This window comes from Magnolia sinica, chromosome 3 (genome assembly GCF_029962835.1).
Source record: "Magnolia sinica isolate HGM2019 chromosome 3, MsV1, whole genome shotgun sequence".
Classification (NCBI taxonomy): domain Eukaryota; kingdom Viridiplantae; phylum Streptophyta; class Magnoliopsida; order Magnoliales; family Magnoliaceae; genus Magnolia; species Magnolia sinica.
The window spans coordinates 87212158-87284246 of NC_080575.1; the positions used below are offsets into that span (position 1 = coordinate 87212158).

At 39.2% G+C, this 72089-nt stretch overlaps 3 protein-coding genes across 3 annotated transcripts; all 3 read left to right on the forward strand.

The window, feature by feature from the left end:
- The first annotated feature begins 22376 nt into the window (after positions 1 to 22376).
- LOC131240143 (endochitinase EP3-like) lies at positions 22377 to 23955 on the forward strand. The gene is made up of 2 exons (XM_058238215.1): positions 22377 to 22722; positions 23450 to 23955. The coding sequence occupies exons 1-2, from the start codon at positions 22404 to 22406 to the stop codon at positions 23854 to 23856; spliced, it is 726 nt and encodes a 241-aa protein (XP_058094198.1). The 5' UTR covers positions 22377 to 22403; the 3' UTR covers positions 23857 to 23955.
- A 2554-nt stretch (positions 23956 to 26509) lies between these two features.
- LOC131238963 (chitinase 6-like) lies at positions 26510 to 47524 on the forward strand. Its single transcript, XM_058236538.1, has 5 exons — positions 26510 to 26628; positions 31382 to 31510; positions 31652 to 31871; positions 45482 to 45611; positions 47133 to 47524. Exons 1-5 carry the CDS (start codon positions 26510 to 26512, stop codon positions 47522 to 47524), a joined length of 990 nt encoding a protein of 329 aa, XP_058092521.1.
- A 10807-nt stretch (positions 47525 to 58331) lies between these two features.
- Positions 58332 to 66939, forward strand: LOC131240147 (uncharacterized). Its single transcript, XM_058238216.1, has 7 exons — positions 58332 to 58714; positions 58955 to 59049; positions 60290 to 60407; positions 60527 to 60645; positions 61761 to 61947; positions 62192 to 62335; positions 66539 to 66939. Exons 1-7 carry the CDS (start codon positions 58352 to 58354, stop codon positions 66824 to 66826), a joined length of 1314 nt encoding a protein of 437 aa, XP_058094199.1. The 5' UTR covers positions 58332 to 58351; the 3' UTR covers positions 66827 to 66939.
- The last annotated feature ends 5150 nt before the right edge of the window (positions 66940 to 72089 follow it).

Consider the following 72089-nt stretch of genomic DNA (forward strand, 5'->3'; position numbering starts at 1 on the left):
CCAACCACTAATCAAGATCATCCATCATGTGCCTTATTCACTGACACAGGGAAGAGCATGTAATGAAGACGAAGAAGATCTCTGCCTTCCAAGTTATTAAAACCTTGAATCCACAAGAAGAATTCTTGATTTCACAAAAAAATAAGAGTGAAAATTTGAATATTTTATTGAATAATTAATCTGAAATGCTCAATTACATCACTTATATGAAAGACCCAAAATGTTATTAGAAATCATAATTTAAATAAAATATAAATTATTCGAGATAACAAAATCCCTCTAAAATAGAAATCCTAATTTGAATGGAATAGAAAATACTGAAATATTCTAGGCCTAATTACAAACAACTTCTAAAATAGGCATAAATTCTAAAATTGCAAGAATAAATGAAAATTTCTAACTTTTTTTCCCCTAAAATCACAATGTTGAATTAGAGTGTGTTTTCTAGTGAAGCGAATGAATTTGGCCTACATAACTGGCTAGTTAACCTGAGAAGCATCTTTACATAAAGATTGATATGCCATGCATTTCATGATCATGTTTGGATAAAAAGTTGCAGCTGATTTATAATCAATACTTTGAACGGCAATTTCTCTTATCCAAACGCGCGTCCAATTACATTATACTCTATATTAGACTGGGCTTGAATCTGACAGGCTACTTTCACTTCTGGATAAGTTTCTTTTGGTCCAATTGTGCCAAGACAGCAACTACCCCCACTCTACATCATTCGCTTAATTACTCTAAGAGTCTGGGTTCTGTACTCATCCAAACAAAGTTGATTGAACCACAGGTGATATCCCACGTTGCAATTCAGATGCTTCCAAATGTGGCCTAACATCTCATTTCTCCACCCATTGTGGCCAAACATTTAATTTCTCCGGAAATTGTGTCCGTTTGCATGCTTGTCATTGCGGTGTTAACTATCAGTTGGGTGGATTTCATTTTCCTTCACTTTGTATCTATTTGATGAAATAGACTAAAATAACCCTTGATTGGATTATATGTCATATGCTGCGTATCTACTGAGAAAGGAATGTGAATGAATGACTTGAGGGATCCAAACACTTGGAGAAATCAAAGTCATGGAAGCAAAAGACTTGGGATTCTTCTTCCTTCTATCACACTTTTCTCAATTTGAATGCTGCAGAGAACGGGTGTGTTTTTTTCTCAAACGGTTCGGTTTTCGTTGCCACATTTCTCATGGCATAGGAAGCGGATTGCCTCTGATGCTGAGCACAGTAATATCTTTGCCCGGGGTCAGAAGCAAGGACGCGGATTGCATCCTACCCTGCCCTTCTCTAGCCACAAACGTGCAGATCTATGTGGGGCCCACCACGATGTACCTGTTTATTGATGCCAGTTCATACCTTTTCTTACGTCATTTAAGGTATGAACCCAAAAAGTGATGAAGCGGGTTCACTGGTGTACCACACACCACCTGGTGTGTGGGTACGTGTCACGGGAAGATGAGTGCTGCCGCTTCTTGAGCTCCGTGTTGCATGAACGGTTCAAAGGTGATCAAAGTTATATCCACACCCTTCATCCATTTTACAAGATAATTTTAGACGACGAACCCAAAAATTATTCATATCCAAAGCTTAAGTGGACCACACCACAAATAGCAATAGGACAATGATTCTCACCGTTAAAATATTTGTAGGCCTCACCGTAATGTATATTTCCCACCTAATTTATTCATAATGTCACTTAGACCTAGATGAAGAGTTAAAACAAATATCATTTTGATACAAAACTTTTGTGATCCCAAAAGGGTTTCAATGGTATATCTTCCCCCACTGCCTTTTACAATGCGGTACATCGAAGACTCGTAAAAACTCAGCCTGAGTCCATTAGTGCAAAAAATTGTTAAATCAAAGTTACTGATTTTTGCACGTTTTAACGAAACAAGACACATATAAAAAGCAGTATGGTGATCTACGGTTCCGAAAACCTTCCCATGCACCGAGTTGCATGAGCAAAGCCATTCGCAGGAAGTTCCTGGCAAGGATGCTGGGTGGGGCCCACTGCCATGCTTGTGTGAAATCTACCCTGGTCATCCGTTTGGCGAACTTATTTTAGTCCATGCAAGTAAAAATGAGGTGGATCCAAAATTCAAGTGGGCCACACAAGAGGAGGGAAAATTGGGGAAAGAAATACCTGCTGTTGAAACCTTCCTGGGATCCACTTTATGTTTATATGCCATCTAAACCGTTTATAAGGTCAGGTCATTAACACTGGGATGAAGTGAATATACAAAAAATTTAGCGTGACACAACTTTTATGGCTACAAGAATGTTTCAACGGTTCTCACTCAATCTCCATTGTTTGGTCTCGTGTGGCCCACTTGATCCTTGGATCCACCTCATTTTTGGTATAATATCCTAAAATGAGCTCGCCAAACGGATGAACGGTTAGATTTCTCACAAACATGGTGGTGGCCCCACCCAGCATCCTTGCGCAGGAACTTTCTGCGCATCGATCAGGTATGGTAATGCTTCCTCTCCCACCACGTGAAATTACAGCAAGGTGATGGACGCGGATTTCCTGCGAAAGCCTTTCGCAGGAAGTTCCTGCGCAAGGATTTTGGGTGGGGCCCACTACGTTGTTTGTGAGAAATCCAACCCGTCCATCCGTTTTTCAGTCACATTTTAGGACATGCAACAAAAAATTAGGAAGATCCAAAACTCAACTGAGCCATACAAGATGAAACAGTGGGAAAAGGAATTCCTACCGTTGAAACCTTCTTAGGCTCCACCTTAATGTTTATATGCCATACAAACCGTTTATTAGGTCATTTTTAGTGGGATGAATTGAAAAAACCAAAAACTTATACCGATACAAACCTTTCGTGGCCATATAAATATTTCAACGGTGGTCACAAAATCCCTAATGTTTCCCCTTGTGTGGACCATTTTAGTTTTGGATCCACTTTATTTTCGGTAAAATATCCTAAAATGTGACTGAAAAATGGATGGACGGGTTGGATTTCTTACAAACAGCGTAGTGGGTCCCACATGGAATCCTTGCGCAGGAACTTCCTGCGAAAGGCTTTCGCAGGAAATCCGCGTCCCTAGGTGATGGTCCTCAACAGGAATCGGATTGGCTACTCCCCCTCCCACCGGCCCGGTAGCTGATGGTCGGTACTCTGTAGGCCTCTCCATGATGTATGTGCTTCATCCATTCTGTTCATCCATCTTTACAGATCATGTTAGGGCATGATACCAAAAATAAGGGGGATATAAATCTCAGGTGGACCACACCACAGGAAAACAATAGTGATTGGATATCCACCATTAAAATACTCCTAAGGCCCACTGTACTGTTCATTTGACATCCAATCTGTTGATTAGATCATATAGGCCCAGATGAAGGGAAAAAACAAAGATCAGCTTGATCAAAAACTTTTATAGCCCCAAAAGGTTTTTAATGGTCGACTCACATTCAACACTGTTTCCTATAATGTGGTCTACTTGAGATTGGAATATACCTAATTTTTTTTTCTCATTCCATAAAATGTTCTTGAAAAATAAATGGACAGCACGATGAAATACATACATCATGTTGGGTCCCACAGAGCACCGACCACCAGCCATTGGCCGGTGGCAGGGGGAGTAGCCAATCCGTAACCGTCCTCAACATGTGAGTGGATTAAGTGCGGCCTTGGGAGAGGTGCCGTCTGGCGTCACCCAAGATGGTTCAACCCTTACCATGGGCCACCTTGATGTATGTATTTTATATCCACAATGTACATCCATTTTGCCAAGATTATTTTATGGCATGAGCCAAAAAATTAAGCAGATCTAAATCTCAGGTGGACCATACTATAAGAAACAGTGGTATTGATTGCCTCATTATTAAATCATTTTAGGGCAAGATCCAAAAAGTGAAGCAATTAAAAGTGAAGCAATACAAATTTCAAGTGGACCATACTGCAGGAAACAGTCACGATTGAACGCACCCTCAAAACTTCCTAAGACCCACCATAATGTTTATTTACCATCTAACCTATTGATAAGGTCACACAGACTTAGATGAAGAGAAAAAACAAATATCAGCTTGATCTAAAACTTTGTGGCCCAAGAAAAGTTTTAATGGTCATTCATCACTGATTCATGTAGCGTGGTCCACCTGAGATTTGGATCCATTTCATTTTTTGGGCTCATGCCCTAAAATGAGCTGACAAACTGGATGGACAGCGTGGATGTACTACACATCATCAAAGTGGGCACTACGGTCAGGTCTGCACCTCATCCGCTCCCCCTAAACATCTGTTGCTGGACCTACCATTTATGATCGATTTTGCCCATGCCAATGGATGGATGATTGTGCTCATCCGATCAATGCAATCTTTCAATGAAGAGTGGTTCAGGCCAAATGAATGCTCTAGATTGATGATATGGATAGCCAGATGTCTGATGCAACTAGCTGCATGGAAGGTTCCCATACATAAGGCCACTACATTCCTAAAAAATAAGTGACTGGTCTCAGTAATTTCGTTTCCTTTTTCCAAAATCAGAATATCTACGGGATTGAACAAATTAGATTTGAGGATTCTGATTGCATAGTGTAGAACACACGAAGGTCACAATTGTATGATGTATTATGTTGTATCAGTCCATCCATTTTTCACATCATTTTAATGTATGAGCCCAAAATGGAGGCGGATCCAAATCCCAAGTATACGCCCACATTTGAAACCTTTGTAATGCCCACAAGTGATGTTTATTTGTCATCCAACATGTTGGAATATTTGGTTGAATTAAATAGACTATTAAAATCGAGAACCAAAAAAAAAAAAAAAAATTTTGAGAAAAAGAATTTATTGAATTGAGTCGAGGCGTGACTGAGTCACTCGGCTTGAAATCGAATTTGCTCCCCTTAGACAGTGTCCCAAATGCAAGAGGTTTCCCAAGCAATCGACCTCCAGGATACAATGACTATGACCTGGTCTTAGCGGTGCACTCACTGTACACGGGCTCAAACCACTTATAGTTTAACCCGAAAGTGCTGAATTGACTTAGCGATGAACTCAGTAAAATTCTTAAAACCGTATCAGAGAGAGTTTTATAAGTGAGATAATATTTTTGTATATTTGAAACTGGAGTCGGTAGTCTTTATATAGACTCCGAAGTGGTGCATAAACACCCTTTATAAAAGGTTAGGTCTGTTGGGTTTAAACCCATCAGGTGTGACCAACCAGAACGGATGCATCTCTCTGATTTAAAACGAAAAGGCGCAAGTGCGAGTACACTCTTGCAAATAAAGTCCTGCGAGTACTCATACACACACACCCACGTGAGTACACTCACACCGCACCCGCACCTGCACCCACGCCTAGCCCAACCCGTCCCATCACGTCACGCACGCACACGCGGACACGAACTCGGACTTGGCTTGGCTCGGCTTAGCACGACACGGCACGACTTGGCTTGGCGCGCGGCGCGTGTGTGGTCAATGGCATAAATTAGAGCTATTGGCATAGCCCCTCACAGGACCAAATTCACATGCCCCCTGAAAGAGGTTCAAGCTTAAGGCAAAAAGCCTATCTTATATACAAAAGGATTTCTTTGTCAAATCCAATGTGGGACAAAAACTCACAACTCAAAAATACTAACAATTCCAAAAGTAGAGGGAAACCAAAAATTTGAAAATTAAATTTTAGTATTATTTTAAAACAAAATACAATAATCTCTCACATGTTTTAAAATAAAACTCTTTTGGATTAAAGCGTAATAGTTGTGCAATGGTGCCGGTGTCACCATAAACTTGAACCGACATTAGAGTAAGAAAGATAGGTTTATACGAATTAGGTGACACCATAGTCTTGAACCTGAATCCTTTTAATGTAGATCGCAAGTATATACCACTCACACAACTCTTCCTCTGCAAGTGATTTTGCGGTTCGGTGCGTTTCGGCCATACATCATTACCTTGATTTCATGAGTGCTCTAGAAAATTCGCCTAGATTCCCATATGAAGCGGCCTCCACCTCCACACCCATATGGGTGAATTCCATCAAGTGTATGTAGCAACTGTAAACACGACCAAATTATGGCTATGGATCCATTAAGAGTTCTAAAAACGCATCCACCCATTGAACTTATCTCATGGGATCTCCACTTGTATAGGTTGGGTTGCCAATACTGGCAGCTCATATATTAAGCTCAACCTCATTCCCTTCGATGTATCATTGACTAACCTTTTAGATAATCATTTGGTCAAAGGACTGTCAGATTCTTTTCTGACCTCACAAAGTCAATAGATATGACTCCATCACACAACATGTGTTTCACTATGTTGTGTCTGAGTCTAATATGCTTGTTCTTTCCATTATATATTTTACTCTTTGCTTTTGTTATAATTGCTTGACAGTTACAATGAATAAGCACGACCGATACAGGCTTTGGCCACAATAGTATATTAGCTAAGAGATTTTTAAGCTACTCGGCTTCTGATCCAGCCTTTTCTAAGGCAATAAACTCGGATTCCATAGTCAATCAAGCGATACATGTCTGCTTGGTAGACTTCCAAGAGACTTTTCCTCCACCCAAAGTGAAGACATATCCATTAGTAGATTTTGTCTCATCTGAATTACTAATCCAGTTAGCATCACTGTATCCTTCCAATACAACAGGAAAACCATTATAATGTAAACCATAAACTATACTATCTTTTAGGTATCTCAAAATCCTAGACAAAACATTCCAATGCTCTTTTCCAGGGTTATGTGTATATCTACTTAGCCTTCCTATTGCAAAAATTATGTCTGGTTTAGTGCAGTTTGTTAGATACATGAGGCTACCAATTATTTTGGAATACTCCAATTGAGACACTATTTTCTGTATTCTTCATGAAAGTCACACTATAATCATAAGGAGTACTAACAGGTAAACAGTCAAAATGGTTAAACTTTCACAATATCTTTTCAATATAATGAGATTGTGATAATATAATAACACCATCTTTCCTAGCTACTTCAATACCCAAGATTACACTAGCCTCTTCTAAGTCTTTCATGTTAAACTTAGATGACAATAATTTCTTAGTTGCATTAACTAATTTAATATTAGTTCCAAAAATAAGCATGTTATCAACATAAAGGCATATAATAACATAATCATTTCCAGAAATTTTACTATATACACATCTATCTACATCATTTAATGATAACCATTTGATTTTAAAATACCATCAAATTTTTCATGCTATTGTTTAGGAGCCTATTTTAAACCAAATAATGATTTAATTAGTCTACAACTTTATTTTCTTTGTCTGATATCTTATAACCCTCAGGTTGCTCTATATATATTTCTTCTTCTAAGTCTCCATTTAGGAAAGCTGTCTTAATGTCCATCTGGTGTACCACCAGTTTATATATGGAAACTATCGCTATTAACACCCTGATTGTTGTAATTCTAGTTACAAGAGAATATATATCAAAATAATCTATTCCTTTCTTTTATTTAAAGCCTTTAGTTTCATTACCAACCTAGCTTTAAACTTATCAATAGTTCCATCTGGTTTTAGTTTCTTTCTAAACACTCATTTACAGCCTATTGGTTTGTTTACAGGTGGTAAATCTACAAGTTCTCAAATGTTATTAGATATTATAGATTTCAACTCATCATTTATTGCTTCCTTCCAAAAGGTTGCATCTGAAGAGTTAATACCTTCTATATAGGTTGTAGGATTATCTTCTACTAAGAATGTGAAAAAATCATCTCCTAAGTTAGTTTCTCTTCTAACCCTAGTACTTTTTCTTGGTTGTATTTCTTCTACTTCTTTCTCGTAAGTATTTTTATTAGTAGACGCGATATCTGATTCATTGACTTCCTCTCTTCCTATAGATTTAAATTTCATAGGGAATAATACACTCTCAAAGAATTTTGTTCCCTAGCTTCTATAATTGTATTAGGATCTAGAATATTATCCTTAGTTTTTAAAACTAGAAACCTGTATGCTGCACTATTTTATGCATAACCTATAAATACACAGTCGGTCGTTTTAGGGCCTAACTTTCTTTTTTTAGTTTCAAGCAATCCTACTTTAGCAAGACACCCACACACTTTAATATATTTATAACTAGAAACATGATTCTTTCAAAGTTCATAAGGTATTAGTTCAGAAGATTTAGAAGGAATTTTATTTAAGATATAACAAGTAGACAGAATTGCTTCTTCCCACATATTTGAGGGTAAGCCTGAACTATTTAACATAACATTCATTTTCTCCTTTAGAGTTCTATTCTTACGTTCTGCTATTCCGTTTTGTTCCGGTGTATAAGGAGATGTAGTTTCGTGAACTATTTTACTCTTTTCACATAATTCTCTAAATTAAGAAGATTCATATTCACCTCCTCTATCTGTTCTAAGTTTTTTAATTTTTATATTTAACTGATTTTCAACTTCAATTTTGTATTTAGAAAAAGGATCTAAAGCTTCATCTTTGTTCCTTAACAGATAGACTTTAGTGAACTTAGAGTAGTCATCTACAAAAGTTATGTAATATCTTTTTCCACCTCTAGACATGTAATTTTTAAAATCACCTAAGTCATTGTGTATTAACTATAATATAACAGATGATCTTTCTATTCGTTTAAAGAGTTTTCTAATGAATTTTGATTCTACACATATTTCACATTTTTCGAATTCTTCATTAGAAATATTAGGTAATAAACCTAATCTTTTCATTTTCTTCAAAGATACTATATTCACATGACCCAATCTACTCTGCTATAAATAAAAAGGTTCAACGATATAAACAGAACCAGTTGTCTTCTTATTATTATCATTGGGTATATTTACAATGAATAAACCATCGCTACAGTACCCCTTACCAACAAAAGTTTCATTCTTAGTCATTACAAGCTTATCTGAATCAAATACTAACTTGACACCAGCCTTATTGAAGAGCGAACCAAAGACCAAGTTTCTTCTAATGTCGAGCACATGTAGGACATCATTCGACATCAGAGTCTTTCCAGAAGTGAGTTTCAGAAGTACTTTCCCTTTCCCTATAACCGGAGATATTCTAGCATTACTCATTAACACCTATTCATCATCTCCTGATACTTGGTATGAGGTAAACATGCTACGATCCTTGCACACGTGCCTAGTTGCACCAGTGTCTAGTATCCACTCCAAGTTGTTTACAAGAAAGACTTCTGACACCACAGCTACTATCATGTCAGACTCATTGCTTGTTTCTATAAGATTAGTTTGTGGCTTATCTCTGTTTTTCTTAAGCCGACAGGTTTTAATATGATGCCCTGACTTTCCACAGTTGTAGCAATTTTTCTTTTTCTTGAATTGATTATTTACATTCTTCTTTTTAAGCCTACATTCATTTGCATAATGTCCAGGTTTGCCACAGTTATGATAGTTACCATTTTTCTTATTATTTGCCCGACTTGATTCCATAAGATTCGCCTTTGAATATATCTCATTTTCATTTTCTTTTTGGTCCTTGATTCTATTGGCCTTCTCTATTCGTATATGTATGACAGTGGTTTCCAAAGAAACACCATTCTTTTTATGTTTCATTCTATTCTTACATTCTTTCCAGAAGGGCGGTAGTTTTTCTATTAGCGCTTCTGACAGAAACACTTCATCCAACTTAATTCCTTCTGTCGATAGTTCGTGAGCTAGACTTTGAAAATCGTGAATCTGATTTGTGACAGGTTTATCATCTGTCATTTCCTAACAAATGAAATTAGCAATTGCATATTTCTTAGCACCTGCATCTTCCAATATGTACTTCTTTTTTAAAGCAGTCCATATGTCTTTAGCAGATTTATAAGAAGTATACACGTCATATATTTTGCTAGACAAAGAGTTTAAAATGTAGTTTTTACAATTATTTACATCTGCTACTTTAGTTTGATTTACTGGATGTATAGTAAATGATTCAGATAGTATGTATGAAACTTTAAGGATGGTCAATGCGAATATCAGTTTCTGTTTCCACCGTTTAAAGCATTGTCTAGCAAACGGTTAGATTTTGGCTAACTCAGCAGAAACATTTACTGTTACTGTAGCCATAGTTTATGTAATTCAAAAATTCGATTTCAAGATTGTTGGAATATTTGGTTGAATTAAATAGATTATTAAAATCGAGAACTAAAAAAGAAAATAAAATTTTTGAAAAAGAGAACTTATTGAATTGAGTCGAGGCGTGACTGAGTCACGCGACTTGAAATCGAATTTGCTCCCCTTGGACAGTATCCTAAGTGCAATAGGTTTCCAGAGCAATCGACCTTCAGAATACAATGACTATGACCCGGTCCCAGCGGTGCACTCACTGTACACGAGCTCGAACCACTTATAGTTTAACCCGAAAGTGCTGAGTTGACTCATCGATGAACTCAGTAAAATTCTTAAAACCGTATCAGAGAGAGTTTTATAAGTGAGATAATATTTTCATATATTTGAAATTGGAATCGGTAGTCTTTATATAGATTCCGAAGTTGTGAATAAACACCCTTTACAAAAGGTTACGTCCATTGGGTTTAAACCCAACAGGTGCAACCAATCGGAATGGATGTATCTCTCTAGTTTAAAACAAAAAGGTACAAGTGCGAGTACACTTTCACAAATAAAGTCTCGCGAGTACCCATACACACACACCCACGCGAGTACACTTACACCGCACCTGCGCTCGCACCCACGCCCAGCCCAGCCCGTCCCATCGTGTAGTGCACGCGCATGCGCACACGGACACAGACTTGGACTTGGCTCGGCACGGCACGGCACGACTCGGCTCGGTGCGCGTGCACGTGTGTGGTCAATGACATAGATTAGAGCTATTGACATAGCCCCCTACATGACCAAATTCACATGCCCCCTAAAAGGGGCTCAAGCCCAAGGCAAAAAGCCTATCTTATATACAAAAGGATTTCTTTGTCAAATCCGATGTGGGACAACAACCCACAACTCAAAAATACCAACAATTTTAAAAGTGGAGGGAAACCAAAAATTTGAAAATCAAATTTTAGTATTATTTTAAAACAAAATACAACAACCTATTGATAAGGTCATACAGACCAAATGAAAGGAGAACACAAATATCAATATCAGCTTGATCCAAAACTTCCATGGTCTCTAATAAGTTTTCAATGGTAGGCGTTGGATCCTCACTGCTTTCTATGGTGTGGTCCCACTCATCAAATCTTATGTTGAGCTGGATGGATTGGATGCTGTGCATACATCACAATCAGGTAACACTAATAGAATCCATTGTTGATCTTAAGTTATAAAGATTTGTAGTGGACTATATTTATACATAGTTTTTTATGCTTTAATATAAATTAATGGGAAGACGCCATGTGGAGTCACTACATGTTTAGCACCGTTAGAATCGTACTTGTACTTGGAGAAGATTTGTGTATAATCTTTCCTCGATGTCATGCATTTTGTCATTGTTGTGATTGTACAAACTTTTATCAAGCTCTTAAAGACATGAACCATTGCATGCCCCATGGCCATGATTAATGTACCGAGTAAATGAGGGACATGTGTCACGCCCCGAAAATCAACACCTAAGTACATAGACCCCAATCCCGAGTTCCCGGGTGTGAACCAAATGAAATGCACGTGTGACTTCGTTCAGATTCACATTCTTTCCACACACAAATAATCAGAGTAACGTAATTCACTTAGTGGATCCAAAATGAGGTAAAGATAGTAAAAAAAAAATCAGAAATATACAGCCAACAGTCAAAAATAAAATTCTATTAGTGATGATTATCCAAAATGGGAATTATACAAGCCACAATGAACATACAATAAAATCAGCATACAGAGCATACCCTATTGGGGACTCCAACATATACAAGCACAAAATTAAATACAGGCGAAATCTTCTAATTTCGCCCGATGCTCCCAAGGCATCACGATAAAAGTGTAAGCCAACCTAAGCCTACCTACCAGAAGCCTCGATACCATCTACATTAATAACAATGTGTGGTTAGTGTTTTAAAACACTATCCCGGGTGGGAGTAGCTAACTCAGTAGTTCCATTAGTTCTAAGTTACACGTGTTATCAACCTAATAAGCGCAGGTAATGATAAAATAAGAAATCAAACAATTTCTAAATACTCTTGTTAAATACACATATGAAGATATGACATGATGCGTGCTCTTTCCAAATAGCACTCCCTCCCAAGTGACTTCAGCACCCATTTCGCATATGCCAATACTTCCTCAAAAATGGCCCAACGCTAAATTGCATGTCTTATCTAATGCAATGCGATAAATGCACATATTAGTTGAGTAGCTATTAGATTTCATTCATCCAACATATTGGGGAAGATAGGGTACCCTCATTTTATCACGGTCTTAACTAAATCACTAGGTTCAGGACAGTCGAAGCGGCTCTTTTCTTGTGTCCCTTGATCCATATTTGGGTTTATCATCCATACGACAACTCCCCAATCAATGTGAGTCTAACACTGGGTTGACTAACTAGCCCAACTGATCACTAAGGACTCGGATAACACAACTTAGACCCACAGGGTTAAGAGGCCCATCGATAGGTGGAGGACGCCCACAAATGATATAAGAGTCGTCACCTAAACAAAAATGTGGAGCGGTCATGGGATTATTACAGTTTGATGTACTAGGCTCATAAACTTCTTGATTGTTCATTGGTTACTACGGGGAGGCTCGTAACCCCAGCATAGGCTATTCGTGTCTGCACACGGTATCTTATACCACCATGCCCAGCCCATGAGTTTTGTGAATCGTAATATTAATGGTTATAAGTAGAATCATTCAATTGGAATGTGGGTATCATAGATTTTATTTATCGTTGTCATACATTATGAACACACATGGTCAATTGACTATTGGGCTAATTCGGTTGACTTTGAGAATTTCAGTGCAACTGGCATTGGGTGCGAGTATCTCATATAGTTTAGCTACTGTCGGCTGTCCGTGTTCGACCCAAGGTCAATTAAACAAGCGTAGGGTGGCCAACCCAACTCGAGCCACCCCTTTAGTTCAGTCGTTTAGCCAACTAACCCAATATTGTAGCAATCGTATCGCTATGGACTAAGCATTACATCATATAATTATAGCATAAGTTCTACTGCACAACCACTTAGGTATTTCAACGAACATGTGAGCATTAATAGAAGCAATACACCTACTTAGACATTTTATCAAACATATAAGCATCAATGAAATAACACATCCACTTAAGCATTTTATCAAGCATGTAAGCATGCCTAAATAAGTAATGACACATATTACAATCAAACACAAAATATAAACATGCTATCTATTTACAAATCATTCACCATAAGAAATCATTGACCAAGACCCTTAAGGGTCGATAAATGAAAACCTGGGCATAATGGTCCGCACCTTAAGAGAGGATTTTCAATCTTTGAGTTCCTGGGGTTGAGATTTTGGAAAAAATCACCAATTCCTAATATAAAGGAAGGAAGTATTGTTAATCGCACGTAAAGTAGGTATAAGTTACAAAATTAAAGGGTCGAATGCAAGTCTTACCTCTGGTTGTAAGTGGCGGTGGATTCCTAGTGGAGGTGGCTAACAGTGAAGTGTGAACTGATGGTGGGGTATACTAACAAGCTAACAAAAAAAAAGTGACAGTGAATTTGGTGAAAGATTCGATAAGTTCTGGAGTTTGATTAATGAGATACTAACCCTCAAGCACCAAGATCTTTCCCTCCCTCTCACACTCAATCTCTTCCTCTTTCTCTCTTCTTCTCTTTCTCTCTTAAGGCTTGCAAATTCGTAAGGGACTAAAGGAGGCCCCCTAATGATCAATTTATAGCACTAGATTTGATGCAAATGGCCATAAGGGTTGGATTTTTACTATACTAGCCCTATGGGAGTGTGTTTCTACCCTTAGGGGGCTATTACGGGGCATAGTGGTCGACACCCACCATAGGATGATTGACCCTAGTAATGATTTATGCATAGACACAATCAGCTTGTTATTTGGATGTATTGATTGATGGATCAGAAGTCAGTTCAATAGTCACCAACCATTGATCGGGCCTGCGACTATACGGATCTATGTAGGACATTACTCTAGGTTGTCACCTCAAATTTAGTCACAATCTAACAACCCAAAAGCCACAACTTCGGCAAAGACTGGACAAAGGCAACTAACTTAAGTTTTGGATTCATTTCAGGAATATTCACACACCCCATACACTTACCTTGCGAGTTCAAGTTGAGAGATTTGAGACACTATCCTCGCTCAACCTCCGCGATGGACATCAAGCCTAGTAAGACGGTAATTATTTTATAGTTTCGACTTTAGCGGACTCCTAACATGCGATCTAGATCTAATCCGGTGAATCTGGGCATTTTCATGATGAATCTGGGCATTGTATTTCTAGACTGGGTTGAGGTTGAGGTAACTTAGCCTCTTCCACCTTATCGAGGTGCGATTCAATTGTTTCAAATGATTTCATCATGCCCGCAACAAGTTGGTTGAGTTGTTCTCGATAGTCCGTGAAATTCAAATGTGAATACTTTTGGATAATTTCTGGTTGGATCTCAAAGGTAGGGGATCCAAGAGAATAATCACTATAACATGTTATTGGTTCGTCTTTCCAATTTTAATGTTTCCACTGATTATAATCATACGGGTCATAGGTAAGAGAATTTGATGGTTGTTGGTACATATTATCACCCATAATATAATCTCTCATTGTTTTCTTCTTATCTGATGAGTGATAATAATTCTCACTCCCAAGTTATGATAACCCCAACACTCACATACTATTTTCTTAATCCGTTGGGAATAATTATTCTCCCACATATGATCATGTAAGGACTTCTTAACAGGTGGAGCATTGTATTCTGTTTGGTTCTCGATGATATTTTCAGAAAAATTTTGAGACATAGGTTGCTTCCTATCATGATCATCATACATCCCTTTCTAATGTCTCTTAGCTATCTCAGCATACTGACATTCCCACTCTTGCATGATGAAACCCTAACTCTGAATATAATCCTACAAAAGAATAAAAGAAAAATCCTATGGCAATATAGAAAGTAAGTAGAGGAGAAGTTAGAAGGAAGTTACCAGATTGGAGGAAATCTATATTAGGATCCTGTAAAAGAAAAGAGAAAGTGAATTAGTTTCTAAAATAAAAATAAAAATAAGACAGTAACCAAGTTTCTAAAAAAACGAAAGTTCCTAAAAACAGAAAATAGAAAGTTTCTAAAAAAAAAAGTTAGTTTCTAAAATAATTCAGAAAAACCTAATCCTAAAAATATAAAATAGAAAAACCCTAATCTTAAACTAATTCCAAAACTAGCTAATGTCAGAAAAACGCAACCGTTAGTCCCCAGCAACGGCGCCAATAACTTGTTCACAATCCCAAGTGTAGGGTCGCGATGTAGTAATAATCTCAGTAAGATCGAGGTCAAATCCACAGGGACCGAACTTGTGTGTCTTCTAAAAGTAACTAGAACTAGAACTAGAACTAGAAGTAGAAGAAGATGTAAACCTAAATCTAAAATATTTGAAGAGTAATTGTGATTAAAGTGATTAAATCTAACAAATTTAAAGGTGGTAACTAGGGTGCCAAGCATCCACTTGTAGAAATTGGGACACTACCTTGCATGATTCAATAGATCCAACTGGAATCAGAGTCCTATCATATCCAATTGGTAAGAAGAGATTTGTCAGATATCTGAACTTTTCATGGATCTAATCATCAATGGATGAGATTTGTGTGGATTAGGAAGTGATTCCATCACCTAACCATACCCAGGAGACAAGGCAAACAACAAGATGTACCAATCCCACAACCAATCATAAGAGAATTGTGAAGGTTAGAAAGGATTCTATCATCCTACCATGCCCAAGGGACAATGGTGAATAACAGGATTTTCTAATTTCACAATCTCAATTCAGAAAAAGAAGATATTTCAAGCTATCGCAAATCTATTGTAATTTGTCACAACAAATCATTAAAAACTAAAAATATTCCTTCATAATCAAACTAGAATCGAAGAGAGTTCAATAAAACATGAATCAAAACAAAGAAAACATCTCAATCACGCTATAAGCTTTACCTCTTAGTCCTAGGTAAGTGGTTTAGCCAACCATAGACATGATTGAACTAAAGACTCTTAAACAAAACATCAACTAAGGAAGAAGAAGAAAAACTCCTGGACGGCGGCTCTACCCTTTTGCTCCACTCCTTAAACCCTAGAAGATTCCTAGGAACGTCCTTGGGACTCCTATTTATAGTTGTGCATCACCTCCTTTCGCACCGACTTAGAAAAATCCGGAAACTACCTTAAATTTACGCAATCCGTGCAACATCTGCGTAACCCTCGACTAGTCGAAGGTCTACTTCGATTGGTTGAGGATGACAGGAATTTAGAGGATTTGGTCGCTAGAGTTCGAGTCAAAGAATCTTCGACTAGTCGAGGGACGAGTCAAATGAGACAGATTTTTAGGGTTCCTTTTCTTCACTTCAAGTCTTCAATGCTCTTCATTCCTCACTTGGTTTTCTTGGATCTTTGGCATGTGAATTCTTCATTGTTGGTCTTAAAGATCCATCCTTGGCTTTGGTGATTTTTGAGCATTAAATCAATGCTTTTAGCATCCTTTTCAATCCAAGTTCTTAAATTCACCTTGCAACACAAACATGATTAAAATAGAACATTAAGCATTATCATGTTCATAAAACTAAGTAATAAATGGGGTCCAATATGCAATATTTGACCCTCAATAGCCTTTGATATAGGTTGGTGATTAATATTTTAATTTTATTTTTTTATAATTTAGATTTATTTTTTAAGATCTATGCAATGAACAAGTTGGATTGACCACACATTTATCGCATCTACCTATTGATGTATATGATGAAAATAGTAAATCTTAGGCGAAATCTCTTACTATAAAGATTGGTGTGGGATTGTCTAGTTGAATTAGATTAGATCCATGATGACCATATGATTCTTAAGGCTAAGATATATCAAGGCCTTAAAATTTGGAGTGATTTGACCACTAGGTGGACCACACTGATCAAATTAAATCGCAATCATTGCCTTGTATATTTGCTAATTCAATGGATTTTTAGATGCATCAAATCCGATATATACCATATAAATAGAATTTGTGTTAGATTGTATATTCAAAATTTTAGATGGATCTGATCATTGAACGGTCCACAACAATTGAAAAGTATTAATGATGCCATATGATTACTTTGGATCTTGAATGGTCCAGATCTGAACAATCATTTGGCCGTTCCCTAATTTGATTTCGTGGGAATTGATAGATAGTTCAAATCAACCTTTTATAAATGATAAAATCTTTAAAAGTCAAAAATAAGAAAAATTCTAAAATGTGCAAATCGAGCATCTAAAACAAGTAGAATCAGGGTGTTGTCGATCGATCGAAGTTGGGTTTTCAACTGATCAAACATTTCAATTTTCTAGAGATTTTAGTTGTGAAAATCCAAATTTCTCAATCGATCAATGTTCAGATCAATTGAGGAATCTTCAATTGGTCTCGATTGATCAAAAGGATTTATCGATTGAATCCTGGACCGATCTATCATTTGCTGAAATTCAAAAATGGATTAATTTTTATAATATAGATAATTCACCTTAAATTAAATTACAAATTTACTAATAAAGGTGGGTTACTTTGATTCAGTCAAAAGTGGGCTCCATTGAATGGAATGATTGGACCAATTCATGATTTTTTTTACATTATTCATTAGGGATCCTAGATTCAGACCTATATGATTTTTAATGGATTTACCTCTACCAACTACAGGTGAGTGACACCAACCTGTTTCCTCTCCATTATACTTAAAGTAGGTGCTTGATTGATATGTTGAGTGTAATTCTTTGTATTGGTTATTTTATTGTGTTTGTTTAAGCTTGAAATTCTATCGATATGAAATTATGATATATGTGACAACATGCTAATAGGATACATCGATCATTCTCATTCATTCACGTCATGCATAACACACCTGTGTTGACTCCTGGGGGCACGCCCTGGAAAACTTGTAGGTACTTATAGTACTGGGTGACCTAGGGGACCATCCCTGGATGCCCACAATATGTGAAAGCCTACCCAAAAAGGGGAGATGCGAGTTGATTGAATCCAACTCAAGCAAGTGGACAGATCTACCCACTTGGTGCATTCACGCATCTATGTATCTCATAATATCCATGCATTTCTATTTTAATTATGACGTGTATAAACCATGATGGATTCACTCACTAGCCTGGCCAGCTAGCGTTGTGAATTGACAACCGTATATAAACGAATAAAACAAGAAATCTAAAGCAAGTACCAAAAAAAGATGATCGATTACTAGATGAATCGCGGGACCAGTTGTCGTATTTGGCGAAAGATGAACTTGTTATGCTGCATAATCGAATTATTTATGCGTTTATTATTTAGGAGTTTGATTTCTTTATTGCATCTATTTGTACATAAATATAATTCATCATTAGTTATAAATCTGATTATGGTGGACGATGTTTATTTATTTTTTTGTTGAATGAAGTTTCAAATTAGTAGACTCAGATGATTCAGATGATGTGGTTTTGAATATATGATGATGGGAATTATAAGAATGTACTACAAACATGGATGAATGGATGTTAAATTTAGATGTGAACTTAGAATTCGTTAAATTGTGCCTCTAGACAACTATATGAAAAAGGAATTAAGTATACTTAGTGTACGAGTCATGAGTCAAAACTCGAGTCTAAGGGTGCATACTCTATATTCAAATTTTGGGACGTGACATTAAAGGCCACCAAGTCTAAGAGATTTCATGCAAGAAATTTGCCTAGAAGCGTTCGGACTTGAGCAAGGGGAAGTTCCCACAACAAAGATCACATTCGAGACTCTTCCCCTCCATTACATTCAACTAAGCCAACCCAACAACGTTGGGAGACGTTATCAATGAAAGTAAACCTTTGACAATGTTCGACGTAGAAGCCTATGCACTAGCCAAAGACCAAGAATGGACCAAGAATGAAGAAAGAAGCGGACAGAGTGAAACTGGTTCTTTAACAGTTAGAGATGAAGACTCGGCCACTGTACAGGAGCACATGGCCAAAGAACTAGTCTACAATGACAATTCTAGAAGTATTGAGAGGTAATATTTATAAGACCCCTAAATGCACTCACCAAGCACCTTAAACCTCTCTATGTGACTACACACATGGATGAATATCCCATGTCTCGTGTCATGGTCGACAATGGAGTTGCAGTCAACATCATGTCAATGACGACGGTCAGGAAGATCCATAAGACAGAAGAGGATTTGTTACCCACTGAAATCACAATTTCAAGGTTCACAAGAGTGGTTTCCAATACAAAAGAGATACTCATTGTTTGGCTGCAGGTTGGGACCTATAAAGTCATAACAACATTTTTCGTTATTGAGTCAAATACCAACTACACCACACTCTTGGGGAAAGACTGGATCTACTTCAATAGATGCGTCCCTTCGTCAATGTACCGGTTGGTAATATTGTAGGGTGGACCTTGACCAAAAATTGTTTGGGCTGAAAAACAGTCATTTACCATGGTCTTAAATATGTCTAAAGCCAAGTTCTACAATAGGCGGTTTAGTCTATTACGCCTAATATGCTGACACAAGAATGGTTGTCCGTCCAGAGTCACTATAGCAGTCGAACCTTCACAAGATCTCGACGTACTCGTCTTAATTAGCCCAACCAAACAATGGGATTCTTTTGCTACTGGAAAAAAAAAAAAATCATCAAAACGAAAACTAGATTGAATGTCTAGATTGGCAACGTGATTGCTATATTGTAGAACTTCCCATTATGGTCGATTCCTGCACCTCTGCGGAGTTGGACCCACTGACTAGTTATCACCATGTTAGAGGGTTGGTTTACAAAGCTGACTATTATGACTGCTGAAGAAGCTTCAGACACAACAAAATAGTCGAGAGCTGTTATTTCACATCGACAATAGTATTTCATTAAAGAGATCCTTTGAAGGACTTCAAAGACAAAAGTAGTGAGGCTAAAATTATGACCATAATTAGCAGGCTTGAGGAATGTCTCTGCACCTTCGAAGACCAAGGAGACTCTTACATCCACATTATTGAATGCCTTATAGAGGAAGACACTGTAACGGTTGATGGAATAACCTTCTATAAACTCGAGCTAGCACCCCCCAAGATGGATGACGCCAAAGTCGACATTTAAGATACCTTGATTTAGGTAAATCTTAGGACAAAGGACAACCCACACCCTACGTTTATTAGCGTAAGGTTGAGTTCACAAGCGTAGATGGAGATGATCTATCTTCTCCAAAGTTATACAAACTGTTTTGCCTGGGACTATCATGAGATGCTAGGGTTAGATCGAGCCTTGGTTGAACACCGCCTCCTAATCAAAGATGACTTTGAGCCATTCAAACAACCACCAAGGAGAATGACCCCTGTGGTTACCCTAAAAATTAAAGAAAAAATAGAGAGGCTATTGAAGGTTCATTAAATCAATTCAGTATGCGAATTGGATAACTAACATAGTCCCCATCATTAAGAAAAATGAGAAGCTAAGGGTTTTGCATCGACTTTAGGAACTAAATCTTGCAACCCCAAAAGATGAATACCCTATGCCTATGGAGTTTTTACTAATCGATAGAGCCTCAGGACACAAGATTATGTTCTTTATGGATGGCCACTCTAGTTATAATCAGATTTTTATCGCAGAAGAGGATGTTGCCAAAACAGCTTTTTAATGCCCAGGTGCAACTTGAATCTATTGTTGGGTTGTAATGCCTTTCAAGCTCAAGAATGCAAGGGCAACTTACCAAATAGAGATGGATGCTATCTTACATGACATGATCAAAAGGTTTATAGAGGTATATATTGACGACATCGTGGTAAACTTGATCTGAGTGAACACTTCTCCGATCTAAGAAGATCTTTTGAATGCATGATGAGGCATAAATTAAAGATGAATCCATTAAAATGCACATTTGAAGTATTAACTGAGAAATTTTTAAGATTTTTCATTCATCAACATCAAAGTTTATCAAAATAAAGTTTGAGCGTTCCTAGAAGCGAGTCCACCAAAGAATAAGAAAGAACTACAAAAATTCATTGGCCAAGTAAACTTCCTATGTCGATTCATTTCAAACTTTACCTAGAAGATTGGCCTTTCCTCACGGCTTATCAAATTAAAAGCTGGCCAAGACTTTACATAAGGAGGCCAGTTGACTAATTAAAAGAATATTTTATGTAACCTCTATCACTGATTTCTCCAAGGACATCCACCGCGGACAAATATATCGGAGTGTTATAAGAAAATGATGATGAAAAGGAGATTGCTACTTATTATTTATTTTTTTTTCGTAGAACTTTGCATGATGCTGAATGAAGGTATCTAGCTATTGAGAAGTTCTGCTTGGCATTATATTTTGCCACAAGTAAACTTCGTCATTATTTAATGACCAAAATGATTCACATCATCATATCAAATGACTTAATCAAATATATGCGGGGAGTAAAAAAAAAAAAATGCTTTTTGACATCATCCAGATGTGAAGGTGCGTAAGTTTTGAACTGCAGTACGCTTATGTATGTGGCCCATCGAAATAATAACAGGGTCGGTCATTGACCGTTCATTATCAAGGCCGTGACTTGCCTGGGTCATCATTCAATCACCCAAAGACATGATCGTGCAATTTAACGAGTTTGCAATTGGGCGTGACAGATGCACATGAATTTGGAAACGGATACCCGTGGCTGGTGGTCGGTGCTCTGTGGGTCCACCATGATGAATGTGTTTCATCCATTACGTTCATTCATTTTTACAGATAATTTTATGGCTTGATCCCAAAAATGAGAGGAATCTAAATCTCAACTGGACCACACCACAGGAAAAAATTGGATATCTACCATTAAAATCCTCCTAAGACTCACTCTACTGTTTATTTGACATCCAATCTGCTGATTAGGTCATACAGACACAGATGAAGGAAAAAAAAAAAAAAAAAAAGAAAGAAAGATGATCCAAAACTTTTATGATCCCAAAGAGTTCTTAATGGTCGACATTCATTCAACACTATTTCATCTAATGTGGTCCTCTTGAGATTTTCATATAACTCATTTTTGGTCTAATACGATAAAATGATCTAGAAAAATAGATGGACGGCATGGATGAAACACTTACATCATGGTGGGCCCACAGAGCACCGATCATCAGCCATTGGCTGGTGGCAGGAGTAGCCAATCCGTTTCCAATTTATACACGTCAAATAAAAGTCCTGCAAGCGTATCGTGCACGACTAATGTCTTGACTATTCAAACAACAAACGACTGTTGCATTTATAAATAGGGCACACTTGCACAAGGCCCACAGCACATAACCTTCTTTTATTTTCATTTACATATGATATCTGTGGGCCCACTTAAAAAAATGGCACCCTTCGGTAGGAAGAACTTACTGGGTATCATCTTGGCCGGAATTCTCGCCGGCTTTCTGCCGGAATTAATCTCCGCTCAGAATTCCGTCGCTGACACCGTGACGCAGGCGTTCTTCGACGGGATCATCAATCAGGGCACCGGCAACTGCCCTGGCAAGAGCTTCTACACTCGTGCAGCGTTCATCGACGCCGTCGGATCGTATCCTGAATTTGGCACGGGGACATCGGACGACTCCAAGCGCGAGATTGCTGCGTTCTTCGCACATGTCACCCATGAGACCGGATGTAAGTCATCCACGCTGCGCATTATTTTATCTTGAAATTCGATACGATGGAATGATCCTAGCCGTTGGATCAGTGCATTTTTTTCTGGAAAATGTTGATGGTTACATGCAATTTTTGACTGTCCATTTCCAGGCTATTGATTGGGCGATTGTTATCGTGGACACGGATTGCCTGCGACACAGAAGCTAGGTGGGGTCCACCCCACCCGTCCATCCGTTTGCCAGATCATTATAGTTCATTAAGCCAATAATAAGGCAGATCCAAAACTCAAGTGGGCAGCACGACAGGAAAAAGTGCAAGGAAATGCCTACCGTTGAAACCTCCCTAGGCTCTACCATGATGTTTTTATTCCATCCAAATCGTTCATAAGGTCATTGCTACTGAGATGAACTGAAAACACAAAAATATTATCCTGATCCAAAAGTACCGTGGCCTACGAATCTTTTGACGGTGGATTTTCAATCCTTACTATTTCTTGTTTTTGCGGCCCACTTGAATTTTATATCTATCTCCATTTTAGTCCTCATGCCCTAACGTGATCCGGCAAAACGGATGAACGGGATGGTTTTCTCACAAACATCGCGGTGGACCCCACCTTGCTTCGGTGTCGCAGGCAATTCGCGTCCAATTCAAGCAGGGACCAGCTAGCCCGTGCATGCACGTGGAGTTGCCATTTTAGCATGTGTGAAAAGACTAAAATGCCCTTAAATCTTGTTTGTTTTTACAGTTCTTTGCAAAATAGAAGAGGATGATGGTGCATCGAAGGACTACTGCGACGAGACAAACACTCAGTATCCGTGCGTCGCTGGCAAGGCCTACTACGGCCGTGGACCGATTCAACTGTCGTGGAACTACAACTACGGGGCTGCTGGAAACAGCATCGGATTCGACGGTCTAAATGCTCCAGAAACTGTGGCCACAGATGTGACGGTGTCGTTCAAGTCAGCCTTGTGGTTCTGGATGACCAATGTCCACTCCGTCATTGGCCAAGGCTTTGGTGCTACGATTAGAGCGATTAACGGTGATATCGAGTGCGATGGCAAGAGGCCCGATCTTGTGAATGCACGAGTTGGGTACTACACAAACTACTGTAACCAGTTTGGTGTGTCACCAGGCGACAATCTCACTTGCTAGAGACCGTTGTTTCCTCGTTTCAATTTCTAGATTGCTCGATGCATAGCGTACGAATAAATAAAAACGCGGGCTATGTCCCGTGGATATCAGTTGTAACAATTTCCGATATGCAGTAAATAAAGCAGCCGCATCTTGAGTACCAGTGATTTTCGCAAATTTATCGCGATATTTTCAAAATCTCGGAAATTTTGAAGATATTGATATTGGGTCAAAAAATAGTAAAAAGCTTAATGATTTGATATATAAACATATATTTAAATTGTAAATTTATTTATTAATGTAAAATAAATATTTTGAAATATTTTTACTTTAGGTGGGATTTGCATAATATCCCCAGAAATCCTCAAAAATTAAAAATCTCCTGGGAAATTTCCGAGAACGAGATTTGTCAGTGTGGTCTTGACTGAATGAGCTGTCTTTGGGCTCGAGAATAATGGGTCTTTTCTCCAAGCTATCCCTCCATTTTGGATCATTATTTTAAGGCATTACTACAAAAATGAGGGAGATCCAAGAATCAGAGGGACTCCACCACGTGAAAACAGTAGCAATTGAACGGCTACCATTAAAAGCTTCGTAGGGCCCACTGTAACGTTTATTTGCCATCCAACCTGTTGATTATATAGGTCACAGACCTAGAAGTAGGGCAAACATAAATTTCAGCTTGATCCAACACTTTTATAGCCCCAGGGAGTTTTTAATTAATGATGGGCATTCAATCAGCTCCACCCGAGATTTTTATCCGCCTCAGTTTTGGGCTCTGTAGACACACCCATGGAGTCTCCACCGTGTTCATGCAAAGATGGTGGCCTCTCTACCATTTGCTATTTTTGTTTTTATTTTCCTTTTCAAAATGTCAATCATTTATCAAAATCTCGATTTTATTTTCGAACTTTATTTTCTAAAATCTAGATATTTAATAAAATACTGTAGAGTGGACTTTTTCATGTGATATTGCAAAGCATTTAAATATCAGTTTTAAAGCTAAAATTTTAATAATAATTTCCACTCAATGGATATAAAAAAAAAAAGCAATAATAATCTGAAATACAAATAAATACAATTAAACCACTGAAATTCTATTAAAAAAACACTTCTTAGATTACAATGAAGTACAAAATTTCACTAAATTCTATATAATAAAAAAAATTATATATAAGAGGTTGGGGCAAAAGTGAATTTACGACAAACCACGATCCATTGCAAAACAAATAAAATCTGTCACTAAATGTTTTTAACTTGGTTTTTGGGTGGTACTTCGCGACAAACCAAAATCCATCACAAAATCTTAATTTGCAACGGACAAAATCTGTCGAAAATCTCATTTTAGCGACAGACTAAGTCCATCATTAAATCCCGCCACACAAGCCACCATAATTTCCATTAAGATGTGTGCAACAGACATTTTCCTTTAGAGATGGAGGATGTCCATCACAAAATCCGTCACAAATTCACGATTTTAACGTAATGACATTCAAGGAATTTCACGGTGTAATCAAGTTCAGCATAAGTGCAATGGCGTTAATGAATTGACATAAGATAACGAATCTGTATATTTTGATTGAGAGCACAGTTATAAGTGAGGCCGCTAATACCTCGCCCGCAAAATTCGACACAGATGACACTCATCTACGGCATTTGCGACTAGGGCATATGAGCAAGAGGGGCATGATGGAACTCCATAAATAAAAAATGTTGAATAGAGTTAAGGCATACAAGCTGAATTTCTATGAGCATTGCATATATGGGAAACAGTGCAGAGTAAGGTTCGATATTTATACACATATTAGCAGCGGGATGCTCGATTACATATATTTCAATGTCTTAAGGCCAATGATGGCATCGTCTAAGGGAGGAACATAATACTTCGTGAGCTTTATAAATGATTACTCGATGAAAGTTTAGGTCTACTTCTTAAAGTATAAGTTTGAGCTGTTCGCTAAATTTAGGGAATGGAAGGTAGAAGTTAAGAAGCAAATTGAGAGATTAGTTAAGTGTCTCAGGTCAAATAACGGTACAGAGTACAGTGAGGCAGAATGAATAGAACTTTATTGGAGAACGAGGTGGTATAGAAGATGAACAAAACTCTATTGGAGAGGGTGAGAAGTATGCGGTTACATGCGGGACCAACTAAAAGCTTTTGGGCTAAAGCAGTTAACATGGCATGCTTTATTGTGAATCGATCGGTCACCATCTACAGTGCCGGACTTCAAAGTTGTGGAGAAAGTCTGGATAGGTAAGGATGTTGATTACTCAAGGTTGAAAATCTTTTGGTGTCCAACATACATTCATATAGAGTGGAAACAGGGCGAATTTGAATCTCAAATCTAGAAAGTATATCTTTATCAGGTATAAGAAAGGCGTTAAGGGTTACAAGCTTTGGAATACGATTTCGTAGAAGGTGATCATTAGTAGAAATGTCATCTTCGATGATGCATCATGTTGAAGGCCAACAAGGATACTATAGAGATGTCAGAAACACATAGTGAGGCAGTGAAATTGTTGGTGTAAGTGGAGTCGTTAAGCCAGTTATTGAAGTTGAAATTCAATAAGAGAAAGAAACTAAACAAAACAATCAGCAAGATACACAAGAGAGTATAGCCAGGAATAGGTTGAGACGAACCTTAGTGCCTCGGTTAGATATGGGTTCGAGGACATGGTTACTTTCATATTGTTCATAGGAAGTGGAGATCCCTCCACCTTTCAAAAGGTTAAGTATGGAAATGATGATGACAAGTGGATGTTGGCCATGGCAAATGAGATGGAATCTCTACTGTAACGCCCTGACTTTTCAGGACCCGAGTATATGACCCATGTCCCAAAAACCTAAGTGTTAGCTTTAAAGGATGGTCAAATTCGAGTGTACATTTTTTTTCTTCATCAGAGTAAACAAATGAGCGTAGTGTGGACAAATCAACATAAAGGAAAATTTCATTATCATTCAAATTTACAAGAAGCTGCCCATAATGACTTATACAAACCAATGTCTCTAAATTTAACAAGTACAAAATTTACAAGAATTTTGGTACATTAAGAATAGCGGAAAGCATATAAATATAAGCCGCAAGATCATGTAGCTTCTCCAGGTAAATACAGCCATGCATCCCTGACGATCGTACCCTGCTCCCCATCAAGTCTAAACATACATATCACTAAAGCCACCTGTACTACCTGTATGATTGTATATTTGATGGATGAGTGGCCAACTCAATGTGAATTCCCCTCAAGATTACACACTGTCACATTAGGTAAGAAATAGTATAAAACATTCAGACAGCCAAAACAGAGTAAATGCAGTCTTATTAGATGTATGGATGCATGAATGCAATCATCGACCCGGGTAAATCATCCGGACGGTCGGTGCCCCAGGAAAAACATCCAGACAGGCAATGGGGTCTTCACCCATGGATGTGACTGGTCATCAGCGCAACACGTGGCGTAATCGTATGGGCATGAGTGATCCAAGTCATCATCATAAATCGATCGGCTGGTCATTAGCGCAACACGTGGCGTAATCGTATGGGCTTAATGATCCAACCCGTCGTAGTATGTCATGCATGCATGATTAGCCAAGTCATTATTAGTCCATTTACAACCAGCCAATTTAGATAAGCTCAAAGGTCACTACGGGGAGCACATGGCCCAGCGTAGGCCGACAGCTCGGGCATAGTGTCCCATTACCACCATCCCCGGCTCATGAGGGTACCACCTTAGGATATTTAATGGAAACCCGTCGACTAGTGGCCAATCATATTACAGTATATGGGGCTTACCATCGCATGGTTGCACGTATAAAACATCGAACCCATATAGAAAAAATACCAGAACAAAGCCACATAGGGTGATATCAAACAAGCCACGTAGGGCAATTTTCAAAATAGGCCTCATAGGGCGAGTATCAAAACCATGTGATAAAAGACCATCCTTGAAAACCATTGGACACAACAACCCTGGATGGTAGGCCTACATCAATGATCCATTTAGACCACTACTCAATAACCACTAAGTCGAAGGTCCATTTTAATCACAACTAGTCGGGTTACATCCCAAGTATGGGTGTACATTTATAGGTGGGGGTTTCCCACTAATGTACCAGTTTAAAGTCCATAAGCAATACACAAATAATCCACAAGCATGAACAAATATACAGGATGAACATTAAGCAGGCAATATAGCAATTCAATTTCCACCAGCTAACACATGCGATTATAAGAGAGAGATATCAATTATAGTTTTTAATAAAAACTATAACTTAAGCTAATGAGAAGATGGAAAGCTCAAGGGGAAGAATCATCACCTTATACTTTGAATCGCCTTCTAGTGTCGCTAAATAATTGCACCCTTAGAATCGTATCCTATCATAAATCATGAACTTGTACAATTAAATCCAAGTTCTACGTAATACCTAGGTTTAAGATCATGGCCTAGGGTTTGAATTATTTACCTTAGGGTTCTTAATGTAAAATTTAGATTTTCATCGTAGGGTTTAACCTTAAATTTAGATTCTAGGATTTGAACTCTACTTAGTGTATTAATTAAAATTAGATTTTAATAATTACAAGATTACTATTAGCGTTAGTGTTATAATTTATATCGGCTAATATGTTAATAATGATAGTTCATAAGTCTATATTTAAATATAGCGTCATTAAGTTCTACACATAGATCTAAACCTAACACACCATGTACGTTTAAAGTATTGACATAGTCTAAGATTTTATTCTAGAGTTTAGGTCTAGGCTAGATTTTTAGGTTTTGTTTATAGGATTTGAACTCTTATCTTGTATGGTCATGGATGATATTATCAAAGGGAATAATAAGATTAATCAAATAAATTGGTTGTTAATTTAAGAATATTAACCATGGCTACTATTATATTAAATTACCTAACAATAACCCACGGTGGATCATATTGCTAATAATTCCAAAACAAATAGTAATATTGACAATATCCTTAACATTTAGCCAATGTGGCACTAATAGTCATCCTGATGAAAATAAATAGCATGCTCTAGAGTTAATAATAATATTTTAAGAATGACAAGGTAAAATATTAACATTTTAATAATGAAGATTTTTATATGAATCAACTATTACCCATATGAATAATCTTCTAATGGTGAATCGTATTTTAATAAAAAAAAATGGTAATAACAATAGCAATGATAATTAAAATAACTTAAATCTAGACAGAAAGATGTGGGCTCACCTAGTCGACTCAGTTCGAGTCGAGTTGACTCGGCTCAATAAGCCCACCGCCCCTACATTCTCCCTCTACTTCTTCTCTTTCCTTCCTACTAGAGCCCAGTTAGACCTAGGCCAGTCCCATGGTCAACTCGTCCCAGCTGACTCAGCGAGTCAGCCATAGCTCAGAGCCAAACTCTCTCTTACTTCCCATTTCTTCCTATTACACACGTCCAACACCTGGACTCAGCAAAACTCGACCCAAATGGCACGCATTCAGCCTCCATCTCTCAGCCCTGGTCGTGAGTCGTCAGCTGAGTCAACTCAGTGACGAGCTGCATGCCTTGGACCCAACTCGAGTTCGGGCCCAACTCGAGTGGCAACAAACTCATCTCACCCCCGCTCTTTCTCTCCTATTGCAATGACCAGCAATGCCCATATTCAGACAAAAGTTTAGCTGGACAACGTTGGCAGCAACTCAGCCCATTTGGAGTGAGACCGAATCACGAATCCCAACCCGACAGTTAGGTGCGGTGCAACAGCCACACCACCTTCTCTCCCTCATTCTTCTTTCTTTCATTTTCTTCCTTTCTTTTCCTCCCATCTCTGGCCAGGGAGAGCTCCAACCTGACCAGAAATCGCCCCAAACCGGTGTGATTTGGTGGCTCGAACGGAGAAGGAGGTGACGGCTCCAATGGAGGATTTCTTTCTGATGATTCTTTCTCCATTCCGACATCATGGGAGAATTAATAAGGGTGTAATGGAGCTTGGTGGATAGTCGGAGTGGAGCTCTAACAAAGTTTTCTTGGTGGGTTCGAAGATTTGAGGGAAACAGCCAGTTTTTTGTTGTGGCTGCGAAAATGGATGGTGAGTTACTGTTCCTCGATCCTCATGCCCTTTTATGCTCGCCCTAATTCTTCCTGAACCGTCGAATCAACAACAAATGGCTCGGATCTTCTCTGGCCCAAACCGCCTTTAAATACGGTGGGCAAAAACCGAAACTGAACATGGTTTTGTTAGGAAAACCATAAGAAAATGGACGGCTGAGATAGCCCTCCAAGGAACGGTTGAGATGGAAGGAGGCACGGGCACGCGGATTGCCAAGTTGGCCTGCCAAAACAGTTTCCATTTTTTGAGAAGTTTGTGTTTACAGGGCTTGTTTGGGCCAGTTCTCGTGTGCATATAGGTGAACCCAGAAAGTGGAAGTTTCAGCATTTTCGTCAGTGCTAAGGGAAGCACACGATGGACGGTTCCGATCATGAATATGGGTCCCCTCTGGTGGGCCACCGATCATCACAAACGAACTTTCGTCCGTCTACTGTCTCAAACCGAAGAGAGAGAGAGAACCTCTCTCTTTTTGGAAATTACGGGTCAGACCCGCTTTGACCAGGTTGCTAAACTAGTGCACTGCAAGTGCTCCTGCACTGTGTACATGTGCAAGGAAAATGTGGGTCCACCAGTGGATTTGATGAAATCCACACCGTCCATTAGGTTCTAGGGGTTCACTTAGGGCCTTAGACCAAATATGGGGCAGACCCAAGGTCCAGGTGGGCCATACTCTTAGGTTTCACGCCCTAATGGTGGATTCTCATCAATCTAGTGGTCAGATCACTCCGAAATTGAGCGTCGACGGTCAAAAGACCTAAATGGGCCACTTGCAAGCTCACATCGTGCATTGCTAACCAATTTTGTTGTTATTGCCTATTGCTTAAAGTCTCATATAAATTTAATTTTAATATTAATATACCACTTTATACATGTATATAAATAAAATTCCTAATATTAACATGCTTCTACATACATGCTATTAATCACATATACATAATTCATAATATTACATTATAAATTATACATATGAATGAATTGAAGATTATACAATATCATGTTTTAATTAAAATTATATTTGTATTTAATAATGTTGCGAAATTATTATTCCTTATGTTTATTTAATATAATATTATTTTTATAATATTTATATATATTAAATATGTACATATCATTTTAGCATGAAATTTTCAATCTTTACCAAGTACATACACTTCATAGTTTATATATTTAGGTTGCATCATTTATACATTTATATTAAATTAATCTATATTGTAACACTCGAGTATTGTAAAGTACGGGGTATTACATCTACATAGGAATTAGACATGAGAGTTAGTGAAACTTTCAAAATGTCAGAGAATTATAGGGTGCAAGTGTATATTCAAAACGAATGAAGCACTAATGGAAAAATATGGTAAAAGGTTCAAGGCAGACTTGTAAAAAAATGGTGCTCGTAGAGAGAAGGAGTAGATTATAATGAAGTTTTCTCTTTGATTGTGAAACATACGTCAACCAGGGTGCTAGTGGCTATGATAGCAGAATTTAATTTAAAATTGGAGCAAGCTCGATGTGAAGATGATATTCCTTCATGGGAACTTAGAGGAAGCTATTTACATGAAGCAAGTAGAATGGTTAAAGGAACTTGGTAATGAAGATCACGTGTAGGCTAAAAAAAGTCATTATATGAGTTAAAGCAGTCTCTAAGGCAGTGGAACAATCTATTCAATTCTTATATGGTAGAGATTGGTCATATCAGATGTGAGTACAATTGCTGCATATATTACAGGGTGCTTGAGGATATGTCCTACATTCTACTGATACTACATGATGATGACATGCTGATTGCTGCGAAGGACAAGAACGGGATACTCTTGCTTAAGTGTATGTTAAGCAAGGAGTTTGATATAAAGGATCTGGGCACTACAAATAAGATCATAGGTACGAAGATTCATAGAGATAGAGAGTCTGAGAAGTTGTGGCTGTCTCAAAGGGGATATGTGCAAAAGGTGCTAAGAAGTTCCACATGAAATGTGCAAGTCAGTTTACATGCCTTTAGTAGGTAACTTTAAGTTGTCAGATAAGTCATGTTCAAGCATAGAAGAGGAAATTTCAGACATGTCATGGTGCCGTATGCGAGTGCAATGGGGAGTGTCATGTATGTGATGGTTTGCATGAAGCAGGATATTTCATAAGTAGTTAGCATGGCCAATAGTGGAGAGTCTAATTTATACTTCTCACCATCTCTAATAAAGTTATATTCATCCTCTCCAACCATAGGATTTCTCAATCAGAAGTCAGGATGTAACACCCCGTACTTTTCAGTACTCAGGTGTTACCATTTAAATCATATTTAGCATAAGCGTATGTGGGAACACACGTAGCTTACATTACATATCATCCTCAGTAAATTTACAATATGTCCATCTTAACCATTTGATTTGGCTATGACGACGTATAATGAACCCTTAAGAGTTAGTTCAATCTTCCTTAGATACCTAATGACCTCTCAACCATCTAAATTTAGGATAGGATAATCCAAATAGTATCCGTAAGGCTTGAAATCAATCTGCCTTTCATCGGGATCATAACATCCAATTTAAGGGTTTGCCATTTGATCACTACATCTAAACCATCATATCACCAATTCAACCGTTGATTTTTCATCCAGGTAGACCCTTAGGACTGTTTCAAGAATTCTCTTTCCTTAAATCAAGCGATTCATCCATTAATTTTAAAGATGGACCATCGCACTTTATTAAAATCGATGCCAATCCTCAAAAGACCTAATTATGAGAATTTGATCACCAAAAAATTTCACATAATGCTCTATTAGAAAATTGAACTGTACCTTGTCAGTTTTGGGACCCAAATCAATAAATCCACTTATCATTAGGTCCATGACTCAATGTGGGAAGATTTGACACCTAATTACACAACTTAGCCACTGAATTGTAAAAGGAACCGTTAGAGTCCGTCCATATTAGCTTGGGAACATTTAGAAACATCGAAGATTAGAACGGGAAATGATCCACTAGTTGGTAACAATTAGTTAGACTCACAAAATCAAATTGTATGGCCCACCTAAGCTTTGGATCTGCCTGATATTTGGTCAAAGACCCTAATTGGGACCTCCAAAGTGAATGGATGGAGTGGATTTAGAAATTACATTATGGTGGACCCCACATAAGAGTTATGTGTGAACCAGGGATGGTGCACCCACTACACATCGAACCAAATATCGGGTCAACCAAACATTGACTCAACAAATGCTAAAAAAAGGAGATATTTCTCTCTTCATTCCTTCTAATTTTAGCCAATGAATGGACAACATCCATGGTTGTGATGTGTGGGCCATCATATTCAACTACACACACGATCTCAACCATCCATTGTCACACCCCGAACTCGGAAACCGGGCTCACAAAATTCCCGATCGCCGAATCCGGCGCCGACAGCCTCCGTAGAACCCCATTTTCGGATCCCGACACCCATTCACCAGGTTCCGATCCTGGGATGCTACAAGGAGGATTTCAAATCATCAGTCTGATTCATAATGAGCATAACAAAAGCATAACCCACAAACAATAACCACAAGAACACCACCACAAAATCCACTATGATCAAAAACTTTTTAGTACAATGCGACAGAAAGGGAAAATACAATGTAACAAAAGAAGCAAAACTCCAGAAGCTCAGCTGCACGCTCCAACTACAGCGAGACTATGGCTGCGACTGCGTCCTGGCGTCACCTGCACGCATCAATCATGCATAAGCTTATAGAAAGCTTAGAGGGTGGTGTAAGTGTGTGCGCAATATAAACGTGCTCAAAATGCAAGGTCAGAGTAATGCAGAAATCATGGTAATGAGCACATGAATGCAATCAGCCGTACCAAGGCTATGCGGTACAAGATATGAATGTTATCGGCCATAATACGGCCATGCGATGCGAGATGCAACTCAAGCATGCCAATCCTCATCATGTATCAGTACAGTTCTCATTCTGGATAATCACCGGGGTTCAATACACTCCAAATGGCACTGTCGCTCTCCTAGCCGCATAGTCCAAGTGAGCGTAAGAAACCTCACTATCCGCCTGGCCAATAGTCTGCCAATACCTATCCGGCACGTCGATAGCGGACCCATTCGCGAGCTGGTCAAACTCAGCCTAGTATTGCCCCCTACCCTCGGGCGAGTAAGGCCACACTCCTTTCCAACCGACCACGACACAGTGGGAGACGCGGCCTCCTGGTATTCGGCCCTCATGCGCTCATATATCCACTCGGTCTCGACGTTGGAGTCATCCTCTGGTACCATCGGGTTTAGGGATTTTCACCCAGGGACGTCTATGGCGCCCGTATGCTAGAACCAAACATTTCCGGTATCCAACCCAGCCATCCACGATGTGTCTATGGAGGCTATGGCCCTGATGTCGCTAGGGCATATGATAACTATAATCACACAAATGCAAGTGTATGAGTCACACTATCAGTCATGCAATAGTCTTGTATGTACCATACACTTATATGGGCAACTCCGCCTATCAGGGAGCCCATAAATAGTCTGCCCCAAGGCATATGCTATGATCGGTCACTCCTCTCATCAGGCATACAGATGATGCGAATGATCATGAATCATGGATCTATACTAAACATGTATAAAGAGATGGGTTCTAGGTATAATGGAGATGGGCCTAGACGGCCTACTTACCACAAGTTTGGGCCTATCAGTGGGCCTTGGGGAGAGCTATAATGCGGACATTTAACCAACATTATCAATGTGGACATCAAACCAACATCGCTCCCAAGGAATGGCCTTCCATGAATCACATATTGTAATGGGCCTTTTGTACATCTAATTGGGCCTTGACCCAAGGACCCAACTACATCAAATGGGCTACATAACATGAGCCCCATATCTATATCAAGGTGGGCCTCAATGGGCCTCATAATATGGGCCTAGTACAAATCAAAGTGGGCCTCAACAAGGACCACTAATGCACGAAGATGGGCCTCCATAATGGGCCTTAATTTATCTCCAAACGGTTGGACTGTTGGATGAAACACATGCATCATGATGGAGCCCACACTAATAAAGGGTGTGGTTTACAATACTTACATAAGTGGGGCCCACCAAAATGCTCATTTTCCACCCAACCTAAGGCTCATTATAATGTTTATTTTTTTCCACCCAACTATTCATAGGGTCATGTGGGCTAGGGTAGAGCCCATTGTATTATTATTTTTATTTTATTTTATTTTATTTTATTTTTATCCAATCTACCCATAAGGTCACGTGGGCCTGGATAGGGCCCACTGTAATGTTTGTTTTCCATACAACCCATGGATAGGTCGTGTGGACGAGGGGCCACTGAAATGTTTATTTTTCATCTACCCTGTTGATCAGGTTGCCCGGGCAGGGAGCCCACCGAAATGTTTATTTGACGTCTAACCTGTTATAGGGCCACCCGAATGGGGGTGGACGTGGGGCCCATCAAAATGTGGTTCACAAATCCAGCCCATCCATTATGTGGGTCCCATATAAATGACGGTACAGACCAAGTTTCAGCAACATCCAAAACTCAGGTAGGCCCCACCAAGTGATCTTATATATTTTGACATGTCTTCACATGATTTTAAATGGTATGGCCCACATGAATTTCGTATAAGGCTGATTTTTTGAATGGCCCACGGCCAGGGAGGTGGGCAATGAATGGACGGTGTGGATGTGCAAAATACACATCATGGTGGGGCCCACGGCTGGACGTGGAACCAGTCCGTCCGTCCGTCCGCCCTCTGGCGTCCTAACAATGGCAGCAGCAGGCGCTGCTGCCTTAGTTTGTTGTTTTTTTTTTTGAAAAAAATCATTTTTTTGCAGAAACTCCTGTGTGGGGCCCGCATCGGATGAATCCACTCCAGCCATCGGATTCCATGGACCAAGACCGATCAAACGAGTCTAATATACGGCCTGTTTTTGACGAATTAAGGGATCTAGGTGGTTTTCAAGGGTGATACCGCTATTTCTTATGGTATGGCCCACCTGAGAATCAGATTACCCTCAAAGTTTGGCTCAACGCCTAAAATGAGCTGGAGAGGAAGATGGACGGATTGGATTGAGCACATACATCAAGGTGGGGCCTACATAGGTGGCCCACCCCAAAAAGGCAACTAACCCCTCTTTTTTTTTGTGTTTGCTGGTACACATCCACGTCAGTGCACACACTTCACTTCCAACGTCCAGCGACCAAACTCCTAATCTCATTGCTATGGTGGGTCCCACGTAGATGTGGCCCACCATCTTATATGTATATAATATATATTATATTATATATATGATACACATTATATTATACATATTTTATATAACATATATGTATATACATACATATATATATATATATATATATATATATATATATATATATAAAGCATTGGGCCATCTAAACAATGGATGGTGTGGATCATCACCTGCAATAGAGTGGGCCACACCGTCTGATGTAGATGGACGGGGTAGATGTAACACATATTGGTGGGATCTACACCATTACAAAGAAAAAAAGGGAGAGAGATAGAGAGAGAGATATTCGGTGAGGTAGAGGAACCCCGCCACTATGGGCCCTCTAGATTAAATCACATACATCCAAATGGGTCCCACCAACAAGTGGGCCCTAAAATTTAAAATAATGACAAATCACCCACCTTATCTTCCTTCTTCTTGGTCTCTTAGACTCCAATGCCCCTTAGCTTCAACTTTGATGGAGGATGATGGACTCTTGATGGTGGGGATGAGAGATGGGAGGGTGTAGATGGATGATGGAAGGTGGACCACACTTGAGAGGGAGAGAAAGCTTGGACGTGAGGGGGGTTGAGTTGCTTGGGAGAGATATGAGAAATGAGAGAGAGAGGGGGGTGATAAGGATGGGTGAGGTGTGATGGGGGATGGTTTGGGTTGAAAAGTTGAAAAAGGGGTATGGTGGATATTGAAAATGGGAAAAAGAGGAGTGGTGAGTGGAAAGAGGGTAGATTCTTTGAAAAAAAGAGGGGATGGGGTGATGTACTTGATGTATGGGATGCATTAAATATTGATTGATGGGACTTATTACGTAGAGATTCCCTCGAAATCCGCAACGCGCGGTGTTTCTTCGGAATAAACGCTGATCGGCATCTTCTTGCCTGGGTATCGGTTCGGTGCGCAAGTTACGGCGTTGGAACCGCGGCGACGACGCGGTCGCTATGATACAATTTTTGGATCAAGCCGACGTCGGTGCGCGGAACCTGGCCTAGGATCGTGCGCAAACACCGGATATGGTGCGAAGGTTGCCGAAATTTGACCGGAAGGACCGCGGAAGCCAACGGAATGGTACGGACTAGGACACGGGTCTTACATCCATCATGTTAAGGAGGAAAATCTGACCAAGACCATCTGGTCCACGTGAATTCAAGCACACAACAGAAGGCGCAAGAGGAGAGTGCGCTCGGTTGGTTTCCGAAAGTAGAAACTTCATTTTTTCCCTTATCCAGAAATTCGAAAACGTCATCTACACCCTTCATTTGGAGTAATCTCAGTTGTGGATTTAGAGTTCGAGCTGTTTTAGGGTTTTTACAGCAAGCAAGGGCGTTACGAAAGGAATCTTTTCCATTTGAGTGATTGTAACAATCCAACCACCTGTATATCTCTGAAAACCTCTAAGAATGCATCTGGGACGTCGGCTTTAGGACATCTCTCACCCATAGTTGCTCGAAATGAGAACTTGTCTGTTATGTCGCTACCCATTGAGAAAATCGAGTCAAGATGGAATATCTCGTCCATCTTAGGTATACGAAGCATCAACCATCGATTAGTGGCCTCCACAATGATCAGTAGACCGATCCACGGCGTTTACACGTGGTGGATCATAGGATTATCCATCCACTTGCATTTCGCCATTAACGAAGGCTTCATCTTCTCCTACTATCCGAAAAATCCTTCTTTGGATGGACCCCATTGCCTGATCTAAGACATTCATCATGTGGCCCATGACTCCAGATATGCATCTAGATGACTAGATTTCAACCATGAGAACAAGATTCGATGAGATCATGTCAAAAACCATCAAATCACATAACTAAACCTGTAACTAATTTCATGGATTAGTTATCTTTTGAACCCTCTAAAATGAGATTAATAGAGCCTATAAAAGGTTACTTTCTAGGGCAACCATTTTCAAAAATGGACAGATCATAAGAGAGAGTGTGCCGCTTTTCTTGCTGTACTAAGTTGAGTCAACTCGGTTCGAGTCAGTACAAGTTGGGTCGAGTTTTATCAAATCCAACTGTTGGACATAAGTTGCGGAAAGAAAGAAGAAAGCAAGGAAAGAGAGGAGGAAGAAGAAGACAGTGAGGAAGAAAGAGAGAGAGAGTCAGACTCAGTTGTGCCGCACCGAGTCTGGATCGAGTTCGGTCTGAGTTGGGTGAGGGCCTGGTCAAGTCTAGACCTTCCCTGGTTGTGAAAGAAGGAGAAAGGGAGCAGGAGACAAAAGAAGAAGAAGGTGGAGAATAGAGAGGGAGAGAGGTTGAATTGCATTGACTCGTTGTCCGAGTCGTTGAGTTGACGACAGAGTGGAGGCTGAGTTCGTGACTCACTGTTTTGACTCAGAAGTACGATCTTAGTTGTGTTGCAATCATGATCAGGTTCCAGATTTGTTGGACGTCCCAAGAGATAGGAGGAAGGAAGAGAAAGGAAGAGATAGAGAGAAGATGAAGAAAGAAGGAGAATGGTTGAGTCAACTCGGTTCTTACTCCAAGTCCAAAGTTGGACAAATCTGAGTTCTCTTAAGCCAGCCCTATGCATCTATCAGTTCGTCATATTCGTGTTACTTGTCGTATGAGGGCTGTGTAGGGATTAAACTAAGTGATTGGGTCGGGTTTGAGTCGACTTGAGTCGAGCCAAGGTAACGTTGTCTTGACTCAGTGAATTGGCTGATTTCAATATTAATTTACAGTCTAACTTCTATGCTATTTGGATGCAACAATAGTAGTTGATCTTAAGAATTCAAGTCCTTGAATGGATGGGATTAATCAAGTCTAGTTCGGAGCTGAGTCAACTCGAATCAGATCAACATCTTTAAGTGACTAAATTGTTAAGACTTTCTTTTAATTTCTCATCAAGATGATCCATAGACAAACAATCTTAGGCTTTATATGGATTTCCTATATGTAGATTTACCTTAATCGAGTTGAGTTGGGTTAAAGATCGAGTCACTTGCAAATTGATCGAGGTGAGTCGATCTCTCAACTTTCTATTTGATTTCGAATTAGCATGTCGACTTATTATGATTTAGTTAGAATTTTGATTTGGTTACAAGAAATCTAATTTCTCCCAACTTTATACTCAAATCCCCCCTCAATTTGGGTACGTTGGAGTTGTAGGAATCCGATTTAACCCTGTGTCACTCTAAGTCAAGGGGTTAGTGACCTTTATACCTCTAATATGGAAATTCAAGTCTAAAACATTTATTTAGATGTGGTTATATTCATGAAACTCAGGATTCCTAAAACTAATCCCTACCCTAGATTGTAGATCAAGTCTTTAAAATTTCACAATCAAAACCTAAATGATTGTCCTAAACAATAGGTCGAATACTCTAATTTTACACAACCAAAACTTTAACATTGATCCTAACAGCTGATAGTTTGTAAAACTTTAAGCTAACCGTATCATTTCATAATTCATCGTATGATTCGTTCCTAAGGGCGCACGTATTTCCTAACAACATTGGTAGGTGATTCGACTCGTAAGATGATGACATTTCTCCTTTAGCTTTCCGCTTTCAAATTAACTTTGGTGATAGTCCCTATTTTAATTTTGACTGATAATTGATATCTCTATTTCATGATCACTTGTGTTAGTTATTAGAATTGATCCTCAAATCATATGCTTAACATTTATCTTGTGTAAACACTTTTATATTACACATGGATATCCTCCTAATTGTGTATTGGTTATGAATCTTGAATTGCTACATTTATTAGTGAAAGACTCCACTTATATATGTACATCTAGACTTAGGATGTAACCTGATTGATTGTGATTATAATGGACCCTTAACCTAGTGGCTATTATTTCCTAATGGATTAAACGAAATTTTTTTATGGACTTATCATCTTGTGGATCGTTGTGCCTATGCAAATTTTGGCGATAATCCTTTTTTATCGCATCCTTGAATGGACTAATTGCCCTATGTGGCTTCGATTGAGTATTTGCCTTATGTTGCTTGATTAAATATTTGCCCTTTGTGGCTTTGATGGAATATTTACCCCATGTGACTTGATGAATTATTTTTGTATAACCTTGTGATGGTAAGTTTCACTTGTTAAACTATGGTTGGCCACTAGTTGAGGAGGTTATCATCAAACATTATAGTGTTAAAGTCTCATAAGCCAAGGATGGTGGTATGGGACACTATACATGAGTTGTTGGCTTATGTTAGGTGACAAGCCCTCCATAGTGACCTTTAAACTTTCTTAAAATGATTGTTTATAATTTGAATAATAATGGTTGGGTTAATCATACATTTCATGGTATGCGAACTTTTGTGGGTGTCTAGTTTTCCTTTGGGCATACCATAGAGTACTTTTTCGGGAGACTAATTTGCCTTGGGTATCCTCATTGCATAGTCTTTTTCAAGTGGTTAGTTCTCCTTAGGGTGTACCTTTGAGTACTTTTTTCGAGTGGTTAGTTCTCCTTGAGTGACTTCTTTCTAACTGGATATGCACCCCCAAGTCTGTGAGTATGTGCATGTACTTATACATTTAAACAAGATTTCTCAAATGTTTCATACGATGTGAACTGCTATGTTTGCTTGTTTTAACTACACTTAACTAATGCAGCAATATGTAATCCTGATAGGAATTCACACTGAACTGGTGACCCATCCTTTGAATATATAACCGTACATGTGGCACGGGTGATTTTAATAATATTCATATTTATACTGATGAGGAGCAGGGTATAAATATCAGGGATGCATGGCGGTGTCTACTCAAGAGAAGCTGCACGATCTTGTAGCTCAAGCCTAGTCGCATTTTATTCTGTTCCATACATTAAATTATTTATTTCTTATATTTGTTACTATTGAGACATTGGTTTGTACAAGCCTTCAGACAACCACTTGAATATTTGGATATGCATATTTATACTTCCATTTATGCTTGATTTGTTTTTCTTCCACTATACTACTAACTCTGAAAAGAAAATAAAATTAAAAAATATGTGAAATTTGGGCTATCTTTAAAGGTTAATACTCGTGTTTTCGGAAAACGAGTACTAAACTCGGGTTTCAAGAACCGGGGCATTACATAAAAGCAAAGCAGGACTCTGTTGGTTCGGCTGAATGTAAGTTTGGACCGACCGACAGATGAGTTTAGTTCGATCGACAGATGCCAACTCAGTTACGTAGTTTTACATAAGTCAACCTATTTAAATATTGATTCTATTATAGCTTGTGAGAACGAGTGTTTTTTGTCATGAGGAGAGGGTTTTGTATGGTGAGAGGGTTTTTTACTCTTATAAAGGCTTGGAAAATGGAGTTTTTTTTAGGGGTAGGGATTTTCATAGGGTTGTGCATTACAAGGGAAGATTGGGTTGCTTTTGTAATCGAAGAAGGGGAGTGGTGTAACTCAAAAGTTTCAATTATAAGGGAGATCTTTGTCGCTTTGTAATGTGGTTTTTTTTCTGTAAGGGGTTTTCACGTAAAATCGTTTATTTGTGATTGCTTGAATATTGGTTTATTTTAGTTTGATTATTCTATCTTCGTTGAACGTGCTTCCACAAAGCTTAGGAGCACAAGATTGCAAGATTGATAATGATATTAGATCTGAATTTCTAATATCTAAGGTTGATCCGGGTTTGTTGTGAGCTTGAAATTATAATAGATTGGTATTAGAACTGAGCCAGGAATCTCAACACTGCCAAAGTTAGACTAAATGCAGGAATCATCAGTCACATGCTGATGTAGTTTTCTTTGAAAAAAATTCGGAAAGTTTCATCTTATGAAAGATTTCATGATTTTGGGAGAAATTTTCTTTTTTTCTTTTTGGGGAAGAAGTATACATTTAGAAAATATTTAAAAGAATTTGTAATCATTGCACTACTACAGTGCATTTTGACAGTAATTTGACATAAAAGGATAAGGTAAAATTTTCATAGTAGAAAATATGAACCATTTGAGTAAATGGTGTTTTAAGTAAATGGGTCCAGATGAGGCCCTACCCAACTTGACTTGCCAATATAGCTCGACAATAGGCTGGGATAGATTGCCTTGACCTCACCCAGCTGAGAACCTGAAACAAATTAGTGGATGAGAAGTATAGATACATACACATTTATGTTTTTATGGATCCACTAATTGGCTGGGTGCTGGTTTGCTTATAGCCCATATTCCATTCGTAAACTCAAGTGTGGTCATGTTGGGTCGGTCAAGCTCAACTTGATTACAGTAAATGGATTAAGTCGGGTCAAGCCTCACGCAAATGGGTCATAGGTTAGGTTCATGTCAAAATACTTCGCCCATGTTCTAAGATAAGGCAGACCAGATAGGACCCACCCCTAACAAACACATTGTGATGGTCGGTACCTGCGCACAATTAAACCATTTAGATTGTGGGCTAGCTTCACTAGAGATGTGTTATAACTCAAAAGTCACACTCAGCTTGTGTGACTGTTACTGGCCTTTTAAAATCTGAATAGTCTAATGAGCACAGTTTTTAACTTATACTCCACGTATAAATGAGTGTAGGGTGTAAATGGTTCAGGTTGAAATGATTTCTACATCCTAACATGAGGTGGGTGAACCATCTCACCATTTTGTGGCACGGTTCTTTAGTAGTACGGTGAGGGGAGGCTACATTCAAAGAACTTTCGAGTGGTAAGCAGCCTTTTACAGATGAAATCTAAATTGTTAAACCGTCAACAACAACCACATATTGTCGTCACTAAAATATCCATACGTTTGCTTGGACATGCTTTCCCATGTCTTTTGAATATCCAAAAACCTCTGCTAGTGGGAAAACTAACTGCAGGGTTGATTTGGGTCCAACCCAGACTGTAATGGTCAGGTGTGGGCAGAAGTATAGACCCAATTGTGAAATGGGTCAGGTGTAAGACTTCCATTGACTTGGCCCAACCCATTTCAACCCGAATCATTTGCACCCTACACTCCTTTATGCTGTGGCTTTAGTGGTAAATGGCCTGATTTTAGGCCCAAAATATCTAAAAACTCTATTCCAACTAGAGTTGTACACAAGCCAAACTTGGCCCAGCTCAGCTCAGTTCAGCTCGGTCCTTGTGTTTAACTGGCCAGCTTGGCTAGGCTCAGTCAGCAGCTCAGGCCAACTCAAGCCGAGTTTGAGCCGGGCTTGAGCTCGATCTTTCGAGCCTAGTTCGAGTTGCGAACTAATGAGCAGAGTTCGAGTTCAGATTTTATGATTTTTAATGTGTGTGTGTGTGTGTGTGTGTGTGTTTGTGTATGGGAAAAGGTACTATGCGCTCGACCTCACGATAAGCTCCCATGAGGTCGAGCTGTGTGGGCCCCACCGGGATGCGTGTCGACCATCAACACCGTGCATTTGATGGGTCCCATTTAAATTATGGGATATCCCAAAAATCAGCCATATATGGAACTAAGGTGGGCCATACCATCTAAAATCATGTGAAAACACCATTAAAACATATAAAAGCACTTGGTGGGGCCCACCTGAAATTTACATGCGTCTGAAACTTGGTCTGAACCCTCATCCAAGTGGGACACACATAATGGATGGGCTAGATTTGCAAACCACATCTCGGTGGGCCCAAAAAATGATTATGAATGTTTTAATGGTGCACGGCCCCTCTCCACTTCTGTATGTGGTGTGGCCCACACAGCTCGACCTCATGGGACGGACTCGTGAGGTCGAGCGCATAGTACCTTTTCCCTATATATATATATATATATATAGGGAAAAGGTACTATGCGCTTGGCCTCACGATAAGCTCCCCTGAGGTCGAGCTGTGTGGGCCCCACCGTGATGCGTGTCGACCATCAACACCGTGCATTTGATGGTTCCCCTCTAAATTATGAGATATCCCAAAAATCAGCCGTATACAAAACTCAGGTGGGCCATACCATCTAAAATCATGTGAAGACACCTTTAAAACATATAAAAGCACTTGGTGGGGCCCACCTGAGTTTTAAATGCTGCTAAAACTTGGTCTGAACCTTCATCCAAGTGGGACACACATAATGGATGGGCTGGATTTGTAAACCACATCTTGGTGGGCCCAAAAAATGATTATGAATGTTTTAATGGTGCACGGCCCCTCCCCACTTCTGTATGTGGTGTGGCCCACACAAGTCACGGATTGACTTGATTTTTGAGACCTAGGACCACAATGGAATGGTGCATCTAACTGATGGGGTAGATGTTCGAAACGCATCACGGTGGGGCCCACACAGCTCGACCTCATGGGACGGTCTTGTCAACTCGAGCGCGTAGTACCTTTTCCCTATATATATATAGAGAGAGAGAGAGAGTCATGCTCCCCTGCGCACCTATGCATGTGCGCACCTTTGCACACGTGTCATGGGTGTCTAATCTGAACGGTCCATGTGATGCGGAATTCCATGAAACCTCATATGACAAATTTTCACCCTGATTTAAAATTCTGTTGGGCCATAGCAAAGAGAAATGCAAATCAAGGGAGGAAAATGTTTTCATTTTTCATGGGCCATCAAAGTTGTAGATCAAAGTAAAACTTGGGGACGGGGGGTTTCACGAGGTGCTGCTTCACATGAACGGTTCAGATTTTGGATCTACATCACGTAGGATGGGTTCTCAAAAAAGTTTATACGTGGAAGGTACGAATTAGTTCGCAGGTCAACGTTTCCGTGTGTGTGTATATATGGGAAAAGGTACCTCACGAGTCCAACCCATGAGGTCGAGCTGTGTGGGCCCCACCGTGATGTTTTACTACCATCTAACCCATCAGTCAGATGCACCATTCCATCGTGGGCCTAGGTCTCAAAAATCAAGTCAATCCATGACTTTTGTGGGCCACACCACATACAGAAGTGGGGAGGGGCCGTGCACCATTAAAACATTCATAATCAGTTTTTTGGGCCCACAGAGATGTTTTTTGCAAATCCAACCCATCCATTATGTGTGTCCCACTTGAATGAGGGTTCAGACCAAGTTTCAGCAGAATTCAAAACTCAAGTGGGCCCCACCAAGTGCTTTTATATGTTTTAACGGTGTTTCACATGATTTTAGATGGTATGGCCCACCTGAGTTCCATATAGGGCTGATTTTTGGGATATCCCAGAATTTAGAGGGTACTCATCAAATGCACGGTGTTGATGGTCGACACGCATCACGGTGGGGTCCACACAGTTCGACCTCACGGAAGCTTGTCGTGAGGTCGAGCGCATAGTACCTTTTCCCTCTCTCTCTCTCTCTCTCTCTCTCTCTCTCTCTCTCTCTCTCTCTCTCTCTCTCTCTCTCTCTCTCTCTCTCTCTATATATATATATATATATATATGAATCCGATCCGAGTCAAATTAAGCACGGACTCAACTTGAAATTTACAAAATATTTATATCAAGAGCTTCTACACTCGTGCAGCATTCGTCAATGCCGTCGGATCTTATCCTGGATTTGGCACGACCGGGACATCGGACGACTCTAAGCGCGAGATCGCTGCGTTCTTCGCACACATCACCCTTGAAACCGGATGTAAGTCATGCACGCTGCGCAACTATTTTATCTTGAAAATGGATCTGATTGAATGATCCTAGCCGTTGGATCAGTGCATTGTTGCTGTCAAATGTAGATAGTTACATCCGACTTTTGACTGTCCATTTCCAGGCTCTTGATTGGACGTTTGAGAGCGGATTTTGGGTCATGGGCAATCGTAAGTGGAATGCACCTAGTGGGCCATCAAGATCAGTACAAGAGGATTCGGATACGGTAGCGAACCCATCGACGCTCATTCAACACTGTTTCCTATAATGTTGTCCGCTTTAGATTGAGATTTACCTCATTTTTGGTCTCATACCATAAAATGATTTGCAAAAATAGATAGACGGCATGGATGAAACACTTACATCATGGCGGGCCCACAGAGCTCCGACCATCAGCCATTGGCTGGTGGCAGGGGGAGTAACCAATCCGTTTCCCTTCAGTACCGAGATCTCGCCATCTCGGTACGGGTCGGTGCGGGAAAAGCTTTGTTGACCACACCATGATTTATGTCTCTTGGACGCGGTTTGGTTAGTTACGCTGCCACCAGCCAGGTGGTTAGTGGCTGGTGCTACGTGGACCCCATCATGATGTATGTGTTTTATCCACGCTGTCCATCCATTTTGAAAGATAATTTTAGGCTTCATTCTAAAAATGAGTTAGATATAAATCTCAGGTGGTCCGCACCATTGGAAAGCAGTTGTGATTGAACGTTCACCATTTAAAACCTCCTAGGGCCCATTGTAATGGTTATTTGACTTCTAACCGGTTGATTAGGTCATACAGACTTAGATGAAGGGAAAAAATATATATCAGCTTGATACTAAACTTTCATGGCCCCCAAGAAGTTTTTAACGGTGGACGTTCAATCAACACTGTGCGGTCCACTTGAGATTTAGATGAACCTAAATTTTGGGATCATACCATAAAATGATACGAAAGAATGGGTGGACGTCATGAATGAAACACACATCATGGTGGGGGCCACAGATCACCGACCACTGGCCATTGGCTAGTGGCATAGTGAGTAGCCGATCCGTTTCCATGTATTTTATCCACGCCATCCATCCATTTTTATAGTTCATTTTAGGGCTTGAATCCAAAAAGGAGGCAGATCCAATTCTCAGGTGAACCACACCACAGGAAACAGTGGTGATTGAACACCCACCATTTAAAAAATCCTAGGGTCCAATCTAATTTTTATTTTCCATCCAACCTCTTAATTAGGTCTGTGTTAAGGTAAAACACAAATATCAGCCTGATCTAAGACTTTTGTGCCACCACCCCAAGAAGTTTTTAACGGTGGCCGTTCAATCACCACTGCCTCCTGTTGTGTGGTCCACCTTAAATTTTGATCTACTTTATTTTTGGGATAATGCCCTAAAATAATCTGGTAAGATTGATAGACGGCATGGACAAAACAAGTACATCATCGTTGCCACAGCACCGGTAGAGAGGTTACCGTTTAAGAATGTGAAAAGACTAAAATACTCTTACATCTTGTTTTATTTACAGTTCTTTGCAAAATAGGAGAAGAGGGTGGTGCATCGAGGGACTGCTGCGACGAAACAAACACTCAGGCCTACTACGGGCGTGGTCCGATCCAACTCTCCTGGAACTACAACTACGGTGCCGCTGGAAAAAGTATTGGATTCGACGGTCTAAATGCTCCGGAAACCGTAGCCAGAGACGTGACAGTGTCTTTCAAGACGGCCTTGTGGTACTGGACGAACAATGTCCACCACATCATAACTTCAGGCCGAGGCTTTGGGGCTACCATTAGAGCGATCAACGGTGCGATCGAGTGCGATGGGAAGCGTCCCGATCTAGTGAAAGCACGCGTGACCTACTACAGAAACTACTGTAGCCAGTTGGGTGTGTCACCAGGTGACAATCTCACTTGCTAAAAACGCTTCTATCTCTATTCCTATCTATGGCTTTTAAATAAGAAAGAGTCCAGCTACAGTTCCATACATATCAGTTGTGACAGCGTCCGATCCCTCTTACCAGTAAATAAATAAAGGAGCGGCATTTCATTTCATCTTAACCTTTCACTTGGACCCTTCCCATCTACATGGTAGCACACGTGCCAATATGGTAAATGGGTGCAAGATCGAAGCTGCTCATTGTATGGGCCATACTGTTTAAATCTTTTGGTCTTGGAACCAGGCAGGTTCACTCCTGATGTAGGTTACAGTGTACGAAACAAATGGATGGATGTGGATTATCAATCGCAGAAAGATCCTGAAAGTGGATTGTGTATTGAGTATAGTACGCTGTGAACTCTGTGAAGCCTACAGTGATGTGTGTATCTTATCAACACCGTCCATCCATTTTATCAGCTTCTTTTAAGGCATGAGCCCAATTGATGGATATCCAAAGCTCAATTGGGACCACACCGCAGGAACCGTGGGAATAATAATGTCCACCGTGTAAACCTTCTTACGCCCCCATAGCGATGTTTCAACAGATATGCATGAAGCGAAAACACAAATGTTATCTTGATCCAAGACTTATGTGGCCATCAAAATGTTTTCAATGGTAGGCTCCCTGGTAGGGGTGTACATCGGGCCAAACCAAGTCGAATTGGGCTCAACCTGGCCCGGCCCGGTCACTAGCCAATCCAGCCCGAACCCGGCCTGGCCCGGTCACCCGGCCAACTTGTCTAGACCGGCCCGGTCAGCAATCGGGCGAGTTTAGGCCAGTTTCGGACCCACACGATTTGGACGGCCTTGATTTTTTGACTCTGCTCCATCTACTCCATGGGAAGGGCTTTGGCAGGTAACTTGAACGGCCTTGATTTTTGGAACGGGCTTTTGTCATAGATTTTTTGAACTTTGCTCCATCTACAAAGGGACCCACAATTTGGACGGCCTGTATTGCTGTAAATGGTTAGGGTAACTGGGTAAGAAGTTAGGATATATATATATATATATAGACCAAGTCGGGCTAGGTCGAGTCGGGTTTTGGGCTGAGTCGGGCTGAATTAGAACTTATCCGAACTTGGTTTCAGGCCGAAGAAAATGACCCGTCCTGACCTAAACTCAGTTTCGGGTCGGGCCCAGTCGAGCGAGTTAATCGGGCTAGCCCAGTTTGTGTACAGTCCTACTTCCCACTATTTCCTGTGGTGTGGTCAACTTAAGCTTTTCAATAATGAGCTCATAACTGAAAATGAGCAGGAAAAACGGATGGATGGTATGGATAAGACACATCCATCATAGCGAGCCCCGCGTATTTTTACTAAGTACTCTATTGCACTTAAAAGTTCATGCCATCAGAAGCTGGGTGGGGCCACATGAGCTCAAATTTGTGACAGATCTAGATCTTCAGTGGATCATATAACAAGATAAAAGTGGGAGGGAAATGGCCACTGCTGAAACCTTCTTTGTTTTACGGTGAAATTTACATGACATTCAAACTGCTAAAATAGCCTGATTCAAAGGCCCAAAAATATTTCAACGGTGGATGTTTAATCCTCATTGTTCTGTCCTATGGTCTTTTAATTTTGGAATGTACCTTATTTTTAGGCTCATATCCTGTAATCCATGATGATCTAGCAAAATAGGCAGGGTGAATTTACAAACATCAAAGTGACCCTCCCTAGCTTCTGACATCAAGAACTTCGTACGAAAGGGTACCATGGGCGGAAGCGGATTGGCTACCGCTGCATTGACGTCCGCAAGTTATGTGGGTATGATCATGAGGTATGTGTTATCTCCAAACTACCATCCATTTGGCGAGCTTATCTGAGAAGAAAAAATGAGACAAAACTAACCATCAAGTGGGCCACACTGCAAAAGCAGTGGGTGATTGAACATCTACCAGTGAAACCCTTTTTGGGGTCACATAAGTTTTGGATCAATATGAAATTTGTTTTCCTCTTCATTAAGGTTTTTATGACCTTATGAACAGATTGGATAGAAAATAAACGTTAAGGTGGGCCCTATGAATTGTTTAACGGTGAAAATCATTATCTCTGCTACTATTTGTGGTGTGGTCCAGATGATCTTTGGATATGATTCAATTTTTTTGTATAATGCTCTAAAATGATCTCTAAAAATAGATGAAGGGTGTAGATATAATAAATACATCTCGTGGGGCCATGTAACTTTTATCTCCTTTGAACCATTGGTATAACTCGAAGCTCAAGGAGCTTAGTTAGAGGTGGGCAACTTGGGCCCGATCCGGTAGATCTGACCTGACCAAACCCGACTCGGTACCATTCCGAACAGAACCGACGGTCTGATCGGGTCTGATTGATTCTGATCGGCCAGATCTGATTTAATTTCGAGTCAAGTTCGGATAGCAGTGTACCCGGAAAGATCCGGTCATTTTAGCACATGGATCGAAAGCTTAAGTGGGCCACACAATAGGAAACATCAGGGATTCGATGACCATTGTTGAAACATCCATATGGCCACAAAAGTTTTGTATCAAGTTAAGTTTTCAATGTTTTCACTTCATCCCAATGAAAATGACCTTATAAACCTTTTAGATGGCAGGTAAATATCAAGGTGGAGCACAAGAAAGTTTCAATGGTAGGCATTTCTCCCATGTGGCCCACTTACATTTTTCTAAAATAAGATTACAAAATAAATGATTACAATGGATTTGTCACAAACATCACAGTGGCGCCACCTAGCATCCTCCACATGATCTTACTTGCTTTAGCAGGAAATCCACCTCCATCCAACATCTGCAAAGAAGTTAATAACCTTTGAATTTTTAAATGTAAGTCACAGTGTGCGGTGAGAATCAGCATGCATGCCTTCTTCAGTGTAGTACTAGAATCTCAGGGCTAGGGTGTGTATTTAGCTATTATTAGCCCGTGCATAAATGGATAGTGGTGTAAAGAGTGTGTTTCACTGGGAGGTTGATGATATTTGGATGGCTCATTATTAACAATTGTTTGGGGACCGTGGAAGCATATAAAGATGAATCAAGTGAAGTAATTCAATTGCACCAAGCAAGCATAATGCAAATACTTTGAATTGAATGTGAAAAAATCCTTTATAGGAAAAAACCACAGCATAAAAGCAACCGAAAATACTATAAAAATAGTGTTAGAAATATAAGAGTTTCTTGTACACAATGAAGGATAGAAGAAAATGATAACGAAACGATCAGATCTATCGAGTTCAAGGCTCAACTTGAAGAGTCAATTTCTCAAGACAGATTTGCTGCCCCTTTTCTGGAATTTCCAGCAAGTGTAAACGAAGGAAATTTGTAAATTGTCTTCAGGATACAATGAACTCTCAATCCGATTTTCAAAACGAAAATTTACACATTTAAGTGTTGAACAGATCTCTAGTTTTGACACCGATATGCCTTAAGACATTCAAAAAAAAAATCAGCAAGAGATCAGATCGAGAGTAATTGCACAGAAGATGATATAATCTCAAGGATTAAGAGTATTCTCTTCTGGATTATAGTATCCAGGATTTATATTAACTGAAAGTTTATGAATTTCTTCTTGAAGAGGTGCTAAAGTACTTCTTCGAGAAATCCATACCCATTCACAGCAAATAATTGTCTTTCATGAAAGGACATGACTCTTTGTCCTATGACAGTTATTTCTGTACCCATTCAGACAGAAGCAGTTATCCAACAGGAAAAACTGTATCCACATAAGCGACACATGGCATAAGTGTCACATGTACAATCATGCCACAATTACTCTCAATTAACAAAAAAGGTAATAAAACATTAGGGTACTATGGCCCAAAAAATTTGAACCGTGTGCCAAAATGACTAAGGCTCTTATTGCTAAGTACTAAGTGTTAAATGCACCTAATAAAGCGTCAAAAAGTGCCCAAGCAGCCCTACAACCCACGCCATGCGCGCCCATGCGCGGATGGTGCTTTGCATCGTCCTCAAGGAGATTTGAACCCTGGTTGCATAAGCAAAAATCCATTTTCTTACCGACTAGCTATACACACTATTTATGGAAAGTTTAAATAATTAATATATTTATTTACTTTATAAAAATAACTTTTATTTTTGAAATTTATTTTTATTCTAAAAAACACAACAATCCCCCACAATTTCAAAAATAAAATCAGATTATAGAACGAATGACATATCAATATAAATAGGTGCATAGGTAAAAGTATCTTTTGGATTTGAACATTTACTTTAGTGTATAAGTATCAAAGTTATGCCAGGTACTTAGTGACGAACTAAGGACCTCATATGACTCACCAGACACATAACACACATCTATTCATATATAACTGGAGATCTAAAAGTTCGCACATTTCTGGCCTTGTGCGTATCCTTATTTCATGAGTATTCTAGAGACGATCACAATCTCTTCAAAAGCGGCCTCACCTCTCTACTCATATAGGTTGATCTATCAAAGATGATTCTGCTTCATCTCAGCAAAATCTGTTTATAGATCTATTAAGAGTTAGTACTCAGCCTCTTATGAAATGTAGAAACCAAACACTAGACTTTTTAGGAATGAGATTCAAATTTTCTTTTTCTAGTGTATATTTCAGTCACATACTTGACTTGTTTGTCCCTTTGAACCTAGTCTATATTTCAAAACATAGGTAAGGTTGCCATCAAGAATGAAAGTTACATATTTATGTATCTTAGTCTTATTCCTTTAATGGTTCTTCTTATTTGATCTCTTGATAAACTTTTTGTCAAGGGATCTACTAAGTTTAGGATGGATTTAACATATTCCACTGTGATTACTCCATATCTGAGCAATCCTTTTATAAAGTTATGCCTTAGACCTACATTTCTAGACTTGCCATTATAAGTCTTACTCATAGCACGACAAAGAGTAGCCTGACTATCACAAAAGATAGATATGGCAGGAATAGGTTTTGGTCAATACGGGATTTTCAACAGTAAGTACCTTAGTTATTCACCTTATTTACAAGTAGCACTAAGTGCAATAAACTCATTTTCCATGGTAGAGTGAGATATGCACGTTTGTTTCTTAGATGCCCATAATATTGCTCCTCCTCCAAGAGTGAATATCCAGTCACTTGTATATTTAGATTCTATACTATCTGCATTCCAGCTTGCATCGTTATACCCTTCAAGTATAGCTGGATATGATTTATAATGTAGTCCATAGTCTATGGTTCTTCTTAGATACTTTAAAACTCTCGAAATCGCATTCCAGTGTACTTGTCCTGGATTATTGGTATACCTGCTTAGCATTCCTACTGTGAATGTTATATCGGGTCTAGTGCAATTCATTACATACATTAAACTTCCAATAGCACTCGCATATTCTTGTTGTGCTTTACATCTACCAGTATTTTTAACCAATTTAATACTTGGATCAAATGGGGTTGAAACCGGTTTACTATCATAATGATTAAACTTCTTTAACACTTTTTCTAAGTAATGAGATTGTGTTAAGGTTATTCCATCATTAAGATTATAAATCTTAATACCTAATATTATGTCGGCTTTACCCATATCTTTCATGTCGAAGTTGGTACTTAAAAACTTTTTAGTTTCTTTCACAGTTCTCATTTGGTCCAAATATTAGTATATCATCTACGTATAGGTATATAATGATTTGACCTTAATATATATGTACTTATTTTCTTGATTTACTCTAAAACCATTAGATTGTACTACTTGACATTACGTGAAAAATGAAAAAAAAAATGATGGATTTCGAGACGGTTCTGGACCGTCTCTAAAATTGCTTGGTTTAACGACAGCTGTAAACCGTCTCTAAAATTTTAAAGGGCTCCTAACCGTCCTTAATATTGTCTTAAATTTGAACGTCCACAAATCATTTAAGACGGTCCAAAACCGTCTTAAATGCGGTCATCTAAGACGGTCAAAGACCGTCCGGATTAGAGATGGTCGACGACCGTCTTATATGCAGTCATCTGAGACAATCATTGGCGGTCTACATTAAAGACGGTCATTGGTCGTCTTTTACTTGTAATTTGAGATTGTCAAGGACCGTCTCTATTTTAGCCATCATATAACCCTGTAAAAGACCATCTCTATTAGAGACTGTCAAAGGCCGTCTCTATTAGAGACGGTCCTAAACCGTCTCTAATGCTCAGGTCAAAAATTAAGAAGCTTAAAAAAATTATGAATTTTGAAAAAAAAAAAAAATAGTTGAGAAGCTTAGAAAAATAATTAACAATGTTTAAGAAAATTTTAAATTTTTAAAAAAAAAAAAACTGTTGATAATTTTGAAAAAAAAAAAAGATTTCGATAAAAATGATATTTTGAAAAAGAAAATTTAAAAAATTAAACAAAATTGTGAAAAAATTGACAAATTGTAAAAAAAATATATTTTTTTAAAAAAGAAAACTAGATTTTGTATTTTGACAAGAAAAATTAAAAAGTTATATAACAAAAGTGAGATTAAAAAATGATATTTTGAAAAAGAAAATTTTAAAAATTAAAAAAAATTGTGAAAAAATTGACAAATTGTAAAAAAATATATATTTTTAAAAAGAAAACTAGATTTTGTATTTTGATAAGAAAAATTGAAAAGTTAGATAACAAAAGTGAGATTTCGATATAAAAAAAATGATATTTTGAAAAATGTTTTATCTATCCATTTATTTGTATGTTGCAGCTCACTTGAGACGGACTGATTTTAAGCTAGAAGCTCCAATCACCGTCGCCCACCTGATGGAAAGATAAGATCTGACACATATCTACTATATTGGCACGTGTGCTTGTAAGTAAATGGCAGGGCTCTGGGCGCGTGTGGGTTAGCAAACAATTTTTGTTCGCACCAAGCCACCTCTGGACGCGATACCCATCGAAGAGAGGGGATTAGGTGAAACCCCGGAGCCACAGTGATGTATGTGCCTTAAATCCACACCGTCCAACCGTTTGAAAGCTCATTTTAGAGCATGATTCCGAAATGAAATAGATCCAAAACTTACGTGGACCATACCACAGGAAACAGTAGTGATTGAATCCCCACCGTTAAAAACTTCATGTGGACATCAAAATGTTTGTTTGCCATCCAATCTGTTGATAAGATCACAAAGATCAGGATGAAGGGACCACACAAATATCAGCTTGATCCAAAACTTTTGTAGCCCATGAGAAGTTTTTAATTGTAATTACCATTATCTTCTGTATTACGGTCCACCTGAGATTTATATATGCTTTCATATGCATCACAGTGGGCCCCACAGTAAGGGCCTCGCAATCGAACATTGACCAGATTTCTTTCACAGGAACTTTCCGAGCTGGGATGCTAGTGGGCCTACTTTGATGATTTTGAAAAATTCACTCCATTCATCCGTTTTTCGAACTCATTTTAACACATGCAACAAAAAATTTGATAGATAGAAAACTTAAGTAGGCCACACAAGAGAAAACATCAGGGATTCGATGACCATTGTTGAAACATCCATATGACCACAAAAGTTTTGTATCAACTTAAGTTTTCATTGTTTACACTTCATCCCAGTGAGAATGGCCTTATAAACCTTTCAGATGGCATATAAACATTAAGGTAGAGCGTAAGAAAGTTTCAATGGTAGGCATTTCTCTCACGTGGCTCACTTATGTTTTTCTAAAATAAGATCACAAAATAAATGATTAGAATGGATTTGTCACAGACTTCGGTGGTGCCACCTAGCATCCTCCACATGATCTTACTTGCTTTAGCACGAAATCCACCTCCATCCAACATCTGCAAAGAAGTTAATGAGCTTTGAATTCTTAAATTTAAGTCTGTGTGCGGTGAGAATCGGCACGCATGCCTTCTCCAGTGTAGTAGTAGAATCTCAGGGCCAGGGTGTGTATTTATATTCATGGCTGTTATTAGACCGTTCGTAAACGGACAGTGGTGTATAGAGTGCGTTTTGCTGGGAGGTTGATGATATTTGGATGGCTCATTATTAACAATTGTTTGGGGACCGTGGAAGCATATAGAGATTAATCAAGTGAATTAATTCAATCACACCAAGCAAGCATAATGCAAATACTTTAAATTTAATGTGAAAAAACTCTTTATAGGAAAAAACCATGGCATAAAAGCAACAAAAAATACTATAAAAATAGAAATTACAGGAGGTAGAGAGAATACCCGAATCAAACAAACCTCGAATCTCCTTTAGAAGCCCTTAAAAGTTCAAGGTTCGAGTGCTTACCTCAATGATAGACTCTGAGGAGTTTCAACACAAGGTCTTGGGTTCAAGACCCATAGGTGGTGAAAATCCCACTATGATGTGTGTAAATAAATAAATAAATAAATAATAACCCTTAAAACTCTAGGAACGAATTAGCCTTAGGTACCTCTCAATTCCAATTATACCCGAATATATAATTTCTAGTAGAATCTCAATCAAAATCAGAAATAAATCCAAAATTCTGAGCCTGGTTTGGTTGGATTGGAAATTATGGCATGTATTTGGGTCAGATTATGTCAGTTAAGTCGAGCACCGAGGACTTTGGGTTGGGACAGGACGTGGGTTAGGCTTTGACCTTCAAGCTGACCCAACCTAAGATAACATCCATATATATATAATATATGAATACAAAATATTGAGCTTATAAAGATGAATTCTGTACTATATTTCTAAAGTCTTGAAATATCCAAATTGTATATAAAACTATTGAAGAGTCAACATCTCCAAAATCACAATAATAAAGAAAATCTTAGCCATCAAATTTTGTGGCTTTAAAATAGATGGTTAAGAGTAAACGGAGAGCAGTCCCACATAGAAGGGCAAAATCGGATGGGTAATGCCATCTTATCACCGTAATTTGAGTTATTTTCCCTCCACCATTGGTTCAGCAAGTTGAGCAGCTTGAACTGCCTTACAAATACGCCACACAGGAAAAATGGTGGTGAACATTTCTCATGGAACCGCTAGACTCATGTTAGTTTGCATTATTTTGAAAATGTGTAGTGATTGGCGTTGTGGGGCCCACTTTGATGTATGTGTTTTATATTCACACCCTCCATCCATTTTGCCAGCTCGTTTTAGAGCATGAGCCAAAAAATGAAGCAGATTCAAAGCTTGAGCTTAAAATCTTCCTAAGGCCCACTGGAGTATTCTATCTGTTGATAAAGTTATACATACTTAGATGAAGGGAAAACACAAATATCAGCTTCACCCAATAAGTTTTACTGTGGGCATTCAATCACCATTGTTTTTAGTGGTGTGATCCACTTGAACTTTTGATTTGCTTACTTTTTGGGCTCATGCCCAATGATAAGCTCGAAAAATGGATGTGATGTACGCATAAATCGTATACATCACGGTGGCCCCACCGAGCCAGGTGGTGTTGGTCACCACTCAATCCACTTCCTTCCAAAGGCAACGGATTAGGTGATACCGCCTCACCCAAGACAGTGTGGTCCTTACCATAGGGGCTATTTATATATTCTATATCTACACCATTTATCCATTTTGCCAGATCATTTTTGAGCACTATCCCAAAAAAATGAAGCATATTCATTTATCAGGTGGATCATACCATAAGAAACAGTGGTGATTGACCCTTAATGTCAAATTATTTTAGGGTGTTATCTCAAAAAATGAAGCATATCCAAATATCAAGTGCACCATGCCATAAAAAACAGTGATGATTGACCTCTAATGGGCCATGAAAGTTTCGAACCAAGCTGATATTCGGTTTTCCCTTCATACAAGCTTACGTGACCTTATCAGCAGATTGGATGGCAAATAAACATTAAGGTATACCTTAAGAAGTTTTCAATGGGAGAGTTGTCAACCATCTATTTCCTAGACCATAGTCCACCTGTTATTTGGATCTTCTTCCATTTTAGAATAGCGCGCTCTAATGATATGCAAACAACAGATGGACAGTGTGGACATAGCATACATACATCAAAATAGGCCTCACAGCATTGGGTGAGGCCAGGGTCTCAACTAATACACCCATTGGAAATGAGAGGGGATGGGCTAGTGACCTCTGCCATCAGCCAATGGCCAGTGGTCGGTGCTATGTGGACCCACCATTGATGTACGTGTTCATTTTTTTAATATTATTTTATGGATTAAGCCTAAAATTGAGGTAGATCCAAATCACAGGTAGACTACATCACGCAAAATACCGCTGATTGAATGCTCACCATTAACTTACTAAGGCTACAAAAGTTTTGGATTAAGTTTATATATATATATATATATATATATATATATATATATATATATATATATCCTCGTTGGATGACCTAATCAACCGGTTGGATGTCAAATAAACATCGGTATATTACCGTGCACTCTTGGAGGTATTTAATGGTGGGCATTTAATCACTACTATTTTCTTGCAGTGTTATCCACCACCTGGGATATATATCTGCCTCAGATTTTAATCAAGCCCTGAAATGATCCAGAACAATCAATGGACGTTGTAAATAGAGCACATATATATGGTTGGCTCCACGGAGCACCGATCACTAACCACCTTACCGAAGACAGCGTCACTAACCAATCGGTGTCCGAAATGATGTACATATACCAGTCCTCGGACTGTACAACTTCTGCTTCCTCAAGTAATCCTGACCATCCAATTAATGACTAACAAACGGATGGTTAAATGTAAAATAGTCAGTGATCCACATTCCAAAGGAAAAATCAAGAAGGCGAGAATATTACATTCTCATTGCAATTTTTTTTCAAAACTTCATCAGTAGTTGGCTAAGAAATTTGGACGGTCTGGATTGCCCTAGAACTACTCCACGTGTACTGTTTAAAAGCGCAAACCCAACATAAGGACCTACACCCTCATGGAATGGTTGGATGCCACTGCTAACGGACCAGAGGTTTATCATCTACAGAGCAGGCATGCATCTCTGCACAGCCATGGCTGCTACCGTTTCGTTGGTCGCTCCCACAGCGAAAACCCAAAGCACCTATCTGCATTCTCCGAAACCGATACAAACTTCCTTATCTTCTCTCCAGAAAGCCCGATTCCTCTCCGCATCCAGACGGGCGTCTTCGGCGTCAGCGTCACCGTCGTCGTCACCGTCACCGTCGTCTCCCATCGTAAAACCCAAGCAGGAAGAGGGGAAACGAGACCAAGAAGATGAAGTGTCGATGAGTATTGATGCCTTGACTCGTTTTATCAATGTCAATTTGGGTAATTGGAATGGATCCTTCTTTGTGAGTATTGCAAATTCTCTGTTCTACCTTTTCCATTTTGATTGGGGTGCGTCTGGTTACACCGAATTTCATGATTTTTGGTGCAGCCAAACGCAGCCGTAGTGAGTCTCTCTCTCTCTCTCTCTCTCTCTCTCTCTCTCTCTCTCTCTCATGTTTATGTTGGTTTTCTTGTAATTTGGGTGTTTGCTGGTTTTCTTGTAATTTGGGTGTTTGCTTTTTTGGTTTATTTGGAATCATTAGCAATATGATTCGAACGGGAACTTGATGCAAAAGGTAAGTACAAAGCTTGCGGGGAGCTCGTATGGTGAAAACGAACTGATTAGTCTTATTCAGACGTAAGCTCTCGCTTCTTTCAATTGATTAGATTCATTCTTCCATGTTTTCAGTTTTTTGGTTGTTTTAATTTAGCTTCTTGGTGGGGTTTATGATGCAATTGTGTGCTTCTGCATGAGCTTCGCAAGTTTTGTTTGGGAATTTTATGAGCAGTTGAGAGAGATTGGAATTTGGAACAATTGATCACTTGTGATTCTGGAACTGCATCAATAGTCATAGAGGTGGCCAATGTGTGCGATATTGGTCAATATTATTGGATATTGGTCGATATTATTGGATATTGTACATCAGTGATACAAAACCTGCGGGAAGTTGCGGGACTTTTGGATATTGATGAGATTATCACATTGTATCACAATGTATCGCAATGTATCATATTGTATCGGTGATGTATCGACGATAGTGTTGTTGATACATCCATACTGACAGCAACACTTGAGTTCTCAGAAAAAAAAAAATGAAAAATTCTTTAAAAAAAAAAACTTTCAAAATCCCATTTTTGTCCAAATCTTCCACTTTTAATCCATTTCGTAGATTTATAAATGATATGAATTGATTTTGAATATAGTTGCGTCACTTTTGTTATACAACGCATATATGACTTTATACAAAGGAAACTTATTATTTACACTTGTTTTTTCTGATCTTTTGAATTTCTAAGTGTGTAAAGATGTCTTTTTAACATCCCCTGAAGTTTCATTGAAAAATTCGGCCAATATCCCAATGTTTCCCAAAAACAGCAAAACATTGCACAATACATATGATATACCCCATGCGATAACCAATACGTTTCCGTATCCCAATGGTGTGATACATCCGTCGATACCAATATTGAAAACATTGGCCATGATAACTTTCATTAATTACACATTCCATGTGCAACAAGATCGTGATAACTGTGTATTCAGTTTTCACTTATCAAGCAAGGAATTTAGCCAGTTGGTTAGATCTGTTATCAATTTACACTGAATGCTTACCTGATTCAGATGGTGATGCAAATGGCTGTTCTGAGCCTGGGCTTGTGCAGGCTGGTCTATCACCTAAGATCCCTTTTAGCATGCTAGAAATACAGGCTCAGACCCAGCCCATGGCCTATTGTACCACCCCATGTTTAGCCCCAGCCTGATAGCCCTCTGTCCTGAGCTGCTTTTTTGCTCTCCTAGTTAATGATAGTGGGTTTTGTTTTTGTTTTTGTTTTTGTTTTTAATCCCAAATGGTTTCTTGCGTTTTTGAATTTCACAGGTTATACATAAAACAGCCGGCTTCAGGAACTTCAATTTCAGGCTCTGATCCAGAGCCAGAATGGATGGAGTACAAAATCAAAGAAACCAACATGTTTACTGCAGACAAGCACCAACAGGTGAGTTTACTGCTGATGCCTTTGACTACATAAAATTTAGTTCTGATGATTGCCATGTGCTCATTTAATGACACCCTGCATAGATTTTCTCTGAGTATTTCCTGTGGTTAATTCTTCAGCTTGGTTTTTTCCCCAAAGAAAAGGCATTTTCTCTGCGGTACCAAACAGCTGGAATGCTAGAAGCTGTACTGAGAGCAGGGATTCTTGGGGAAGACGACATTGGTGAAAAATCTCCCAAGTGAGTACTCCCTGTAGTGATTCTTTTCTGAATATTCCAAATAGGAACTCTCATGAGGGGAGAGGAAAATGGTATTATGGATGTACTAGCTAAGGAAGGAATGGACTCTTTGGCTCTTTTTATTGGAAATTCTCTCTTCATCTTAATTTGAGATATTGTCCAGCTGCTTGCTCAAAGAGAAAAAAAGAAATTCAAAATAAGAACTTGCACTAGAAGTTAATTGGAGTTGAGATTAGTCAATTGAGTGATGGATAACAAGATTCTGTTTCTTCAATTAACGTGTGAGAATTGAACTCTACGATAATTCTCGATTCAGTAGCAGGCTATGTTGTTACTTATTTTTGCAACCTTGTTGGAATTTTTCAGATGTCCCTTTTCATTTTCATTTTGAGTGAAAGTGTAGTGAAATTTACTGTGTTTTGTGAGGGAAAATTCCCAGAAATATTACCCACGTGAAAATGCTAGGAATTGCCAAATTTCCAGAATAGATATTTAGTGAATTTATTAAAAAAAACGTGTTTGGTCACACACATGCAGCTCTGTCCTTAGATTGTTTAGTGTTTATTGTTAGTTTCAAAAAACTTGGTCTTCAACTAGTTTCAAAAGTCAAATTTGCATTTAGTGCTTGTTTGAAAAAAAGTTGATTGCATTTATTTGGCTTCTAGTTTCTAGTTTGCATGGTTCTAGGATTAAGTTTTTACATCTCTCCGGCATGCATGTAGAGTTTAGCGAGTCCCATTTAGTGTTGGTTCGAAGTCATTGGAGTAGTTTGGTTACCATGTAATTTAAACTCAAATTTGTAACTGGAAAGTGGGGCAAATATGAAGGACTCCTCCAGCTATTTAAAGCTATCATATGCTTTCTCATGTAGTAGTTTTTTGCATGTATCGGAGATTTGCTTACATTAGTGTTATTTCATATATAATACCATTGCTGATAAGAAAAGATTAAAAGAAAATGGCTTAGATCTTCTTGAACTTTGGTGATGTACTTGGTCTGATAAATTTTGATATTATCTACCGCGAGGAACTTCTCTTTTATCTTGTTTACGTCATTAGGTTTTGCATTTGCACGATTTTGTGCATTTTACTTCTCATTTTTCTTATTTTCTGCAGAAACTTAAAGCTCCCCTCTCGTCGACCCTCTGTTGTTTGTGAAAATTGCCTTTATTCTCAAGAGAAAGACATGCGAGCAAGAGCCTTCCATATCATGGATCCCAAGGGCATCCTTGAAATGCTTCTTATTTTTCTTGAACAAAGAGGAGATGGGGTGCCTCTTACAAATTCACTTGACTTTTCTAAGGTTTTTTAATATCCATCTCTACCCAATTAGTAGACAATGAAACTTCCGGAAAGCTACTGGGCCATCACCATTTGATGATCTTTTCTTTTTTCTTTTTTCCTTTTTTCTTTGGTAGTCTTCAGAGTTGAATGGATCATACATAGTGTAATGATATTCAATTATTATTTGAGAATTGAAAATGTATCCTGTAAATCCTATTGTAATTGTCATTCTGGTTCCTTATGCACTTTCTCTTGATTTCCAGGATAGCACAAATAGGATAACTCCATTGCTTGGCCAATGGAAAGGTCATTCGGTGACTAAGCGCAGTGGGGTTTATGGAGCAACAATTGCACAAGCTGATACCGTCGCTCTACTTGAAATGGATGACAAGGGTCAGTTAATTCAGGTTTGTTATGTTCGTATACTTACCTCCAGCTTTAAAATGCATTAAACCTACTCATCTTGCTAAGCTTAGATCGGAATAGCATTTTACCTATTCATCTAAGGGCTTGTTTGGCATCTCTACTCTCAATAAGAGCTTTTTCAATTAGAGCTACTCTAATAAGCTTTTTTTGTTCTAACTCTTGTTTTAAATAAGCATGTTTGGTAAAATCATTTTTTCAAAACTGAAAAAGCTATTATTTTGAAATAAGCACATTTGGCAAAACATTTAAATAAGAGCTTTTTGTAAGGGTAGTTGATGTCATTTTTAAATATTATGAAAGCTCCATTATAAGAGCAATCCAGATGGTTCTTTTAGTGGATCTCACCATAGATGGACTGTACCCCAAATGGCAAAAGAGTAGATGGCTACATATAATCTTCATATTTCAAGACATTTGGGCCATCCGTCATGTTAGATATTAGATGTGAATCATCCATCATATGGAGCCCACCTTTGATGTGGATCGTCCATCGTGTGAGCTAAACCTTCAAAGTGGGTTGTCCATCATGCAAGGCCCATCTTGGATGTGGACCATTCATCATTAGGGGTCCACCTTGACGTAGGCAATTCATCATGTGGGCTCCACCATCAATGCTAATTGTCCTTTATGTGGGGCCCCTCAATGTCCACTACCCATCACCCATCACGCGGATTCTACGTTTGATATGTCCATAGAGTGGGCCCTACCTTCGAAGTGGATTGTACATCATGTGGGGCCCACTTTTGATATCCACCATTCATCGTGTGGGACACACCTTCTGTGGATCATCCATCATGTGGCCCACTTTGGATATGGGTCATCCATCATTCGAGACCTTGGATGTGGATCGTCCATTAGGTGGGGCCCAGTTGATGTGGACTGTCCATTACAAGGGGCCACACTTTGATGTGGGCCATCCATCATGTGAAGCCCACTCCAGCCATTATGTGGGCCCACCTTGATGTGGACCATTCATAGTGTGGAGCGCCACCTTCAATATGGGTCATTCATCATGTGGGCCCACCTTTGATACCAACCGAACATCATGTGGGCCCACCTTCAATGGCCATTATCCATAATGTGGGTCCCACCTTTGATGTGAACAGCCCATTAAATGGGGCCCACTTTAAATGAATGTTGCGTCATGCTAGGCCATGCGGGCCATCCATCATGTAGGGCCCACCTTTGATGTGAACCGTTCATTATGTGGGCCCAACTTGATGTGGACCATACATCATGTGGGGCCCCATGTTCAATATGGGTTGTTCATCATGGGGGGCCCACCTTTGATGTCCACCATCCATCATGTTGGTCCCACCTTTGTTGTGGACCATCTATCATGTGGGGCCCACTTGATGTGAATAGTCCATCATGCAGGGCCACATTTTGATCCAAGCCATCCATCATATGTGACCCACCTTTGATGTCCACCATCCATCATGCAGGTCCACCTTTGCTGTGGACTGTCCATCATGTGGAGCCCAACCTTCAATATGGGTCATTCATCATGTGGGCTCACCAATGTCCACCATCCATCATGTGGGCCCTACCTTTGATGTGGATCGTCCATCATGTGGGGCCACACTTTGATGCAGGCCATCCATCATATGGGGCTTACCTTTGATGTGACCGTGCATTATGTGGACCCACCTTTAATGTGGACCATTCCCCACCTTCAATATGAGTCGTTCATTATGTGGGCCTACCTCAGAGAGATTGTAAAGAGAAGGGAAGAGGGCAAGATGGAAATTACTGGAAAAGTTTAATGATAAACTTATCTAAAATTAGCCCCTCGTTTCAACACTGAGGTCTTGGTATCGATTCCCTAGTGGGGGTGGCTAACAGTGGAGTGTGAACTGACAGTGGGTGTACTAACAAGCTAACAAAAAAAAAATCTGAAAATTAGCCAAAAATGTTTACCTGCTTAAGCCAAATAAGCTCTTTCTCAAAAGGTAACCCCTCCCCAACTTATAAAATCGAAGCTTATCTGCTACATTCTAAACAAATAAGCCCCCTAATTAGACTTTTACCAAATGGTTTAAAAGTTTGCTTTTTTAGAAATAAGCCAATAAACTCTTATTTGTAGAGATGACAAACGGCCCCAAAGTTTAGATTGGAATAGCTATGTGATAAGCCATGAAAATTTTGAAGATGATGAAAATCTCGTGCAACTATAACAAGTCAAAGTGGCAAAATAGTTCTGATTCTTCAACAATGACTTGGACATTTTGAAATGTTCATTTTACCTGCAAAATCCATGAAAATTCAAAACCATGTGCCCATCTACAGTTAGTTTTGGCATTTGATTAAGAATGTTGTTTTCGTGGCATAAGTTAGAAGCCCTTTCTGCACAATCTTCTTTTATTTCAGTTTACCAAATTTCTATACTGTGAAACTACCCTTGACATTTCATGAGATCACGATGCCAGTTTCAAGGTAGGCAATCGGCAGGCTGTGTTGTGCTCTTTTTTTCCCCCATATAAACAACTGCTTGTAGCTAACAAGGCATATTGGTAGGAAGAGATCCCAAGGTGTATGTTATTTGTAGATGACAGTTCTGATTGACAAGATGAGGGAACGTGTAAACACAAAGCTAGATTTATGGAGGGGTGCTTTAGAATTTAGAGGATTTACAATTAGTCAGACTAAAACAGTGTATATGGAGTGCAACTTTAGTAATAACAGGAGTGAAAAGGAGTACTAAAGATTCCTGACCAAGAAGTTTTACAAATGACCACTGCCGATATCTTGGGTCAATAATTCATGAGAGTGGAGAGGTTAAGAAGGATGCTGCCCATATAATTCAGGTTGGGTGGAAGAAATGGAGATGTGCCTATGGAGTTCTATATGGTTGTGTACCACTCAAACTGAAAGGGGAATTTTATAGGATAGCTACAAGACCAACCATGCTTTATGGGATATGACGTTGGTTGGTTAAGGAACAACAGTTTCATAGGATGAGTGTAGTTGAGATGGATGAGGGCCAAGATGAGGAAGGATATAATTAGAAATGAATGCATTTGAGGGAAGTTAGGAATAGCAATAGTAGTAAGATGAGGGAAAGTAGACTTAGATGGTTTGGTCACGTGCAATAGAGACCAAGAACCACACCTGTTAGGAGTGAGCTGGCACAAGTTGAAGGCTTTAAAAGGGCAAGGGGAAGTCCCAAAAGGACTTGGATGGAGGTAGTAAGAAAAGTCTTAATGACCTATGGTCTAATTGCAGGTATGCCCCTTGATAGAGTGGTAGGCAGAACAAGATTCATGTAGCCGACCCCGATTAATTGGGATAACGCTTAGATGCTGCTGCTGATGATGAAACAACCACTTGTAGCTCTATGATATTACCTGCATATGAACATTTTGTAAGGATCAATTTCTGTCATTTTGTGCTACAGTGGCTGGCCTTCTAGATTAAATAAAAGGGGCAAGTTGGTGGTACATTTCTGTGTTGGTGTTATTGTGCCCATTGTACTGTTTAGAATTTCTTTGAAAATTGATTATTTGGATTCTGACTAAATCTCAGCCAAGACTGCCAAGTCGATTCTATAACAAATGAAGTATCGGTTGGAGTCTAGCAAACCTAATTGGCTCAGCCATGTTTTAAGCTGATTGATGTCTTTTGGCAAGTCTGATCATACTCCATCAATGTGGTATTATACAATGCCAAGTGTTAGTACAGCATTGTCTGGTTTTTAGTTTGTATGAATGATCCAAATTGCTGATATGATGGACATCCACCTAGGATACTCCAAGCACCAAAATCTCCTGGATTGGAAGATCCTAGCTGTTGCATATTCGGCATTTTCTGAACTGGCTATTTCTTGGGCCAACTATTGAACGGTTAGGATTTTTCCATCTGGGATGTTTTTTGTTTTTTTTTTTTCATTGGCCATCCACAATGGGGTCATCATGTAAATGGTTTGGATCAGGGTCTCACTTTTAGAAATTGACAACCCAAGCGGTACGGTACAAAGATTTGGCTGCAAGCATTGTATGATTTCTCTTCATTAATTCCACTGGTGTTTTTGCTGTTTCTCTTTCACAATATTGTGGTAGCCTTGTAGGAGATTAATCTCAATTTTATTGATCATACAAATGCTGAGTCATCATATCACTTCCAATACTAGAGTAGAACAGTGGACTTGCTCAGGATGCTACTTTCTAATTCAGTTTCTCATCCAGGACATTACATCGACATCTGCCAGAGGTGGTACTACTAATGTCCACTGGACAGGCACTGTATCAAACAACTTAGTTGTCTTTGATGGAGGTTTCCAAATGACTTTGTTGCCTGGAGGTATGTACATGGGATGCCCATGTGATGTGGGCAAGAGTGTGGCCCAATCACAATCATTCCTTCTAGAGTTTTGTTGGATGGAGTCGCCGGGCAAGAGGCAGAGACTTGTACGTACTTATGATGTTGAGGGTTTGGCGGTATCATCAACTTACATCCACGAGGTCAAAGTGTAAGGTTTTTCAATCTTCATTACACATGCTATTTTGGGCCTTGTGGCTTTTATTTTTTTTCTAATTATATCATGCAAGTTAAATTCTATTTTGCATGTTGAGAAGAGATTTCTGCACATCCATGGTTGCATGCTTCCCCTGTATCCATTATGCCCACATGCACTGAAAGATTTGCTTGGGATGTAGAGTATCAAAATGCAATGTAAATCAGACAAAAATGTTCATTTAATTTGAGATCTTTGAATCACAACAGCCAAGTAACATAGAGCAATAGAATTCAAGAGAATAGAGGATAGATAAAAAAAGCTATGAGAGTTCGAACTAGGGCTGAAAGTCGGGTGGGTTCACCCCGACCGACCTATGACCGACCCGACATTGGGTTGGGCTCGGGAAGGATGTATCGGGTTCGGTCTTGGACTTGGGCTATACAAACACCAACCGGATAAACTTGGGTTGGGCTCGGGTTGCCCAAGCCAACCCGAACCCGATCAATATATAATTTACTTATAAATTATAATTAAGTGCAGATTGTCTGTGTTGAAGGCACAAGAAATTCCAGTGCCGTCGGGTCTCATTGGTCCACGTAATTTCCGATGACTCAAAATATAACAAGATACGCCGGATTTCTCTCACCCAAATAGATTGCATGCTACACAACATGACTTTTAAAGGAGTAGTTGTCCTATATTTTAGCTTATTTGTTTAAAAAAATGAAGTTCTTTATGATAAATAACTACATATATAATTAATAAAATCATAGGTACAAAAAATAAGACGTGTATTGAAATATAATAGACTAATGTAATGACAAAAATATTAGCACGTATCCACCCGACCGAGCCCTCTTGGGTTAGGCTTGGGTTGAGAATTCCCAACCCGAGGTTGGGTTACGTTGGGTTAGGGTTGAGCTATAGGAACCTTGGGTTGGTGCTGAACCCTAGGGTTGAGCACCAACCCAACCCAACCCACCTGACTTTCAGCCCTAGTTTGAACAGAGGATAGTCTTTAAAAAATATCAAAACTTGACTTAAAATCCAGCCTAGTCCACTTGAAAACTCAAAAAAGAAAAAAAGAAGAAAAAAAGAAAAACTATTACCTTAAAAATATATGAATTTCATTATCAACTAAAACCATTCAGAAAACTGATGGGATTGTCCCATCCCTTCAGGTCATAGGATAGTATAAAATTTTGAAAAGTCGACTCAACTCAGAATCCAGCCAAGTTGAGTCAACTCAAAGACTCGGCTGAGTTGACTTGAAAACAAAAGGCAAATAAAAATAAAAATATTTTAAAATATGTACAAGTCGTTTCTAATTAAAACCAGGGAAATATTCTGAAAACTGATGGGATTGTCCTACTCACTTCAGGTCATAGAATAGTGTAAAAAATCAAAAAGTTGACTCGACTTGGAATCTAGCTGAGTTTGAGTTTAGTTGACTCAAAGACTCGGCTGAGTCGATTTGAAAACTAAAAATATATAAAAATCATTATTAATTAAAACTAGGGAAATTATTGAGAAAATTGATGGGACTGTCCCATTCCTATTAGGTCACCCTCATCCATGGTGGGGCCCATCAACATTATGGCTAGAATCATCTAAATATCACCTGCCTGTACAAGGTGAGAACCCGACCTTGAATGACATTGTACAAATCCAAACCACAATTTCCCAACTTCCTCATTGTTGTTGACACCACCACCATCATCATTGTCATCTTCATTCATATAAAGAAGGAACAAGAAGGGTTCTAACTCTGAAGTAGCAATGGTTGGAAAGGTAGGAGGGGAAGGGGTGTTGAAACCGAAGAACAGAGGAAGAGGAAGGGGAGCAAGAGACCATAGTTACCTAATTCATGGATTGACTAGCTCGGTTTAGACTTCACAAATTGCAGTTCAATGCTTGTTGAAGGACCCCAGTTTATTAGGGTGGGCTCAGAGTTCCCAAATTGCAAGTCATGCTTCATCTCAAACTGCTTTGCCAAAAGGGATTTGATCACGGAGATGTCAGTATCACTATACCTATGATAAGAATGTCGTCAAAATACACCACCTGATTAGTAGTAGTCTCCACATTGCTTAACAAAGACAAAGTGGTCAAATGCGCATCACTGGAAATCAATATGAAACACAGAGGCACTAAAGTACTAAAACCAAGCAGGCGGGGACTGCTTGAGCCCTATATAATGTTTTCTTGAGGTGACAAACTTTCTCACTTGATCCTTGGTGGAGGAATCTCGGAGGAGGACGCATGTTGATTTTTCATAAAGGTTCCACATTGAGGAAGGTGTTTTTAACATCCAACTGGTAAATGGACCAAGAGCAGGTAGCTGCAAGGGAGGGCAGGACGTCCACTGAACTAAGTTTGCTATTGGAGAGACATGTCATGATGATGTTGCCAAACTTTCAAGTAATTCCTTTGTAAAGAAAATGAGCGTTATAACAAGCAACTGACCCATCAGGGTTGTATTTCATTGTGTACACTCACACCTAACAATATGAACAGCTTGTAGACAGATCAACCAATTCACATGTACCTTAATTTTCTATGGCAGCTATCTCCTTCATCATAACTGCTTTCCATCGATGGTCCTTTAGAGTATTTATTAATCAAGAAAGAACTGAAACAGAGGAAAGGATAGACACAAAGCCACGAAAGGAAGAAGAAAGATGACCATAAGAAACAAAATGAGTAATATGATGAGGAGAGTCGGAGCGATACTAGGTTTGAGGAACAATGGTGCGGTTCGCCTTGCGAACAACTATGAGAAGGTAAGAAGAAGAAGACTCGGACAGCATGGAATCTGTATCTATGGGCAAATATTGGTGTTGGTTATCTGTAGTTAGATTGTCCTCCTCACCCAGGCAGTATTATCCATAATATGTAGACATGATGATAGTCAGACTGAAGACAATTTTGACAAACATGGCACATTCTAAAAATATGTAACATGTTGTTACACATACTGAGCCTATTTTGAGGACAATAATCACTTATACCCTTTTTGGGAAAATGAGTAGCCGAGAAAAATGCACCTACCGTATCTAGGAGAGTTTGTCTCAACCATGACTAACAAGATGAATGTAATAGACATCCAAAAACCTTGGGGTAACACGATGAACATTAGGAGAGCTAAGTTGAAGTAGTTAAGATGATAACTTTGCCCAAGAGATTGAGAAGGCATCCTCTTAATTAGATAGGCAGTAGTAAGAACTGCTTCATCCCAATAAATTGGAAGAAATAACTACCGCAGAAGAAACAACAGAATGGACCTCTATTCGATTTTTCAGAAGAAACAACCAGGTAAACTTAAAGTAATCATCTATAAACGAAATAAAGTAATGATACTTAGATAACGGCACAAGGAAGCTGATTCCCACACATCAGAATGTGCTAAAGCATATAGTTTCATAGATTTTGTCATGCTAGATAGATATGAGTTATAAGTTTGCTTAGAAAATTGCCAAGTCTCATACTGTAAAGTAATAGAAGACTAAAATAAATATGGAAATAAACTATGAAGAGCATCGGCTAAGATGTGACTGAGTTGAGAGTGCCACGAACAAACATGATCATCTTTATTCACATTGGATGCTGCAATGGACAGAACGAACTACCGCCCGGGTCAATAAGTATAATAGAGTATTGAAATAAATGTGAAAGTAAATATGGAGAGCATCAATTAACATGTGACCTAGGTGAGTGCGCCACAAATAAACACTATCATCTTTATTCAAACCAGATGCTCCAATGTACGAAAACGAACTACCACCTAGGTCGAGAAAGTATAATTCACCACTCTCTTGTCCACTACCAATCTTTTACTTGGCCTATAGATCCTTGATTATACATGGATTAGAAAAGAAAGTAATAGAGTGTTTGTATTGCTTAGAGAGCTAATAGAAAGTAAATTGGATAACAAAGACAAAACATGAAGAACAGAGGAAAATTAATAGATGTATTTAGCTGAAGAGTTCCTTTTCCAAGAATGTGAGCAACCAGCTTATTACAATGAGTGAATGGCGAATATGTTTCGTATGATCAGTGCCCCTAAAGTCAACAATCATGGACCTGCGAGGATCACTAGTTGTGGTTTAGTTACATTATGCTTCTCCATCAACCGCCGAAATCACTGATAGAGCATGACGAATCAATCCCTTTATAAAATGCCCACTAATAGAGCATGGTGAATCAATCACTTTATAAACACGAGACCTCCCGCTCCGGTACCACTTTGTTGCAGGACAATTAACCACTTGCTCCAAAAGCTCGAATTGATAAAGCATGACGAATCAATCCCTTTATCTCATAGCCCAGGCTTCACATCCTATGGGTTAGGACCTCGGTCAAACCCCCCTCGTGGGCCCCACTTCACATGGGTCGGGCCCACTTTACACGGGCCGCCCACCCCGAGTGTGCCCCTGCATCCCACAGGCCACCCCACTCGAACCCAGGGTGAAAATGCCATTGCATTACACCCTTATCCAGCTTGGATGCAGAGAAAGAAAACTGTTCCGTAACAGATGAGGATGAAGGGCTTCTCTGCAAATGTAGTTGTAGACTGATTTGAGAGGGAGTATGGATTCCCTTCTTAGAATCTAGACTCTCCAAGGCTCATACTCATTAAGGCCACCAAGAAAATCAAATATACGCAATTTTTCATGCACTTGCACATCTCTTCGTGAATGGGAACTCAAGGCAATATAAAAATAAAGTTCCTTCCACGGTCGGTGCAGAGAGGTTTAATATGAGTTCACTAATAGTTCACCTTGTTGTAAAGCTGCAATTTTTTTGGTTGAGCTAATAGGTGCTTGTCAAGTCATTCACAAGGGAATATGTCTTAGCAACTGTATCTCATATTTCCTTCACAGTGGTATACATCATAAAAGATTTACTTGACCCAGGCTCTATTTAATGAAGAAGCCAGCTCATCATAATATATTTATCATACTTCCAATCGTCATAGATTAGATCTGATTTAGGGGTTTTTTTCTTGCTTCCATTAATGTATCCCAACTTGGATTTACTGCTAAGATCCAGTGGTGGATTGAGACCATGTGAGGTTGTTACGGCCATCCAGTTGCATTGACCTCATGAGAAGCTTCCCATGAGGTCGAGCTCTGTAGGCCCTACGCCTTACCTTGATGTGTGACGGACATCCATGCCATTAATTAGATGCACCCTTCTATGGTGGGCCATGGGCCTAAAACTCAGGCCAATCCATGATTTAGGTGGGCCACACCACAGACAAAAGTTAAGAGTGGATG

Excerpts from the sequence above, each read along its gene's own strand:
- LOC131240147 (XM_058238216.1), top strand. The coding sequence starts at position 58,352 with ATGCCACTGCTAACGGACCAGAGGTTTATCATCTACAGAGCAGGCATG. Across the intron at positions 60,646-61,760 it reads ATTGGTGAAAAATCTCCCAA|AAACTTAAAGCTCCCCTCTC; the intron begins GTGAGTACTCCC and ends TATTTTCTGCAG. Across the intron at positions 62,336-66,538 it reads ACAAGGGTCAGTTAATTCAG|GACATTACATCGACATCTGC; the intron begins GTTTGTTATGTT and ends TTTCTCATCCAG.
- LOC131240143 (XM_058238215.1), top strand. The coding sequence starts at position 22,404 with ATGATATCTGTGGGCCCACTTAAAAAAATGGCACCCTTCGGTAGGAAG. Across the intron at positions 22,723-23,449 it reads TGTCACCCATGAGACCGGAT|TTCTTTGCAAAATAGAAGAG; the intron begins GTAAGTCATCCA and ends TTGTTTTTACAG.
- LOC131238963 (XM_058236538.1), top strand. The coding sequence starts at position 26,510 with ATGGTTACTTTCATATTGTTCATAGGAAGTGGAGATCCCTCCACCTTT. Across the intron at positions 26,629-31,381 it reads AATGAGATGGAATCTCTACT|GGTGCTAGTGGCTATGATAG; the intron begins GTAACGCCCTGA and ends TACGTCAACCAG. Across the intron at positions 31,872-45,481 it reads AAAGGGGATATGTGCAAAAG|AGCTTCTACACTCGTGCAGC; the intron begins GTGCTAAGAAGT and ends ATTTATATCAAG.